The sequence below is a fragment of the Polyodon spathula genome, chromosome 10 (assembly GCF_017654505.1).
Source record: "Polyodon spathula isolate WHYD16114869_AA chromosome 10, ASM1765450v1, whole genome shotgun sequence".
NCBI classification, from domain to species: domain Eukaryota; kingdom Metazoa; phylum Chordata; class Actinopteri; order Acipenseriformes; family Polyodontidae; genus Polyodon; species Polyodon spathula.
This window is the reverse complement of record NC_054543.1, coordinates 9,495,872-9,549,770: the sequence shown is the minus strand read 5'-3', so window position 1 is coordinate 9,549,770 and position 53,899 is coordinate 9,495,872. Positions and strand designations below refer to the sequence as shown.

At 36.3% G+C, this 53,899-nt stretch overlaps 5 protein-coding genes across 5 annotated transcripts in view; 4 read left to right on the top strand and 1 right to left on the bottom strand.

The window, feature by feature from the left end:
- LOC121321539 (growth/differentiation factor 10-like) overlaps nucleotides 1-3,068 on the top strand; it is a 4,682-nt gene extending 1,614 nt beyond the window's left edge. Inside the window, exons 2-3 of the mRNA XM_041260531.1 lie at nucleotides 324-1,225; nucleotides 1,562-3,068. Coding sequence (XP_041116465.1) covers nucleotides 324-1,225; nucleotides 1,562-1,753 — 1,094 coding nt within the window. The 3' untranslated portion in view covers nucleotides 1,754-3,068. The remainder of the gene's footprint in view (nucleotides 1-323; nucleotides 1,226-1,561) is intronic.
- Nucleotides 3,069-5,297: 2,229 nt separating this feature from the next.
- LOC121322140 (growth/differentiation factor 2-like) lies at nucleotides 5,298-8,903 on the top strand. Its single transcript, XM_041261681.1, has 2 exons — nucleotides 5,298-5,798; nucleotides 6,924-8,903. The coding sequence occupies exons 1-2, from the start codon at nucleotides 5,456-5,458 to the stop codon at nucleotides 7,766-7,768; spliced, it is 1,188 nt and encodes a 395-aa protein (XP_041117615.1). The 5' UTR covers nucleotides 5,298-5,455; the 3' UTR covers nucleotides 7,769-8,903.
- A 4,770-nt stretch (nucleotides 8,904-13,673) lies between these two features.
- On the top strand, nucleotides 13,674-19,265 carry rbp3 (retinol binding protein 3). The gene is made up of 4 exons (XM_041260647.1): nucleotides 13,674-16,679; nucleotides 17,119-17,309; nucleotides 17,505-17,647; nucleotides 18,487-19,265. The coding sequence occupies exons 1-4, from the start codon at nucleotides 13,674-13,676 to the stop codon at nucleotides 18,810-18,812; spliced, it is 3,666 nt and encodes a 1,221-aa protein (XP_041116581.1). The 3' UTR covers nucleotides 18,813-19,265.
- A 1,099-nt stretch (nucleotides 19,266-20,364) lies between these two features.
- LOC121322246 (PR domain zinc finger protein 8-like) lies at nucleotides 20,365-23,483 on the bottom strand. The gene is made up of 3 exons (XM_041261926.1): nucleotides 23,181-23,483; nucleotides 22,404-22,635; nucleotides 20,365-21,950 (listed from the first exon to the last, which is right to left on the bottom strand). The coding sequence occupies exons 1-3, from the start codon at nucleotides 23,394-23,396 to the stop codon at nucleotides 20,854-20,856; spliced, it is 1,545 nt and encodes a 514-aa protein (XP_041117860.1). The 5' UTR covers nucleotides 23,397-23,483; the 3' UTR covers nucleotides 20,365-20,853.
- A 4,658-nt stretch (nucleotides 23,484-28,141) lies between these two features.
- LOC121321387 (anthrax toxin receptor 1-like) lies at nucleotides 28,142-52,749 on the top strand. Its single transcript, XM_041260305.1, has 18 exons — nucleotides 28,142-28,607; nucleotides 35,807-35,878; nucleotides 36,095-36,166; nucleotides 36,442-36,523; nucleotides 36,611-36,644; nucleotides 36,734-36,813; nucleotides 36,922-36,990; nucleotides 37,343-37,423; nucleotides 37,512-37,572; nucleotides 40,010-40,108; nucleotides 40,972-41,041; nucleotides 43,093-43,171; nucleotides 44,107-44,202; nucleotides 46,319-46,357; nucleotides 47,416-47,514; nucleotides 47,671-47,835; nucleotides 47,938-48,018; nucleotides 52,576-52,749. The coding sequence occupies exons 1-18, from the start codon at nucleotides 28,462-28,464 to the stop codon at nucleotides 52,729-52,731; spliced, it is 1,581 nt and encodes a 526-aa protein (XP_041116239.1). The 5' UTR covers nucleotides 28,142-28,461; the 3' UTR covers nucleotides 52,732-52,749.
- Nucleotides 52,750-53,899: the final 1,150 nt, after the last annotated feature.

The window sequence follows — 53,899 nt, the reverse complement described above, 5'->3', positions numbered from 1 at the left end:
ATAATAATAATAATAATAATATCTTTATTTTTATATAGTGCCTTTCATAGTGGACCACCATCACGAAATGGTTTACAGTGTTTTATGTGTTGCCAGTAGTAACAGTAGCATCAGAAATATCATCAGTCACACTTCCAGCACAGCATGAACTGAGGTCCGGGAGGCACATTACATAAGATATTCAGCTAATGAAAAATAATAAGGGATGGGATGAAGAATGTATCAATAACATTATAAGCATTGGAACCAGTTGGGTCTACAGGTTGTTCAAGCCACATTGTGAGAGCCTTGCCATTTTAAAATGATCTTTTTCTTTCTTTCAGAAATCATAGATGAGCAGCCCTTGTATCGTTTTAATTTGACTTCCATTCAAGACTCAGAAGTCATTCTTGCCACTACGTTTCACTTCTTCTTTGACAAACACACAAGACACAGACCGTCTTTCTGCAAACGTTTCAGGAACGCATCCTGTCAGCTCCAACAGTTCCATCACTTTCCTTCAGTGAACTTGATCTTCAGAAGTGCTTCCTCAAATGTGGCTTTGGGATCCTTGCTGGGGAACGTCACTGTTTACCCCAATAGGAGGGGAGCCTGGCAGTTAAAGGATATATCAGAGATAATAAAAGGAGCAAAGAAAACTGGGGACCTCTTGATAACAATTGAATTTGATATTGGAGAAAAGTTCAGAAAGTTTCAAGATTCTGTAGCATCTTCAAACCTACCATACATTCTTGTATATGCCAATGACCTGGCAATATCGGAACCAAACAGTGTTGCGATAACATTGCAGAGGTATGACCCTTTCTCCCTAAATGAAGAAAAAACCCATTCTCTCAATGCCTCCCCTGAAGCCCGTGTTAAAAGAGATACCTATTTTCCAGATCCCATCAAAAATAATGAACTCCCAGAAGTAGAGTACAGTACTTTTAAAAAACATGACTTGTGGGAAAGTGCTTACATGTCCCTGAAACCAAAAACTTCTAAAAAGGACAGACGGAGAAAGGGACAGGAGAACAGTGAAGGATTGACTAAGTCACAGGTTCTAAGCTTTGATGAGAAGACCATGAAAAAAGCTAGAAGGAGACAAAGGAATGAACCTCGACTCTGCTCCAGGAGGTACCTCAAAGTCGACTTTGCAGATATTGGCTGGAGCGAGTGGATCATATCTCCAAAATCATATGATGCCTACTACTGCGCAGGGGCTTGTGAATTTCCAATGCCTAAGGTTTGGCAAACGTTTTAATTTTCATAATACTCCAACATAGCAATAAATAAGTAAGACATCTTTTTTCCAGACACTGAACACCAAATGTGAAGTTTGTTATTGGATGAATCATTACAATAACTGGCATTAGATTATCAGATAATAAGGATAATTTCAGTCAAACCATTGGTTGTATTAGATATTTTCTTAGTATGTTTCTTTACATTTTGTTTGATAAGAATGAGAACATTGTAATATATATTAATCACAAATGAAAGGTATGCAAATGCAGAGTGTCTTGTGAATGCTTCAAAGGAGTGCTTGTAACTGAAGCTTGTGCTCTCACTGTGTTCTCAGGCGCTTCGCCCCTCCAATCATGCTACGATCCAGAGCATTGTGAAGGCAGTGGGAATCATTCCTGGTATCCCAGCGCCCTGCTGTGTTCCTGACAAAATCAGCTCGCTAAGCGTCCTGTTCTTGGACGAGAACGAGAATGTGATATTGAAGATTTACCCGAACATGTCCGTGGAGACCTGCGCGTGTCAATAGATACTGGGAGAACACTTTGCTATGAACTGGCTATTTACTGAGAAGGAAATAAAAGAAGTGCGACCTTACTGGTTTCTATATGATTAATGCAAGGGGAAAAAAAGTATCCAACCCGAGTTGAAGCTTCAGGCTACATTACACGTTAAAGCTGCTGAACTCTTTTCTTTACAGTCAGGGTGATATTTATAGAAACAGATCTTTCGTCTCTTTCTGTCTATTTTTGAATTCTGTCTTCTTTGTATACATTGCTCTCCAGCACGGATTGGGATACCTGTTGGGGTGAGATATAAAATCTGTTGGTAGATAACTCTTTCAAAACTAATGCAAATCAGCCATGGTCCGCAAAAAATGCTAACTATAGTTAAAAGAGGCAGCATAAATTGAAAGGAAACCTATAGCGAGGAGCAAAACAATTATTAAAAGAACAATAATTGTGCCTTTCTCTTGTAAAACTGTATGCTGTTTACATGTCCACTGAAATTGTTCTTTTTTTGATGCAAAAAGTATTTTTCTATGTATGTATGTATGTATGTATGTTTGTATGTATGTCATTTTATCCTTCAGTAGCTGTTGTTGCTGTTTGTCATTTGGTATCAGAGTACTTAATTCGTATAACTCTACAAATAATGTTTGTTGTTTTTTTAATTATGAAGGAAGTGACCACCAAAACCACATCCTAAATAAAATCAACCAAATGTAGTTTTAATTTACCTCATATAAGCATAAAAGTGGTGTATGCAATTAAAACTTTTAAATGAAGTAAAATACTAATTTGCTTAGACAATGTTAATCGTACTAGCTGTATCTAATAATTATAAGTAATTGTCAATGTACTGAACAATAGTCTAGGTCGTACTGAAATCTTACATAAGACAAGTGGTTTATGCTCTGTTTTTGTTCTGTCCAAATTAATAGTTAAGGTTTTTCGTTCCTTTGATAAACACACATTATCTTAGTCACAAAATGCATTTATGAAATTATAATTATAAATATTAGAAGTTTAATATTGTCTATGATCTAGTCTTTTACCTTGTCCCGTGTTCAAAAGAATAAAGTTTAAGAGGCCTTTATAAGATGGGATAGTGGTACATGCATATTTATTATAGTATGTTCTTATTTGTGATAGAAATAGTAAAAATCCTTAGTGGTTACAAAATATTTTTAATAGTGTTAAAAACATGGCAGTCCCAATACAAAATGGGTACTTTCAAGAGGGTTTGACTAACTGGGATGGATATAATTTTTCAACCTTTGTTAATAAGAGTGACAAAATGTATTATTATTATTATTATTATTATTATTATTATTATTATTATTATTATTATTATTATTATTATTATTATTACCCAGGATGACTTACAGTTGTATACAAAAAATACATATCAAGCATTACAGTACAATTAAGAGCAAGACTGGGCAGTCCTGACATCCGTAGGAAGGTCGTTCCACCACTGTGGGGTGAGGGTGGAGAAGGAGCTGGCTCTGGAGGCAGTTGAGCGTAGAGGAGATACAGCCAGTCTTCTAGCGCAGACGGAGCGGAGAGGCCAGGTGGGGGTGTAGGGAGAGAAGAGGTTCTGGAGGTAGCTGGGTGCAGTTGGATTCTTTGTATGTTGCTCAGGAAGAATCGGCAGGTGCGTGCTAGAGTGGAGATGTGCTGGGAGTAGGAGAGGCAGGGGTCCAGGGTTACTCTGAGGTTCTTGGCTGAGGAGGAGGGAGATTTCAGAGGAATGGAGAAAGAAAGATCAGAAGAGGGGAAGATGAGGAGGGGAAGAAAAGGAGGTCAGATTTAAAGAGGTTGAGTTTGAGGTGACGCGAGTGCATCCAGGAGGAGGTAGCAGACAGACAGGTAGAGATGCTTTTATCAAAGTATATCACATTGATAACAAGTTACTTCAACGTTTTGATTTCAGCGCTGAGCCCAACCACCCTGTCATATATTAGAGTTTTGGTTGGTATGGTTCAGGTTCCAGCTTGGGGTACATCTACCTTTTTGTTATTGTGTTTTTCCTGACAAGCATGATATAAAAATCTCAAATAAAAGCACCTGTAAGGGAATCCGTGTGGATATAGAGGAATGGGCACCTTTACCCTATTTGGTTTTGTTGATGTTTGTGTCACAACAGGATTTTTTTAAACATCAAATTTAGCGAAAAAAAGAAAAAACACTGAAAATAGGGATTATAAGGATTACAGTTTTTCATCACATTCACTTTCATTGCTAATACGTTTTTCGATTCCAAAAATAACCAGTTTGTAAAGACTTCTGAAGAAGTATGCTTGTATGTGACCTTGAACTTGAAGTTTTTCATCGCACAATTCAACTATAGACTGTATAGCTCTGTTGTTGAGAAGCAAACATATCCAACCATGCACACACACACACACACACACACACATGCATACAGGTGAAACATAATTGTTACATTAAATGCTGGGCAGATGAAAGAAAAGGAAACAGTGGAAACACACAAGACCTCCCAGACTTGATTATTTTTGTCGAGAAACTACATGTGTTGTTTTAATATAGGGCAATGAACCCTAACGGGGGTGTGCATATGTTTTGTGTTTTTTTTTTTTTTTTTTTTTTTTTTTTTTTCATGTTTGTGGCGTTTTCTTCTGTTAAAAACTGTTCTTAACATTGCCAGTCTCGTTTTACAAATGTAAAATGTCACATTTGAATTACTAACAAGCAATTGTGAAATCTTAATATCTATGAATGTAATTTAGTAACTTTTTAAAAAGTATCCCTGAGTTACCAATAAGCCTGACCAATCACTATCAACCTTGTTCCCAAACAAGTTATTTGGCTAAATTTAAACTTGTGAAATAGCTAGGGCAATGAAATTAGGCAAGGGACTATACATTCATGTATGGTATATGTTAATGTTTGGCAACTTAGACTAATCCTGAATTAAACTGATTTCTTATAAAAATTGTCAAATTGTCAAATAACTGTGGCTTACTGTATTACAAAACTGAAGTGTTTTGTGCTGCTATTGTACCAGTGAATAGAAAAGACTATACATTCTGCTCAATTGCTTTGAGACATGCTGCTTTGGAAGCCTTAAAAGATTGTTTTAAACATGCTAAATGTTGAGTTTATTGTACAATTTATTTTATCTGAACTAAAATAAAAAAAAAGGATGATGAAGAAGCGCTAAAATTGAGTAGCTTCGCAATTAAGACAAGCAAGTTACACTAAATAAAATAAAGACATAACACAGGCCTGAACTGATTCTTATAAATCTTGGTAGTTGTTTAAATAAATTCATTAGCAAATGGCTAATTTATCTTTAAGCAAAAGCAGGGCTCAAGAAACAGTAGTTGGTGATGTGGGAACTTTTGGCCTATTGCAGTATAAAAAAAAAAAAATAGTCAATGACCTTGTACTGTAGTACAACTACTTAACAGTATACAGTGTCCTTCTCATTATCCACATGTGTCTGTCAAATGTTTACAGAATCTTCATTAACTACAAGTCTTGCAAGATAACAAAGCCTTAAGCATGGCATCAGTGGCCAAGATAAGAAGAACTGTACAACTATTTTGGTTGACAAGAGGCTGCTGTTTACGGCAGACTGAGACAGAGAAATCAGAAGTCTCTATTTGGGATCGTTACTGTTACGATTCTTTCTTCTTCACTTGTAGGACACTTGTTTAAACACTTGGAAAACCGAGATAATTAGTATCCCTAATCTAGAGATGGCAGCGACACTGAAATATATACTCCCACTGTGGATGATAGTTATGGTCTTTGTTGGCTCTGCAAGGTGTAAACCGGTGAATGATAAAATGACTGGAGTCCAGAAGCAGCTCCAGACCTCCGAGGAGGAGAGCACCATGGAGGAGGACATTCATACTGACCTGAACCTGTTTCTAGAAAACATGAAACAAGAGTTTCTGAGGAGTCTGAATTTCTCCAGTATGCCACACGAGCACAACAAAGCCGAACCTCCTCAGTTCATGCTTGAATTGTACAACAGGTATACAACTGATAAGTCCTCAATGCCACAGTCTAATATTGCTCGGAGCTTCAATGTCGAAGGTATGTATATTTTATTGTTCTACAAAACATACATTTAACTTAATGCAATTAATTTTTTTTTTTTTTTTTTTTTTTTTTTACAGGAAGCATGTTGAAATGTAATACTAAGTGATGCAACTTCATATTTCATACAGCTACTTATTCATATCCAGTTGCCTTCACTATACAGGACTGGATCGTGGATTAGATGACATAGGACATGATTATTGCTGTTATTCCAAGTTCTTTTTATATAAATGCTTTAAATAATGTACAGCATGTCTTCTATTTATATATACTGTACTTAAGGAGGATGTGTGGCTCTGAGCAAGTCACTTAACCTCCTTGTGCTCCGTCTTTCGAGCGAGATGTTGTTGCAAGTATCTTGTAAAGCGCTTTGTGATGGTGGTCCACTATGAAAGGTGCTACATAAAAATAAAGATTATTATTATGCATACATAGATAGATAGATAGATAGATAGATAGATAGATAGATAGATAGATAGATAGATAGATTTTTGTACACATATTAAATTAGTTAAGCTGTGAAGCTATAAGAATGGGTAAGAATTTTAGAATAAACTTGCTTTTAACTTTGTAATTTACATGTTCACTATATGAGCTGTCTACCAGCAATTGCATTTTTATAGGAATACTGATTACTGATAATTAACTCTCACAAGACGCATGGTATATATTGATATTACTACTACTATCGCTATTATATATTTAATGGCATGATATAATGAGTATTTGGTTGTATGCTTCACTGCAGAAATATGAATGTTCTGGGCACATATAGCTAAAATAGGAATGTGAAAATGACAGGGAGGTCTCACTGTGTATACAGTACAGTTTGCACTAGAACAGCAGCTAAGTACTCATAACGTTCAATGTTCAATATTTTCACTTCAGTGCACAACCATAAAAAAAAAAAAAAAAAATCAGAGGTCACTGTGAATACCTTCCATCAGTGGAATCATGGATTTGATTCATTCATGATTACTGGCATTACTTCTCAAAATAAATATTTGTTACACCATCATTGTATTCACTCAAGTCATACTATATAAACTAAATACAGGTTTCATAGTGTTCCAGTGCTTTTAACATTGTTACAAACAAATCTTGCAATCTATTTTACAGATGCTACAATGTCAAAGAGAACAGGTAGAGAAAAGCAACACTTGTTTCTATTCAACATTTCCATTCCAAGCCACGAGAAGATCACCATGGCTGAGCTGCGGTTATATACTGTCCTTGAAAACGAGACAAATGATGTCCAGGCCATAATAAAAGTGTATGACGTGGAGAATAATAAAGACGGGTCAACGCTCCATTTTCTTGCATCCAAAGAAGTCAACAAAAAACAAAATTCCTGGGAAACTTTTGAAGTCACGAAAGCCATCAAACGATGGGTAAAATCTGGTCAAACTACAAACACACTTCAAGTACAAATTGATCGCACGGGTGGCAGGGGTTTAGATGTCAGTGTCAGCTTTAAAAACAATAGCCTCCCTGTGTTAATCATTTTTTCAGACGATCTTAGAAACGAAAAAAAAGATGAACTTAAAGAAATAATCCTTCATGAAGAAGAAAGTGTGTTTTTGGCAGAGGGTAATATGAATTACAATGAAGATAAGCCCCCATCTAGGAAAAAAAGAAGTACAAAGACTGACTTTTGCCAAAGAAGATCTCTTCGGGTTGATTTTAAGGAGATTGGTTGGGATTGGATAGTGGCACCAAAAGAATATGAAGCATATGAATGTAAGGGAGTCTGCTCCTATCCCTTGGGTGATAATCTCACCCCCTCCAAGCATGCCCTTGTCCAGACCCTAGTGCATCTTAAAAATCCCAAGAAAACTGCAAAACCTTGTTGTGTTCCAACCAAACTGGATTCCATCTCAATCCTATACTATGATGAAAAAGGGCAGCCAACCTTTCAATACAAATACGAAGGGATGCAGGTTGCCAAGTGTGGGTGTAGGTAGTTGTACTGAACCAGATGCAGCTTACATCTTCATGTAAATCTGTATATTAATGATGTAAATTGATAACTCATTTCATTGAGGTATTTATGCAATGCATGTACAGCAGATTCTTATTTTAAAATCAATGTAGACATACAATGGACATACGATAAGATACACAAGTGTAAATATCCACTGCTTTAGTAACATACAAAATGTTGACAAGTTTAAAAAGATCTATGGAGTTGTTTAATTGATTAAGAATTGATCAGTTAATTGTTAAATTATGTGTAAGAAAGTAAACAATACAAATAAGCCAGCACTTTCATTAAAAATGAATTATTTTACTGAAACAGCTGACCTGTTCATTGTTTCTTCATATGCTCAGTTTAGTCGACTAAAAGAAAATGTCAAGATTGAAACCTTCAGCCCACACGCAAAGTTTTCAGTTCAGCTAAGTCATGGTGACACGTTCATGCCTTAGAATTTATTCATGATGAGAATTTTTGATGTAGTAGTTGACATTTACTGGCAGCCATATGTGACTTTTAACTGACTTTTTACCAGTGCTGTCTCTGTACTTCCCTTCCTCAGACTGATACTGTATGTATCGCACTGCACAATGTATTTGATTGGGGTGTTTGTGGTTTTGATTGACAGCTACTGGAGGAGTAATGGAATGGAACAACTAATACTATGCAGCTCCGCTGACTGAATAATGGTTTTTCTCAAGAGAAGATTCAACAGAACAAAATTATAGGTTGCTTGTTGTTGTGAAATATCATTTTGAGCAGTTTGTATCTTTGTTACTTGAAAATAATATACTTTTTCAGCAGTATAAAGTGCATGCTGTCAGTGTTACTGTAAGTTCTTCATGTGTGATAATGAAATTCCTTGTTAAGTGGAATAACAAGTGTCTTGTTTATACAAATCTTTTGCTATCCCAAAACACCCAACAATTTCTTTCCATGACACACATGAAAGATAAGCCGCCTTCTGACTGCAAAGGAGCCGCTTCCATTAAGCCAACATGTTTTTATCTCAAGCAAGAGATACATGGGGTCTTTCCAGCCTCCTAAGTAAAACAAACTAATATTCATATTATCTTTCATGTGTTAAGGTTTTGTAAAAAAAAAAAAAAAAAAAAAAACCTACATACACACACACACACACACACACACACACACACACATATATATATATATATATATATATATATATATATATATATATATATATATATTATATATATATAAATGAAATTGTGTCATTCTCAAAATTTCCCAGGCATTAGTTAAATTAGAATGCATGATTAATTATCCTTCAAGTGGTTATTGGCTAAAGCTACTGTGGGTAGCACATCATTAAATCTAATGTAATTATGTGCTAAACTTGGCTGACTCAGAGGTCCTTTACTTCCCTCTTGCCTGCTATTTCCAACCTTTTCACTAAAGGCACAATTTGCTTAAACCAAGGCAAGAAAATTTGATCTTTTATTTGAACTTAGATTTGGTGTTGAACATTATTTTTCTTTCATAAAGATGTGCTTTTGTCATAGTGGTAATATTATTTCCGGTCACATTTGTTGTGAGATCACACGTCTCGCCTCAAACCAAACTTCTTGTATGTTTAACATGAGGTATGTGGGGTGCAAGCACACCCACAACATTATCTGTGAGGTGTTTTTTGTTGTTGTTGTTGTTGTTGTTGTTGTACAAGGTCAGTGAAGATGACATTATAAATACACTTGTATAGATATGGATGAAAATCAAGAGTCTCATTGAGTTTTCTTCAACATTTATGGTCCACTCTTAGGTAAGGTCCTGTTCCATGTCTGGAACATTAAATACTCTCACTACATTATTGTAACCCTTAATTTGGAGTTAAATGAGAACGTCAGTCCTAACTATTTAGCTTTATAACTGTCGACACCATTGAAATTCATGCAGGAGGCAGTCAGGGAAGATCAGGAAGAAGCCATTGGAGCAGTTTTGTATCCTCCCGCGGACCATTGTAATATTCAAATCCTGATTGGAAGACTTTACTTTAAAAAAGAAATTTACTGAAAACATAGATAAATATTTTTTTTCCCCCAACTTTAAACATATAACTAATGGTTGAAGGTTCTCTTCCAAAAGTTGAAAGCCTGCTTAACATAAGTAAGGACAATTGTAAATACATATTAATAAGCCAGTACAGACATGATTTTGGGCAAATAGCACAGCCCTCTATATAAATAATAATGCGTCTAAAATTAACTATAATCGAACTAGGGCTTCTGAATTTCAATTTTAAACACCAGAAAACACCGTAAAAAGTGAAAATGGTGACTCAATTCACACTGACCACCCATTTCCTATTAAAATAAAAACCTAGGGTGTGTGAGCTATGCATCAGAGTCACTTACAACAACACCTCATCCAAAAGAGGGGGTTAAGTGACTCGCTCTGGGTCACACAATGTGTCAGTGAGTAAACTGGGATTTGAACTAGGGACCTCCTAGTTACAAGCCCTGTGCTTTAACCACTGGACCAGACAGCCTCCTGACTTGTAGCTGTCATTGCTTCATTGTGAATAATTTTAAACCACCCAGCTACTGAGTGGCAACATTCATATTTCTAATGGTGGTTCCGCTAGAGAGATTTAAAACAAGATTACAATCAGGAAGGGAGGCTTGCTAGCGTGATTTAAAGCTGATTTACAGTTTAGATACAGAGGATGTAAAACAGAATTGCTAATTGTGGTGAAAAGTAAAAAAATGCCTAGACACACAAAAAACCTTGTGACCATGAGGATTTCGTTGTGGAAGGCAGCAAAGGAATGAAGGTAAAATTTAAATGTACAAGTACTGTCAAGTTAGTACTATCTAAGATGAGGAGTCCACGTCACGGTGTGATGTATATGCCTAGCAACGTGCAGCCGACATTCTCGGAGGGGAAAACAATAGCAGACTACATAGAGTTACGCATACTTTTGGACTTGCTAAAACACATATTTTTTGCGACAGAAATGGCATATGATTATATCGAAAGTCTTGTAATATATAATAGTCCTATAGAATGGGTCAAATGTTAATGATTAAAATAGAAGAATAAAGGGACTAGATGGTGCCTATTTCTTACTGCATTCCTGACTAGGGATTACCACAGTGGCAATCCTTGCCAGGGCCCTCTCAAACCTCTTTATCTTGTTCTCATCAACCTCTCCCTTTGCTGCATTCCTGACTAGGGCTTACCACAGCGGCATTCCTTGCCAGGGCCCTCTCAAACCTCTTTATCTTGTTCTCATCAACCTCTCTGCTCTTTGCTACTTTGTCTAGAAACAATAACGAAAAATAATCTGGATTGTTGTTCTTTTTACTCAGAAAACCAAAAGAAATCATAGTCATAATGATAAGACTCTAGCCTAAATTTAATAAAATGTAAGCATGATATAGGGATCCAACATATTACAATGGTTATATTGTGGTAAATACTTCATAGTAAATTATTACCTTGAGAAATGAACATGTGGTTTCAATCTGTAATTAAATTTAATATAAAAACTATTAATCTAGCTCTAGCTTGGTGTTTCCACAAAGTTGTTCCCGGCTGTTCCTCGTCTTGGATTTTGAAAGAAAAAAACGCCCAAGCATTTTGGAAAGTAACCAAAAACTATAATTTCATACAGTATATAAAAAGCGAAAAAAAAAAACAAAAAAAACAAACAACCCACATAGAACTCAAAAATAGCTAAAAAATAAGCACCAAAAAATGAAATGAATAAACCCTGAAAAACAGAAGCCTTAAATATAATTCACAATCCACATTAGGTCAACTCAGTGAAAGAGTTTCATTCAAATGACATGAAGACATGTGTATCGCAAATCTATCATTTCCACTGGACAAAGTCCAAAAAGGTTGTCTAGGTTCTTTTATTTTTACCAAAAATATACAGTCACACAGATCACTATAAAAAGACAAAGTAAAAGGATGCATGACCAATGATGATGGTTAAGTCACTTGAACTGGATTTCATTCCAATAAAGGATAAAGTTATACTTTATAGATTACATTGCTGTCACACATTGTTTGCTTTCATTGAATCAGTGAAATGCCTCTACAATAAAAGCGAGCTGTCTCACAGTACAAAGCCTTGAATCCTACATCTAATGCTTAGATTCTAACCCATGTATATACTTTTTAAGGTTTGGCATTATACAAGTTTTGCTTTAAAATGTTTTTTGCACATTTTGTGTTGCTGCTCTTTACCTGTCCTCAATAAAAGCAGAGTGAAAATCTATTTTCTCATTCAACCAATACATCCAAAACAAATACAACATTCAATGAAAATGTTTTCTTCTTGCATAAGTTGGAAGTTCTGCAGATGCTCGCTCAAATGAGGCTTAACGGTCCCTTTTCTGACAACGCCATCTAGTGCCCTCAAATGGCACGAGAGTTGCAAGGAATCGTGTGGTAAGAGTGCACTCTAGAGGTTGGTTTCCAACAATCTCAGTTTTGACCTTTCTTAATTAGCATCCATGATATTGTAATATATCTTACAAAAGTTTCTTACCCTCACACTGAAAATATTTTATGGTTAATCTATCAATGTATTATATATGTGTGTTTGTACAAGAATGTGTAGTAATTATTCATATTGGGGCATTAAATATTGAAGCAAACATTTATAAAAGTGGTATCACTGTATGTTTGTGTGTGTATATATATATATATATATATATATATATATATATATATATATATATATATATATATATATATATATAGTAGCTCGATTATTTTACTTCTAATAGGGATAGTTTACAGTATTAGTAATAGTTTTTTTTTATGTTATTGGTTTTTTTTATGAAACACGGATAATCAATGGTAGATAGCAGCCCATATTCCCATCCTAGCATGGCATTGTTATGTTAAGATTACAAACCAAATATAGCTGCACAGATTTAATAACTGGTTATAAACATGTTTTATTGCTGCTAGGCTAATAAGCAGAATTAACGAAGTTGTTAATTTCACTAGCTGATCCTCTTTATAGATGTAATGTCTTATGTTTCCACAATTGACGCATTGAGCAATATGATTCCATCCTTAGTACAGAGCACTTGGTTCCTATTGGCTAAAAACAATGGCCAGACAAGAGCTTATGTAATCAAATGGTATTAAAATGGTATTAAAAGATAAGCTTGATTATGCAGTAGTTGCATAATGTAATCTTCAACAGTCAGTCTGCTGGGTTCTTCAGATAACACATTTTAAAGCAATGCTGATCTTATTCGATATAAAAATATATATTTTCAGAATGAAATACTCTGATTTAGATTATGAGGTTTGGAGATGAGGGATTCACTTAAATCATAAATGAAATACATTTTCATGGTCACATCACAAAATGACCACACAATTAGATACACAATTAGCAGCCAACCTTACCCCCCCCCCCCCCCCCCCCCCCCCCCCCCCCCCCCCCCCCCCCCCCCCCCCCCCCCCCCCCCCCCCCCCCCACCCCCCCCCACCCCCCCCCCCCCCCTTGGGCGTCGGGGGTTTGCGAGCCGTTTCATAAAAAGAAGCCAAGAACTGGGCATAAATACTAAAGGTTTTATTCTCCATTCCTATGCTATCCTTGCTCTGTGGATCAACTTGACAAATTGTCAGGAAATCACATTCTGTCTGTTACATTTTCCTTATATATAGTTGTGAAAACAGTTCCTGTACTCTTTGTTTCCTCTTGTGTTGCTGAAGACCCCCACATTAATGCGATTAAAGGTTTAGTTTAAACAAAAGCTTCTTATGCTGGTATGGTCAGAACGCTTGTAGTAGGAATTCATCCTCATTTCTCAGAGCAGTCTACAGAATGAAGTGCAGCTGAACCTTGCTCAAGCGTATGTGACAGTTCCGCGATTTAAAAACCTACATCTCAAGAAAAAATGGCTAGAAATGTGTGTTTGTTGGTGACACTCTTGTTCGTCAGCAATGCTTTGTCAGAGGACATATTTCAACCTACCTTGGTGCTGGATATGGCCCAGGTTCTTCTCAACAACTACTGCTTTCCTGAAAATCTAGTCGGAATGAAAGAAGCAATAGAGCAGGCAATCAGGAATGGTGAAATGCTTCACATAACAGATCCAAGAACGCTCGCCGCTGTGTTGACAGCCGGTGTTCAGGGTGCTCTGAATGACCCACGGCTGGCTGTGTCCTACGAACCTGGTGCTCCTGCCCGCTCACAGCCTCCTGTTCTGCCAGCACTACCACCAGATCAGCTCCTGCATATGATTCAGAGTTCTCTCCATTATGAAGTTCTGGAAAATAATGTAGGTTACTTGAGGATCGATCATATTATTGGGGAAGATGTCGTGAAGCAGATTGGTCCTTTGCTTGTTAACAGTGTTTGGAGAAGCGTTATGCACACATCATCTTTGATTTTGGATCTTCGCTACAGCACTACAGGACAGGTGTCAGGGATTCCTTATGTTATCTCTTATTTCTGTGAAGCAGACCCTGCTGTGCATATTGACACAATTTACGACCGCCCATTAAATTCCACAAAAGAGATCTGGACACTGTCTTCAGTTCTGGGTGAAAGGTATGGAAAAGACAAAGATGTAATAATTTTAACAAGCAAGTATACTGAAGGTGTGGCTGAAGACATTGCTTATATTTTAAAGCATCTGAATAGAGCCATCACTGTTGGTGAAAGATCAGCAGGTGGATCTCTAAAGATTGAAAAATTGAAGATTGGGGAATCAGATTTTTACATTACTGTCCCCAGTGTTAGATCCATCAACCCCATTACAGGGCAAAGCTGGGAAGTAAATGGTGTGTTCCCTTGCGTATCAACAAATGCTGATGAAGCTCTTGAGAAAGCAAAATCAATCTTGGCTGTCAGAAGTGCAGTCCCTACAGTAGTCCAGTCCGTTAGTGGCATAATTGAAAGATACTATTCATTTACTAATAGGGTGCCTATGCTCCTTAATCACATTTCATTGATCGATTATTCCTCAGTTATTTCAGAAGAAGACTTAGCTGCTAAACTAAATTATGAGCTGCAGTCTATGTCTGAAGATCCACGCTTAATGGTCAAAATCATGGCAGAAGCTCCAGTCACTATAGAAGACACATCTCCAGCAGACAGATTACCTGAAGACCCTAGATTTCTTCAAGCTTTAGTTAACACTGTTTTCAAAGTAAAGATTTTGCCTGGAAATATTGGATACCTTCGGTTTGATGAATTTGCTGATACTTCTGTGTTGGTCAAATTAGGCCAACATATTGTAGACAAAGTGTGGGATCCCATTAAGGACACAGAGAACCTCATCGTAGATATACGCTACAACACTGGTGGTCCATCTGGTGCTGTCCCTCTTCTCCTGTCTTACTTCCAGGATCAAACACCGGAAGTTCGTTTTTTCACAATATACGACAGAGTGACTAATTCTACAAAAGAATTCTACACCATCCCTAATATCCAGGGACAACCCTATGGAGCAAAGAGAGGAGTGTATGTGCTTACTAGTCATCATACCGCAACTGCAGCTGAGGAGTTTGCTTACCTAATGCAGTCACTAAATAGAGCAACAGTAATTGGAGAAATAACTTCTGGTACTTTGTTACATTCCAGATACTTTCAAATTGAAGACACCAATGTGGTCATCACAGTTCCAGTTATAAATTTCATAGATAATAATGGAGAATGTTGGTTAGGTGGTGGGGTTGTTCCAGATGCAATTGTATTGGAAGACGAGGCCTTAGAAAAAGCTAAAGAAATCATAGCATTTCACCCTGAGGTCCATGCCTTGGTAGACGGTACTGGGGAACTATTGGAAGTCAATTACGCTATCCCTGAAGTAGCTACTAAAGTAAGAAAAGTCCTCCAATCCAAATGGTCAGAAGGTTTATATCGATCAGTGGTGGATTATGAGTCCTTGGCGTCTCAGTTGACTTCAGATTTGCAGGAGGCATCAGGGGATCATCGTTTACATGTTTTCTACAGTAACATTGAGCCAGAGGTATTAGAAGAACAAGCCTCCAAAATACCAAGCCCTGAAGAACTTGGATATATTATAGAAGCATTGTTCAAGATTGAAATCCTGCCTGGTAATGTTGGCTACCTGAGATTTGATATGATGGCAGATGCCGAAATAATAAGGGCCATTGGGCCACAGCTTATTAATCTCGTTTGGAACAAACTTGTCAACACTAACGCTTTGATCATTGACATGAGATACAACACTGGTGGCTATTCCACAGCAATCCCAATATTTTGCTCTTACTTCTTTGATGCTGAAACCCCTCGTCACCTATATACTGTCTTTGACCGTTCCACATCCAGCACTGCACAAATAAGGACAATACCTGTGGTTTTGGGAGAGAGATATGATTCAAAGAAAGACATTTACATTATCACCAGTCATATGACAGGTGCTGCTGCTGAAGCATTTACTAGGGCAATGAAAGACCTAAACAGGGCTACTATTATTGGGGAACCGACCATAGGAGGGTCACTGTCAATAGGCACCTATAAAATTGGAGACAGTCATTTATACATATCTATTCCCAATCAAGTAGTGCTCAGTGCAGTTACTGAAAAAGTTTGGAGTGTTTCTGGAGTTGAACCCCATGTTGCAGTTCAGGCTAATGAGGGAATGGTTGTTGCCAATTATATCATTAACCTTCGCTCAAAAATCCCCTCCATTGTGCAAACTGCTGGGAGGCTGGTTACTGATAATTATGCGTTTTCAGAAATAGGTGATGGTATTGCTGCAAAAATGATGGCTCTCGTTGAGAAGGGAAACTATGACATGATCAACTCAGAGTTAGAATTGGCGGAAAAACTCACAGCTGACCTACAAGCATTATCTGGGGATAAGCATTTAAAGACTGTTTACATACCTGAAAATTCAAAAGATCACATTCCCGGAGTTGTACCAATGCAGGTAGGATTTCAAAATGACTGGTTTTAGATTTTAGACATAACGTGTCAAATAATCTATAAGCCTAATTCTATCCAGTCAGTAGCGCTGTGGACAAATTCCATTCATCGTTCACATGAACATTGGTGCCAATATGCTTTGTTGTCTTTATGTGGCTTCTATACTGAAGAACCACTGCTGTTTAGAGTTTATTGGTCAAACACAATAGGGTTTATTCAGTTGGTGATAACAGCATGCCTTTTGTGTACCAATGTTATAAAAATCAATAATATACAATACAACAATAGTTAAAAATTATATAATAAAATTAAAAACATATTTTTGAAAAACACACAACTCAAACTCTATATTAATTTTTATATTTTTTATTTACTTGTGAATCTTTTGCTTGTAAATGTTATATTTATTACCCAAATCCTCGTCTTTTTTTTTTTTTTTTTAGATTCCATCTCCTGAAGTGTTTGAAGACTTGATCAAATTTTCTTTCCACACTGATGTGTTTGAGGACAACATTGGATACCTTCGATTTGACATGTTTGGGGAATTTGAACTCATCACTCAAGTATCAGAGTTACTGGTGGAGCATGTGTGGAAGAAGATTGTCAACACAGATGCTTTAATTATTGATCTTAGGTACACCTTTTGCCAATTTGTGTGCAATGTTATATGTGTCTCAGCAAATATCAATTAGTATATATCGGAGTAGTAGCAATATATTTTATTAATTAGTAGCTTAAAACAAAATCTGTTCTATATTATGGTCAGCAGTTATTGCAGTCATAGTAATCCCTTCTTCCTGCTAATGCAACTTTTTAATCTGTTTTGCAGATTTAACATTGGAGGACCTACGTCATCGATTGCTGCTTTCTGCTCATATTTCTTTGATGAAGATCAAAAGTTTCTTCTGGATAAAATCTACAACAGACCATCTGAATCAACTAGTGACTTATGGACCATATCTCAGCTCACTGGTAATAACATTTTCTAAAGTTAAAGCAAACACGCTTGTATTCAATAAGAGCAAGAAGCATATATACTTATAGCACCATACGTGCCAAAGCATTCCAGTCATGTTCAACGTTTCCCTTTTAATTCTCTCTCACAAGCAATGGTGTGCAGGTTAACAGCTCATCCAGCATTGAAAGGTTACCCGATAATGCTTCATTCATTCAAAATAGTGATGAATATGTAAGAATACAGAAGTGACCATTGTTGCAAGAGACTGAACTATGTTTAATTTGTATAATCCTAATTTCTTTCAAAAGGACATTTCAATAAAGTTCTGTTGTGACCATAGCTCTTCCCTTATGTCAGAATCAATTTGCTTCTAGTTTCAAAACCTTGTGAGGTCCCTTACCTCTTGACTTTCTTTCCCCCCGTTTGTCGCCTTTGTTCTGTTTCTGGGGTTGGGTGACACAGAGTGCAGCTCTCGCTTGGAGAGACAGTAATCATTGGGACAATTAAAAAAATATATATAGGGGACTTTTATTCTGTCTCCTATATTGTCCGGGACAAGCTTTAAAGAGTAAACAATTCTTCAATAATTTTGACCATACACACTTGTGATTGAAACCAGACTCGAAGGGCTACATTTCTGGTATTTAGCATAAGCAGAAATGTAAAAGGAAAACAAACTAAGTAAAATAAATGAGGGTCTCAGAAGCATTCGCAAGTAGTTTCACTTTTGTTAACAGTAATGTTTTTTTCCCAGTTAATGTTAAAAGTTAAATAAAGACTGGCATAAGCTTTATTGAAAATATCCTCCCTGATATCATTCAAATAAATATATTTTTTTTTGTTGTATCACAAGGTGAAAGATATGGTTCAAAGAAAGACTTGGTAATACTGACTAGTGCAATGACAGCGGGCGCTGCAGAAGAATTCGTCTTCATAATGAAGAAGCTTGGAAGAGCCCTGATTGTTGGTGAACTAACTAGTGGTGGATGTCATCCTCCTCAAACATACCACGTGGACGACACCAATCTCTACCTCACCGTCCCCACCAGCAGATCAGACAGCTCTCAGGGTGCCTCCTGGGAGGGAGCTGGGGTCGTTCCTCACATAGAGGTGGCTGCTGACGAGGCTCCAGACAAAGCCAAGGAAATACTCAACAACCATTTACATGCTAGAAATTGAGTGGTTGTAGTAAGGGCATTATGATCCATGGGTTTCTATGCATGAAGAAAAATTGGATTAATTGACCTTAGTCTGGTTTTGTTGATTTTCTATTTGGTGACTAGTTCGTCAAACTGAGAAAAATGAATGTAGTGCAGTTTACTTCTAACAATATTTAGAAAAACATTGTATTTAGTGTATAATTATTCAGTTGTCAGTGTATTAGATTATATATATAAAATGTGTTGATATTTTTGTTGTTATAAATTGTATTACTTCACTTTATGTCTTTAAAAAGAGAGCAAAACAAGCAGACAAAATGCAATCCCCAGCACCTGAGTTGAAGCTTCTCTGAAATGCGATAACCCTTCGGATGCTTGTTGCTGCTCACAGTGGGGGTTGTGATTGCATTATAAAAACTGTAACCGAGTCTGAAAATGTCAATACAGATCATGAATTTTATTAAATATTTTTCCTCTCCATGCTGTATTCTTTCTGTGTACTACAGCTTTGATGCAATTTCAGCAACTATATGTGTGTGTGTGTGTGTGTGCGTGTGTGTGTGTGTGTGTGTGTGCGTGTGTGTGCGTGTGTGCGTGCGTGTGTGTGTGTGTGTATGCAATTTACAGACACACATCTAGACTGAATCCTATGGGCCAGACTTTTTGTCTTTTACTTTGACAGTATAAGGGGTTTGTTTGAATCCTATACCCTGATTGTATCACACTCATTTTTAGGCATTTTGACCACAGATAGGTGACTCATAGAATACAGGGTGATTCCACAAGGATGTAATATAATCCAGCTGTGGTTTATTCCACTGTATAGGCTGGTGAAATTCACCTTGTAATCTTTTTATGCAACCCAATCACTTAATTAGTTTGTTTAATATATAAATATATTTGTTGTGCATCCCAAATAGCTAGTAATATTTAGCTTTTTGTGTCAAAGCACACAAACAACTGTGTATGCTGGAGTGCTGGCAGTAGTACTGCCAAAGAAAGGACAAAAAGATCCCAGCATGCCTGCTGTTCAACCACTGAGCACAATTCAAAGGTCATGTGCCGACAAACCATGGCATTCAGCATGCATCTCCATCAGAGTAAAAAGATGAGGAAGCATATAGTGGTACCTTACAAAACTGTCTGGATGTAGGAAGAAGACAACACACTAGACAAAAGACTGATAGTAATAGTGGGCTTTGATTGTATGAATGCATTTTCTATTTATATATATATATATATATATATATATATATATATATATATATATATATATATATATTTGTATTAATATTGCATGACTTATATCATATGGAAATATTATCACAACTCTTATTCAGGTGGTAGTTTTATCTCAATCCATCATGTAATATAATACAAGATGTCTCTATAAATTACCTTACATTAAAACTGTCATCAAAGATGTGAATAATTTCAGCCATTTTCCAACTATCAAATACATCATTTTATTATCTTTATGTCACATTAATAAACCTGTTCAGCATCCAGTAAGATAGGGTATCTGCATTGCTTTAGAAAATTAAATGAATTTGAAAATATATACTGGTATGTTCAAATTAATTATAAATCTTGTTCATCTATTTTAAAACAGGGCAGCTTTTTAAACTATTATCTACCAGTTATACATATATTATTTTAGGATGACTAATTCATAGATATTTAAAATTTGTGATTAAATTAAATAATACAACTCTTTTGGGAAACTTTTTTAAATAGGTTAATAGCAAGTGATAAATGATTTGAGGTGAATGTAATTTTATAAAAGCTATGAGGATCTGTATGATCAACTGAACATGTGAATCCCAATTAAACAATTTGATAAATGTATACTTTGTTTGCTTTTCAGTACCTTTACATTGTGTCCTATTGTGTTTCCAAGCAATTAAAATTCCTGAAGCAGTTATTTTATGAGCAGTTAGAATGCAGTAATACACATCCAAAATGTTACTTATTATTATTTAATTTTAAGCAAGTTCTCAATAGCGTGTCTGAAATATGTTATCAGTTAGGTTTGCTTTCAGAAATCCAGTCATGTTAAATTAATTGTGAGATGTCATGTGTCTTGATAAGTGATGACGTTCCCTGAAAAACTCCTGACAGATCGGACATGTGAGTTTTTCTTCCCTCCTCCTCTTTATCTGTGCTTCAGCTGCAAATTCCTTTTTATGATAGGATCTCATGTGAAAAACCAAATCAGATGTCATCCTGAAAGACAGATTGCATTTAGCACACCAGTTCTGTGCTGCAACCCCAAAAGAAGTAAAGGAAGATGGAAGCAGTGTAAAGGAAGAAGTGGTTTGCAACTGCCGGGTCCAGCGTTCCGAAGGACACATAAAGGAGTGGTTTCTGGTTGACTGCAACAACTGTGAGTTCGCCAAATCCCTTGTTAATAATTTGGTTCCTAAGGGACCGCCATAACCCAAAATATTATCCCGAGTAATGGAATCAGACAACTCCCCAAGGCGTTCTGTGGAACCGTTTAAGGTGTGGGGTGGGTGCATGGAAGAGTCATTTACTCGTCTAATATTTGGTTTGCAGAAGGTACTTTTTTGTTCTTCTCTGGCACCCTTAGGCAAAACAAAGGAAAAGGCACTTCCACTTGAATGTAAAACTGAGCCTGTTAGTAAATGACCCTGTCCAGTTTGATTAGGATCTCTTTCCTCAACTGGCTCATGTGTCTTTTCACATTTCGTTTTTTCCTTTACCTTCCTAACCTCTGTAAAAGCACTCTGCTTTTCTTCTGCAACACCCTTCTTAAACAGACATTTGTCAGCACTGAGTTTCAAAACTGAAGCCGTCAATTCTGGGACAACATCGTAGCGATTAGAAATGTTTCTTTTCTCCAGTAAAACACTTTTTTTGTATGATTTTGTGCTTTCCAGATCATCAGGTTTCCTTTTTTTACCAGAGAAATTGGAAGTGTCCTCATTTCTATTGCATTTGTTCTGTTCCAGATCCCGGGCAATATTATGGAAATCGGTGATGTCTTGTTTTTTGCGCTTTATTTCCATTGCTTTACGGACCTGTAAGTCCCCGCTGTGTAAAAAATAATTTCCTTGAACACAGAGGAAGCGAGTGTGTGCCAAATATGGATATTCATTCTTGAATGGCTGGTCACATATCATGCACCTAAAACCTATAAAAGATAATATGTTTTAAAATAGATATGCGAGACAGAATTTGCAGAACAGGGATGGAAATTTGTTGTGTCTTTTTAGAACACTGACACATTCAACAAACTAAATGAAGAAACTCATGTGTGGTGGATATAACAGCCTCTCCTCGATGTCCTATAATTTGTTCTATAATTTGAAATTATAAATTAGTTATTTCCATTATGAGCTAAAGTCAGGTTTAAAAAGTACACACAACCATGGGCTCTTGGCAATCATGTGTGTTTTTTTTTTCTTTTAAATCTCCAATTTAGGACAAATATAGGGTATGGATATTTTCCAACAATATTCACTGTTTAAATTTTTTAGAACTTCATCTTTTGACAGGACATCAGGCCTATATTGATCAATCAATCAAACCACTATTTGATTAGTGTTAATATGCCCTTTGCCAGCAGGATATTTAGGTTCCTTACCTTCTGCAGGTGTCTGGCCTTTTATGTCATTGAATCCCAAGAGATGAGAAAGTTCCTCATCATACCACACCAGCAGTTCTTCGTCTTTGCTTATACTCCGTATAGACCGAAAATATAACTGGCCGCTTCTTAAGAATGCTTCTACATTTTGTTCTTTGTTGTTGGTTGCAGCTTGCACCAGTCTTAGCCAAGACAGAACCTTTGGAGAACTTTGTATTGCTTCAGCGTCCACCTGTAATGATGAATGAATCACTGGTTGTGTTATGAAGGCTTATATTTTTATTTTCTGCCAAAACTTTACTACTTTTGCTTCTTATATACTTAAATCAAAACAGTAAATAAATTAACATGTATTTATTTTTTTTTTTTAATAATTTTAATCTGCATCAAAGACAGAACATTGATATTTAATTCAATCGCTGCATGAATCCTGATATGGGGCAACCAATGGCATAATTAAAATAAATAACATGAATAAATTACCATTAAACAATACAATGAAAACACTGGGTACACTATTTTAAGATATCAATTACAGAACATATCTATTTTACTTTCTACACAGAGTGCTACGGGACACAAAACATTAACTAAAAAAGAGAAACTGCTTCATATCAGTCTTTTAGATTAATTTATTTTAATGTAAAGGACAGGTTTGCATAAAAAGATCCATATCTCTGTTACAGGCTCCCTATTGTATCCAATGGGAAGGCGTATTCTTTGAGGACTATCTAACTGAGAACCTAAAAAAATCTGGAAGGAGAAAAAACAACGTACCCTAAAAACATAGGACTTGTTTACTTTGTCGGAACACTTCAGAGCAATGAATGCTACAGTATCATAAAAAGTGTTTTGGAGAACGCAGGGTCCAAACATAACCCCCTTGGGAAGATCCTGTGTAACGTGTACACTTGTTAACAGATCTGCAACATGATGATGGAGAAACTTGTTGTCATTTGCCCATAGTGTTTTAGGCAAATAGCTGTGCTCCATGCTTAATCTGTGAATAAAATAATATCACCAGCACATTAACAGTGTGAACAATTAATACACACGCATAATCTACAAAGAATGTGTAGGTGTATTATAGTGAGCCATGTCCATCTAAAGGGACATCCCTCTGTATATACAGCAACTCAAAAATGATACGCATACAACACTTAAGCCCCTTTCACACTGGCATGCTCTACCCGGGTCAGGGCCCAGTGTAATGCGGGTTTGCTGCGCAATGCCCTATGTCCCAGAAGCAGCTCGTTACAGACGCTTCCATCCAAGCTTCTCTGGATTGAACCGTCTGATTAGAGCAAACCTTTCTTTATATCTCCTGCAATCTTACTCATGGTGTGTCTCAATCAACACAAATAGGGCTAAATAGAATAAACAGAACTGTTCCTTGCGGAAGTGAAACCTTCCTGCAGGTGTGGCTGTTTGTTATTTCACTGACTCACGAACAACCGCCATGCATTTTGTCTCACAGGTTAAAGCACATCTACCCACATCCTGAGGTGGGTCGCCGAGACCCATGTACGACCCAGGTACGTGGTTTCACACTATGTGGGATTGTGATCCAGGTAGCCAGAACCCGGGTAGGAGTGCCAGTGTGAAAGGGGTCTGACAACTATTTAGGCTTATAATTTCCAAATTACAATATTCCCTCAAACTAATAATTTTCAAAGCACATGCGTTCCATTGTTTGCATGTACACATGACAGCAAGCTTTACATTTGGACAACTTATTGGGCTTACATATTAAACATTTTAATGTATATAGCCACCTAGTCCACCAATAAAAAAAATATAGAATTGTAGGATAGCCTAACCAATAATAAAAGCAAAACATCACAAGTGTCTATATGGTTTTCCTATAATTGATTTTTGCATACACCCTTTCGATTCAGTTATTTCGGTTTGGATTTCTCCTGTTGTCTCTCCATCTGGCAATCGCAACTATTTTCTCCTGCTCTTTTTAGCACAGCGGGGTTTGTTTGTTTTTGTCAGCCACCTGCATTTTCTATTAGTAAACAATACACAATGCGCACTCAGAAAACCCGTGAAACAGAATTAAACATCTTAACGGTAAAAAATAAACGAATGGTTTGTATATATATATTGTTGTTGTTTTACCTTTCTTGTCTTACTAAAGTAATACAACACTTTAAATGTAAGCAAAACACAGGCGAACGCTAGAAAGTAATTTCTAAATAATTACTATTGGAATAATTCTTGATATGCATATTACCGGAAATGCCAGAATGAATACAGATTATTTCATCCACAGAACGCAGGTGCAAAGCAGCAAGTGCCTGAAAATTGTTACTTACTTCGTTTTGTTGTTGCTAGTGAGCTGGGCTACACATTAAAACAGACAGGCTACCTTTTTTTTTTTCGAATAATAAAAAAAAAATAACAAAATGTTATGTCATTGTTACTACAGTGCTGAAATAATAATATTGTCTTCGCTTACACCTAAACATTTCGGATATATACCCAATAAAACGTATATTTACATGTTGTAACTTTTAAGAAAACTAAATAATAAATCAATAAAACGTGTTGCAAGCTCACTCACCAGCTGGATGTGCAGGCACTCCAAAAAACAAAAAAATAACTGTGTGTGTGGGAGCACTCGGGTTGAACTGCTTTTTGAGCTGGATTTGGAAGTGAAAGCGACTGCACTGAAGTCTGTGATGAAGTGACATGACGCTCCTCAAGAGAGACACTTTTCCTAGCGCAGATTTCAGGCACTGAAGCGTGCACTGTCCATCGTTGAGCGCTTCCGCTCCCTTGAACCCCTAGGTGGCATTTTGATTGGTGCTTTTCTGCATTTCCAGCCAGCCTAATTGGAATAGAAAGGAAGCGTCGAATTAAACAGAAAAGTGAAGCTATGAAAATAGAATGTTACTTGCCGTTTTGGTTATCGTTTTTTAAATGACATTCAAGTGTGTGACAGGAACATCTTCTATTATCCTTTTTGTACGTTGTCTAAAATTGAGGGACATCCAGCCATGTGTAAACATCTGCCTATTTAATTATGTATGTATGTATGAAGATATTTACAAAGGAATTATTCACTGTAATGGGACAATGAATGCCTGGTCAACGTGTAAAGTGAGTGGTCGATTGCACATATTCCAATCGATTGTACATATTCCAATCTATAACTTAATTTATTTGGTTTCTTTATTTTGTACTAGAAGTTAGCAACTTTAGACACCTTTGGAAAATAGCATTCGTTTTTAAAGATAATGTATTGCTTTGTTTAAATTTTAGATATGCAAGAGCTATAAGGTGATGAGAAGTTAATAAAAAAAAAATTCAATATCATTAGATCTATTTAACTTGCAGGGCATGCAATGCGATTTTATGAATATAATGTGAATTTGTTTTGAATAAAAGTTGTGTTGGTAGTGTATATTATTAAACCGTTTGTTAATTGTATTGTTAACAACGTTACAGATGCCGTATAACATGCGTGTAAAATATTTTCTTTGTCACGAGCCAAAATATAGGCTTGTTATTATTTTGTTATGTTTTTTTTTTTTTTTACAAATAAATGTTACAAATTACAAATGTTTTTTTTTTTTTTTTTTTCAAAACAAAAACAAAACGATGTATTGTTTTATTTCATTATGTTAATTTAAAGTGTGCTGCTGTACTAAAGAATCACCCATTGTCACTAGAAAATAAACACAATTAGGGCCAACGATACCTTTCAACAGATCGGGTACTGTTCCACAATCGATCATCACCTGACCCAATATTTCTGAAAGCATGTTGACAAGAGAGATGTGATTAATGTACATATTATATTTAAATATAGTACCCGTCCAGTGAAACAAATGGCACATTTGAATTAGTTTAAATTGCACAGTAGCGGAGTTGAAATATTCAGCATACCTGAGTAATAGATTTGGAAGCAGGCTAAACAAATAAATGGCTAGTTAAAAAAAATAAAATCCTTCGTTGTCTTGCACAGGTCACAATATACATTAATTAGCTTGTAGACTATGCTACTGAAATCATGTGATTAACCGTTGTTGTGGGATACAATATTAATCAGGTAATTATAAGAAAATTTAATGCTCATTAAATTAAGAATGCATATTATTATTATTATTATTATTATTATTATTATTATTATTATTAGTAGTAGTAGTAGTAGTAGTATTCGTCGTCGTCGTCGTAGTACTAGGCCTAGTTGTATATGTTCTTGTTATTGCTGTTGTTGAATTACACATTTAGCAAATCTAAATCTTAGTGTAGCTAAAGACACAGCAGGACTAAAAACACAACCTTGGAAAAATAATATGTGTTTGTTATACAAAAAATCGTACAAGATAATATTCTCAAAAATGGAGGAAACTCAATTTTCGGCCGGAAGTATTATTTAGCATCTTTAGCAACAAAAATGACTGTTTATTATTTAACGCCTAGACGAAAAGAAACAGGACGCGACATATCTAGGATCTTATAATCTGCTGGAGTGTATAATATCATTTTATACTAAATAATGCATTAAGACAGTGGCGGGAAAACGATGCACAGATCAATGCAGTTTAGTAATAACACAGTTTTACTTTTCTGGAAACAAAAATATGCTAATACAAAATTCATGCAATTAGATCCTCAACACCAGCACAGATAAAGGGCTTGCAAGTACTGCAGAAGTCAAACAAGGGTTAGTTCTTTTCAGGATAGTCTATATAAATAAATAAATAAATAAATAAATAAATAATCATTAGCAGATGTTTCAACAACCAAATTAATAGCTCCAGGAGAGGATGCGGTCAAAAATAAGGATTCACCGATTCACACATTGGAATTTCTGTTAAGATAATTTCCATTGGCTTGCAGTGGGCTTCTTCTGACCTTGAGTAGTGGGTGAGGAATCAGCTTGTATTTTACACAGCACCTTACTATATTTGTATAATATATAACACTAATTAAAAGATTATTTTAATGTGATATTTACATGTTATATACATTAAGATGCAAGCCATCTGACAAAGTGGAATTTCACTGTGCTACATTATCACATCAATATCGGGGTTTACAGAACAACAATTACGATAAAATAATAAAAATTAAATATGTATACGGACACACACACACACACACACACACACACACACACACACACACAGTATTATAAACACAATATGTGTTAAAGACAACTGTTATTTGGAAATTTCATAGACCCAGTTAGGACGATTTTTAATCACCTTGACTGAAGTAACAATAGTTCAAGGTTATAGTGCTAATCGCTGCTGAACCAGTTAAAAAATTTACCGTTACTTCTTGTAATGTTTGATTGGGAAACAGCTGTCACAGCCCTCTGCTATTTGTGTAGCACAAACAATTATAATTTTAATCGAAGTAAATATTCAGAAACGGAAAAATAAAGCTTTACTAAAACAAACAAACAAACAAACATAACTTTCAGACTAGTTATGCATGCCAAGTGCGCAATACTGCTCTTTGTGCTTGACTCTGGTTTTAACCTGTGCTTGTGTTTGATGTTATTTGGATTCTTAACAAACTTGACATACCAGTTTATTTCTTACTGTTATCTTCTTATTGTGCTTCTGTGCATTCTTAACGATTAAAAAGACCCTCTTGCGTTGAGTCTGTCACATTTGTACATCGCATTGCAAATGAAAGCATGTTTGTGATTTGACAGCTTGTTTATACTTGTTATCTATATTTAGAAAGTTGCACACCGTTTTATTTTTTTTCCGGAAAAGGGAAGTAGTTCCCTCTTTTGCAAGCATTGGCATGGTCTCCGCTTTCACTGCTCTGCTTAGAAGCTGTAAAGAAAGACGGGCGGTGTAGTGATTTAACTCGAGTTTAGCAGATGTAAAGAAAGCGTCACTGACGAGCACACTGACAGCAGTGCAGTAACCGGCGCGTCGTGGTAAATAACACCCCGAGAGAAAAAAACAACCCATTTTTCAGAATTTTGGAGATGATTTAAAGAAGTGTTAAATTCCACTGCTGTGTTTTTTTTTTTTTTTTTTTTTTTTTTTTTGGTGGGGGATATAACTGTCTGGAAAAGAAAATGGCGAGCTTTTTGATGAACGTGTCTATTGCCCTTGTGTTCATTGTCATGTGCTCGTTTTCTTCTGCCAAAGAGGAGACCGAAGAAAAAGAAAAGGAGGAAAGATCGTGCCAAGGTGCTTTCGACTTGTACTTTGTCCTAGATAAGTAAGTGCTTGTCATCGTTATAACATTTTATTTACCCTTCAGTAAACGTAGCCGGGCAACGGCATCGTTGTCTGGAGACTGGAGATGGCAGATCAATGGGCTTTTTTTGTATTATCTAGCTGTAACACTGTAAACTATATAACACGAATCATTCCTTGAAACAAGCCTTTAAACACACACACACACACACACACACACACACACACACACACACACACACACACACACATACACACACGAGTAGATATCGGTAATTAATAGCTGTAATAAAATGTAATGTTTATTTAACAAAAAGTTATGTTCATTGTGCGTTAATTTGTGTAATGTATTAAATTACGTGTTATCAGTATAGTGCAATATTGTTTATTGGCATTGCTATTAATAATTGTGTTTGGAAACTGTTTTAACTGTGTGGATGGATGCACGGTCCTTGCTTTTTAGCCTCTGTAAAAGCAAAGAAAAACAGCACACCCCCCGCTGAGAGCTGAGCAGGGTACGTGTATTAAGTTTTACTGCTGGTGGAAGCTGCCGCTCAAGCTGTTACAGCTGTCTGACTCGATGGTTTCAGTGCAGAAACCCACCGCCTGTATTTCAGCTGAGGAAGGAGAAATCAGTTCTGATCCTTGTGCACTGAATCGTGAGGATGGCTTTTTTCTCGGGGATGTCTCGGGCTCTAGAGGCATTTTTATTCTGCCGTCATTTCAAAAAATAAGACAAGCACAACTTAAAACAACTAGTTTTAGTGGCAGAAGTTAAATAACGGTGATAATAATAATAATTATTATTATAATAATAATAATAATAATAATAATAATAATAATAATAAAATATAATATTATTATTATTATTATTATTATTATTATTATTATTATTATTATTATTATTGTGATTATTATTATTATGGGCAGTAAAACAAAAGATGCTACTGATACAATGGTCACGTAACAGTTAACAGAAGTCGAAAACAACGTAGCTGACTTCGCAATTTAGAGTTTTCCACATTTTACATGTGCGGTCAGGCTTGTCTCCCTCGGGACCTTGCTATTCGAATTTTTACCAAGGGTATGAAGGAAGCGTTTCCTTTCTCACAGTAAGTGGAGTACTGCGAGAAGAGGACATGATTCACTGGGCCAAGAGGAGGCTGTATCGTTTTTACCTCCGGTTTCAAAAATAGTTGTGTTGTGTAAATGAAGGTATAGTTGCCGACAGCTAACATCATTCTGCAATAAAGTGTTTACTGAGGGAGAAAAAAAAATAAACGTGTTCTTGGTAGGAATCAATAAAATGGGTAAATCGGACTGTCAGTGGTTGAGTTCCATAGTTTAGGTGTGCAGCAACAGAAAGACTCAAGGGTGCTGTCTCGTCCTGGGAACTTGCCGCAGACAAGCATCAGCCTGATACATTTCTATGTTAGCAGTCAAGTTTTACAGAAATTATTTGCATAGCTAAAATTTTTATCACCATTGGCCTAATTCATCTTTTTAACTAGCTGTAGAAGTGCTAGTCCAGTTTTGCCACATGCTCATAATTAGCTTTTGTTTTTTACCTGTCTGGATTTGAAAGGAAACTCTTTTCAAGACCCCAAATCTCTCCAGAAGTGATGTAACCCCCAGCCTATGACGTGCAGAGGCCTATAGAGAGCTTGACAAACAACAGTTAGACAGCAGTGTGAAAATTGTGCCAGGACCAGAATATTATGATATCAAACAGTTTAAGCTCAGTTAAAATTTCAAATGTTTAGAGGGTGTGTAGCTTGCTGATTGGCTCCGGGATATAAGCCACTAATGCAGATGGACTATATTACAAAAACACCACCACAGCTGGTATTAATGAACTGGACCCAGTCCTATAAAATAATGTACAATTCAGGACTATTATTAATAAAAAGGCAGTTGACCACTTTTACTAGAAATGAAACCCAAAATATTCTATCAGTAACAAACTTTTTTTTTTAATTCTTTCTGTTATGTTTGTTTCTTGGTTTGTTTGTTTTCCAACATAAAGCATGTGGGGGACTTTCCAGAGAAAGTACCTTATTTAGCCTCAGAGGCCTTTACAACAACATTCTGACTTTTAAGCTCTTTTATTGGCTTTTGAAAAAACAAAAATTTCAATTTTCAAATGCACTTGAAACATGTGCTTTAGGCTGTATTGAACTTTTCCCTGATGTTAGAATAATCTAATTTAATGCAGTTTCAATTGTGTACCAGTATGCAGGACATATCCATAGTTACGCAGTCTAGTCTTCTGATATTTGTCTTTTTAATGTTAACAAACAAGACTATCCTAAGGATTTAAGTTATGATAACAAAACAGCAGCTATAAAATAACACAGGGAAGTTCTGGTGCATAGAGGTAGAGTTATTTTTACTTGTCTAGAAGGTCCCTGATATACTCAGTTTATTAACTTGGCCAAATTAGATATTCAATATTAAGGTTTTGTATGGTTGCAGCCAAATGTTGACAATACAAAGGATTGGGTCTGGCCAGGAAGTTCTCCAACTAATTATAGGAAACATGAAAAGGTGCTAGATAACCCCTTTAAGGAAACTGTCCATGAGGGCTAACTATTAATACGCTGTGGCAGAGAAGCTGAAACATAACTACAGATTGCTGCTGCATTAATGTTCATATCTATAATCTTAGAACTTTTAAGCACTACATTCCCATTTGGAGTAGGATATGAGGTGCCTGATGGTTTTATACACACTCATAAATAATTACATTTTCTTTGATAAAGTGTAGTTCCCAGTCGTGTTCAATGGATGCACCGCTATGCAGTGTGACAGGGTTGGTAAAATGGGCTTATCCGAAAACTAGGAGAGAGGTTAATTCCTGCTTTAGGGTCTCACATGCTTTTGGGAATTTGTTGGCTCACTAGACTGTTTAACCTCACATTAGTCATTCCTCCTGTTATATGAGAAAAAAAAGAGTCAGCAATTCAGTGCTGTATGATATAAGCGATAATCTGTGCCCTAGGAGTTAGGAGACAACATACACAGATTTCTGGAAGTTTTTTTTTTTTTTTTTACTGATAAGTCACTGTTGAGGGAATGAACACTGTTCGAGACAATTGGGTAGAAACGTTGTATCACCTAAGTATTTTAAATACAAACACCTCACTCTATCCAATGTACCTGGCATACAATTAAAAAACAAATTTTATGTGTTTTTATTTCTTTACCTTACATTTTAATACGTAGTCCAGCGATACCTTACTGAGTAGACATTTGCAACATTGGTTAAAGCGTGAAACATCTTTAGAATGAAAGCTAGCGATATCCAGGCAGTTACATATTCTATGTTATTTTAAAGTGGTGGTGGCAATATCATAAATGAATTTCCCAGCTGGAAAATATAAATTAAAAAATGCAGGCATGCCAAAACCTGGACTGAAACAATAAGTTTCAGGTTTTGCATTCCAGGTTTGGCTGTAACTTCTGGCAGCTCCAAAATTGTCCTTGATTTGAATACTTCTTGACTCATTGGTATATTTAACTTCCAAGGTCTATTTATTTAATAAATTTTGTATTGTTTGATTGTCAATTTCTACAGGCACTGGCTTTGCAAGTATTCATACTCGCTACTTCATATTCATTCACTTTGTACTGTTCATGTTTTTTAAAGTTTTAAAGTAATAAGGGGAATAGTACTATTTTGATTTATTGATTTTTGAATTTTTTTTTATTCTGTTTTTGTACCAGAAATATTTAAATATGTCTGTTTTGTTTTGCATAACGGTTGCCTAGTGCTTATGGTATTTAATGAAACAAACATTTGCCAGCATGACACAATATATTTTCCAGGATGGGGCATTCTGAAACAAGACCAACACAGCAGCCACTAAACCAGGCCATTTTCAACCTGCAGCTCAGCAGTGTTTTAAATAACTTTTTTCTGCTTGTTCTGTTTAAAACATGGTGAATTTTTTGCCCATTCTTCACGGGAAATTGCTCCAGTTCTGATAAGTTTGTTGGGGATCGTCGATGGACTGCAATCTTCAAGTCTCGCCATAAATTTTCGATTGGATTCAAATCAGGACTTTGACTGGGCCACTCAAGAACATTAATTCTCTTCTTGTTCAACCACTCCAGTGTGGCTTTTGCTTTGTGCTTCAGGTCATTGTCCTCCTAAAATGTGAATTTCCTCCCCAGATTCAGTCTTGGCTGACTCAAACAGGTTTTCCTCAAGGATTCACCTATACTTTGCACAGTCCATTCTCCCCTCTATTCTGACAAGCTTGCTTCACCATGCTTCAAATGCTGAAAAGTTCAATTTTTGTCTCGTCTGACCACAAAACCTTTTTCCACATGTCTGCAGTATCATGTACATGCTTTTTCAAAACTCCATACCTGCTTTAAGATGAGGCTTTTTGAGTAATGGTCTTGCCACCCATTCATATAGGCCAGCTTTCTGTAGGGAACGGCTTATTGTTGATGTGTCAACGCTGACTCCTATCTCAGACCCAGAACTTTACAGATCTCGCAAGGTCATTGTTGGCTTCAGAGCGACTTCCCGAACCAGTTTCCTGCTTGCCCGGCTGCTCAGTTTTGGAGGGTCACCTGATCTGGGTAGTGTGTTGGTGGTGTGATGCATCTTCCATTTCTTAATGATGGACTTTACTGTGGTGAGAGGGATAATCAGCACCTTTGAAATCTTCTTCTACCCTTCTCCTGCTCCATGTGTCTTTACCACTTTATCACTGCCTTGTTTCGAAAGTTCCTTGGTCGTCATAGTTGCTTTGTTGGACCACTATGTGAGTTGCAGCTTGAAAGTCTTTATATACCTGAGGGAAATTATCTACAAGTTAAACCTCTTTGAGTACACATAGGCTGAAACCATTTCACTAATTTTGAATACTTATGCAACTGAGATTAGTCTTTTTGTCTCTGTAAATCTTACTTATTTATATTCTATAATCTGGAGTAGTTTGTGTAGATTCTACATGTAAAGTCTAATTTGGAAGCATCGTGGAGTATGTTCAGGTGCCAACCAAAATGTGAAAACTTTGCAGGGGGGTGAATACTTCTGCAAACCACTGTGTGTGTGTGTGTGTGTGTGTGTGTGTGTGTGTGTGTGTGTTTGTATATATGTTTGGTTTTGTATAATAGTTGTCTAGTACCAATGATATTTAATGAAAGAGGCATTTGCCAACATTGCAAAGTATATATTTCCAGTATGGTGCATTCTTCAACAAAATCAGCAGTGTTTATAAACAGCGGTTATTGGCACTGTGAGAGATTTCTTTTTTTTTTTACCAGGAAATTGCTCACAGACTAGAGCGACCCACTGTCTGAGGCAAGTGGGAATACACAAGGGGGATTTTACAAATGTGTTATTGAAATTGTATAATCAGCTTTAAAGTGGTGAAAAAAAAGTTATGAGAAGGTGGGTGGTGTTCAATGTAATGTAACAACAGATGTAAAAGGAGCACAAACACTTAGAATTCACTTCAGAGGTACAGTTAATTTGCCATTGGTTATGTTAATTATGTTTGAAACCGGCAGTATAATAATGAAATCACTTCAATCTTCATGGGTTAGGTATCATTCAACAAGAAAATGACAAAGGAAAGTCTATGGTACACATTTCTTAAGGCTACAATAACAATCATTAGTTTCTTTTTTCTATTATACAGCTTATATTTGAGTCTTTAAAAGTTCTCAAAGTATGCTTTAAGATATCAGACAGCCTGCCTTGGGCTCCACCTACAGTATAACAGTCCAATAGTACAACACAACGTCCAATTTGGTGCATACTGTCTTTTCTCAGAAAATGCACAGTGATATGATTATTGGAAAGTGATTGCTAGAATTGTATGATCCTTTGACGGTAAACTTCAAAACATATTTTTACAAGATGAAAGAATACCTTTTTTTTGGTTTCAATAAACACATTGCTTATTGTTGTGTTATCCTGCGTTGTGGATATCCATTCAATGCCATTTGTCAGCAGAATCTGTTCTAAGCACTACATAGTGCTCAGTTTAAAATGTATTTCAGGATTGCCATCTTTAGGAAATGTAAGTAAACTGGCAAGCCAAGCCAGGCTTTGAGTGAACATAATGCTAAACTGTTGGAAGAATGCAGTTCAACAAAGGAATCATATTTTAGTTTTAAACTTATGTAGTCACGCAGTATCTTTAGGAAAACTGATACATAAATGTGACCTCAAGATTAGAAGAAATACAGATTGCCACAAAAATGCTTTAACTATTTATTTAGCTTTCAAGAGAACACATTTAAGACAGACCCACATCCTCTCTTTATTCTGTTTGCACAGGTGGAAAAAATGCAAGCTAGACTGCAGTTATACTCAGATCACAAAATACTGTTCCAAAGACAATACAACATCTGCTATTTTAAAATGTATCATTTAGAGCAGTCCCTATGCTAACTCATGCTATAAATAAATAAATAAATACATTAATTGCAATGAAAGCATAATGTTGTATCTATTTTTAGCAAGGCAGAAGATTACTCAGTAAGAGAGAACTAAATCTTAACATTATAGAAAGACAGATAATTTACAATAGACAGTAATAGCTATGAATCTGTTTAAATGCAATCACTAGCTATAATACAATAGTTTAAAAAAAAAAAAAAAGGTCTAATGATTTTCAAGCTATTGGAAGCTTGACAGGCAATTAAATGCTCAGCAGCCGTATTGAAAATTCAACATTTCCAGTCTTTAGAAACAAACATATATAGTAGCAAAGTATGATCCTCATATTTTTCATATATAGAAATTGGCCCCATTTATATATATATATATATATATATATATATATATATATATATATATATATATATATATATATATGGGATATATTTAAAATATATTTTAGTCTGTAATCTGTATGTTTATTTTTTAGGGAATATGTACAAATCTGAGACACAAACCTGAACAAGACTGAATTTGAGGCTATTCCAGATTTAAGCAGGAACTGATTAATGTACAATTTTTTTCATGGTTCTAAAGCATCATTGTTAACTTCCTGATTTTTTTTTTTTTAATTTTTATCTGAAATAAGCTGAATCCTGAATATACGAACACAAACCAAACTAAATTTTCCATATTGTACCGTTCACCAACACAATTAAAATGTATAGAAATAAAGTTAATTCAGCAATTTGATCAATGCTAAAAGGTACCTGTATTTTTCAAAATGACAGCAAACCTTTGTTTTTTATCCTCAGATCAGGAAGTGTAAAAAACCACTGGATGGAGATTTACTCCTTCGTTGAAGATCTGGCTGAAAAGTTTATCAGGTCTGATGAATTCCCATTTGTGTTGACTTACTCCTGTTATGTAAGCTTTCTGATCCAAGATATTGGAACGGTATATTGCTGTCAGTGTGATGCTTTTCCTCTCAAAGTTATTGCATTTAAATGATACCAATACATATACAGCAGAAAATCTTACTGATGAGCATTTATCAATGGATTAAATGTACAGTACTAACCAGTTGTGTCTGTGTCTTGCAGTCCTATGCTGCGAATGTCCTTCGTAGTGTTCTCTTCTCGAGGAAAAACAATCATGAAATTAACTGAAAACAGGTGGGTTTTGTATTATTCAAATATAGCTTGACAATGAAGTCCTTCTTTCAGGTTAGACCAATAGCCTTAATTACTAGAAATTGTGAAAAATGGTTATAAAAAATGAAACTGGAAACAGATGTCTTAAACATGTTTTGCATGTGTGTCGTGCTGTGCTGTATACTGTATGTGTTTTTTTTGTTTTTTTGTATTATTGTATGCATTATCAGTTTAATTGTATAACAGTGTAAAAACAATACTTTTCAATGAATAAAAAAATGTATTCTTTTGTATAGGGACGACATAAGAAAAGGACTTATCTCTCTAAAAAGAGAGATGCCTGGAGGAGATACATTTATGCATTTAGGACTGGAAAGGGTATAGCTTTCTTTTTAATTGAATTTATTTTAAAGTATTAATGCTACTTCTGTTTTTAAATAACATTTAACTCATTTTAACTTCCAGGCAAATGAACAAATATACCATGAAAATTATGGAGGTAAGCATAATTTGAAGTGATATACTATCCACTTCAATACAATATACTTTCAAGGCACGTTAACTAGTATATCGGTTTCTATGTAAAAGGTTTTCGGACGGCCAGTGTGATAATTGCGTTGACTGATGGAGAACTGAATGAAGAACAATTCTATCGTGCACAACAAGAAGTACGTGTCTGGCTGGAGCAGTAAGATTGTAATATATTGCAATTGTAATTACACTGCGTAATTATATATGATTGTCTTAACATGCTGTTTTCTTTCTACCCAATCTAGGCTGAACGAGCTAGGGGTTTTGGAGCTATTGTTTATTGTGTGGGAGTGAAGGATTTTAATGAAACACAGGTAATTGTTAACTCATAATTTACAGTGCAGTTTGTAATATGGTAACATTGTCATTCCATGCAACCATTCATATTTATTATGTGTGTTCATTTTATGTGTTTATTCATAAAAATAAATATTTCTGTAAGAGGCCAGTATCATCCTAATTCCCATGCCACCCTCCACATCTTGTAATGATTACAATCAAGACACATGCTAAATACTGAATATTGTGAACTGTATTTAACTGCTTGTCCTGTTTTACTGGGGATGTCCATTCTTGCAACAGAAACATTAAGCACCCTGTTGGTGTTATTTAAATAAAAATCCTTACCAAATAGTATGTTTACTAACATCAGTTTTTTTATTTAAGCTGGCAACAATAGCTGACACTATAGATCACGTGTTTCCTGTACTGGGAGGGTTTAATGCTCTACGAGGTATAATTGACTCGGTATGTACCACAGTGTTAATTTAAATCATTATGTTTTTGTGTCTGATTCAAATTTGATTGACGGCTAACCCCTTCTGCTATTTTACAGATTCTTAGGAAATCCTGTATTGAAATTTTAGCGGCCGAACCTTCAAGCGTCTGTGCTGGAGGTAAGAACCCAGATTGAGTTAAGTTTTCTGTGTGATACTCTACTCTGCATATCATTCAGTATAGACAAGGTTTAGTTGTGATGGTTTCAAACGGAATTGATTTAAAGATGGACAAGAAATGTCAGATGTGCTCAGTGTTTAGTAAATATTAAAATTGATCAAGTATAGAATTGAGGCACTGTTGTGCTTACTTGCTGTCGAGCTAATACATTAAATTGCCCCTCTTACTGCACTCTAATAAGGTCGTGTCAAGCCAGATATCTTTCATTTGCATGGGAGCACCCAAGTAAAGAAGCACTAGGCTGTAGTGAAAACAGATTTCAACACAGAAATAGATGGAATATATAGAAATAGTGGGCATGTTTTATAACCTAATACTGAATAAATCAAACATTTATTTGGTTCCGTTTCTGTTTAGTTGGTTATTGCTTAAAACATAACTACTGTGTATATTTTCCAAAATGTAAGTACATTATTTTGCATAATATGCATAAAGGATAATTCCAATAAAAAAACAAATCAACATTCTACTTTCAGGTATCTGTTCTAGCTCTTAAATAGGATCTAGTTAGGGTGTACACCCTTACAATAGAGAAATCCAACACTGTTTTCAAATGGTATGTTTTAGTTTAATGTTCGCATTTAAAATATGCTTTTACTGTTTATTCTGACTGAATGAGCATTCCCAGTGTTGAACAGTAGCTTTCTTAAAGCATCAGCAATATTTGTGGTACTTTTTACCCAGTATTTTTTAAGATAATGAGAAGTATTTCTTATTTTCGGTCTTTTTTTTACAAATAGAACTAGCAGCACTTATAAACGTAAAGCTTTTGAAGTCTAAAATATACATCACATATCTATCTGATTAAAAAAAAAAACATTGCACAATATACATCTCCTGGTGTGGATCGCTCTGCTTTGATCTTTATAATCAAGCTGATTTAAAGTGACCAGGACATGCAGGCCATCAGTTTGGAGTTGAAGGTGCTTGTTATATAACTTGACAGCATCATTGCTTTGATTACGCTCATGGTACACGGATATGATTGAAAGGCTTTGCTGAGTGTGGCATCCTACCGGCCATGTCAACGACCAGGTGCGGATGCAAACAGTCAGTTTCTCATCAGTCACAAAAGCGAGGCCGACAGCACAGCCAGCGCGCACCAGCATCAACCCACCATCTCGCTGCCAGCGCTGCCCGCTTATTTCAGAGCTGACCTTTTTCACTTTGCAATCTTGTCAAAATCAACAATGTATAACTAAGAAAGAAAAGCATGCGGTCACAACCCAGGCCCGAAGTTAAATAGAACTAGCCATTTCAACAGACTGCCGTCACATTAATCTAATGCAACGCAGTGTTTTGTGCACAGTAGACTCATGGATTAGTCAACCATTTAAATGGGAAGTGAGTGTAATTATAAAGGTAGGCTAATGTTTTGTACAAGTGACATGTTAATAGGGGGTTGGGCTGTCGGTCTGGTAGGTGGAGTTGTTGTGCTAAAAGTGTCAGCCAGTGGAACAGCTGAACAGGAGCAGCAGATGTAAGTGATCATGACATGCTTGAAGCCGCTGGCATTGCCACAACCATAGTCACGTTCCTTTTTCCAAGCCGCCATTTTCTTTCGAGATTGCTGCTGCTTATGAACCATTCCTCTTTGTTAATTCACCTCAGAAAATACTAAATGAGAAACAAACAAAAAATACTTATATGTAGAACCAAAACTGTGTTCATTTCTTAAACATTTTGAATTTAAAAGTCGTAGTGAAAACATGATGTATCATTTTCTACAGGATCTAGGAAATGAAATATTTAATGTTAGGCATAAAATATTTCATGTGAAATATGTTAATAAAACTACCATTATAGTTTTGTTTATATATATATATATATATATATATATATATATATATATATACACACACATACACACACATATATATACACACACACACACACACACACACACACACAGCAGGGGGATACTTTCACTTTCAATTTTTTCCCACTAGATTTCAGCTTTTAGACAGCTTTTTAAGTCCCTGTCTTTTTTTTTTTCTATCTGTAACATGTGATGTTTATCGGCCTCCACAACACAAAGTTCTGCCCTTAGGAGCTACAAGGTCAGAGATCTCCTCTGCAGTAAGAAAGACACCTATTGCTATGGAATACAAGATATTTGCAAACAGCATCAATTTTATTATTAGCATCAGTGGAGCAGATTTAGTTCAGCATGAGAGGATATTCAAACTATAGACACTGCTTATTTCATTATCTGTGTGTGTTTATTCATTGTCTCTGTAGCACACTGCCACGTGCTCTGTCATAGTGTCAAATAAAACAGACGCAACACCTGCTTTTCTAAAGCAACAAACTAATTGAGCGCCTTTTTTTTTCTTCCGGTGTCATGAATGATGTTCTGTTCATTTGATTTTTCAGAGTCCTTTCAGGTTGTTGTAAAAGGGAATGGGTTTTCTCACGCAAGGAATGTTGATCAGGTTCTCTGCAGCTTTAAAATGAATGACACTCTTACCATAAGTGAGTAACTCTGTTTGTTTTGCTGTTGTTATTGCTTCCTAAACATGAACCTGACGTATATTAAACCCTGCATTTGTATGCATTCAGCAACGTAGTAACATAATGAAACCATTTAGTTTCTTCCTGTAGAAATCATTTTATGATAATTATAGAATCTTTTTTTATTCTTAATGTTTTTTTTTTTCTCCTGCAATTTAGATAATTGGTTTACCACAACAGATCAGTGAGGTTTGTTTGCTTGTGCATGGCAAATATGTAAAACCCAACCAGTAGATAGTATGGTATAGGTAATAATAATATATCTTTATAAAGATTATACCCCTGTATGGTTATGCCACAAAGCTGCACATGTAGCACCTAATAGCTTAGAAACTATTTCATACAGGCGCATATCTCTGTGGCTACATAAACACCTTAGTGAAATTTGCATGTGACCTTGACCTAATAATCCTATATTGCAGCCACATGATATGCTTCTTTCAACCTTATAGATGTCATCCAAGTCTCTGTTTGACAGCCATGTTTGTGATTGGAAAGTCAACACTTCAAATCTAACAATCCAATGTCATGCATTCCAGTGAAATGCAAAGTCAGGCTGAAACAGAAAATGTTTTGTGCTCTCTGCACTTTTTAGTCATGATAGGAAGCAGCTATAATGTATTCTACTACAGTTAGAGAATTCTAGCAACATACAAATTCCAGGTAGACACTGTCTTCTGAAATTTACATTCAACTTCTTTTTGTTCGCACAAACTAAGTTTACTTTTACATCATGTTTTTGAAGACACATCCCTTTGTCATATTTACTCATTTTAGAAAGTACCGTATTTTTAAATGTTAAAAGTCTGTTGTTTTTGTTTTAGATGAGAAACCTGAAGACATTGAAGATACATATTTATTGTGCCCGGCTCCAGTAATAGATGAGGTTGGACAGTAAGTGTCATTAAGTCTTTGGTCTATTGAAATGATTATTATGTAAAGTACTGTAATGTGCTGGCAGGAGGCGGGGCTGGGTGAAGGCTGATCCAGAGAAGTAGATTCAGAGATTACAACAATACTTCAGATCTGTCATTTGAAGTAGTCCTGCTGGTTTTATTACTGTGAAAAGTTACTTCATCTTTCTTGTTTTCAGAGGAAAGGAAATCAAAGTAAGAATCTGAAAAAGCTAAGTAGCAGCAATGAAAACAAATTGAATTTTGGGAATTACTCAAAAATATTGAATCTTAAAATTGAACATCCTTTTTAAATGTATTATACTGTCATGCTTTATTTTTTGGATGATTTGATCTTGGGCAAATTAATGAATCTGCAAGTAGTTCTACCCAGTGCTGAAATAGTACTGGGGACAACTTAACAAGACTCAGATTTATGCTAATTTAAAGATTTTTTTTTATGTAAAAACTGCTAATGATAATGGCCAAGTAGAGACATATATGTAGCTAAACCCATTGGTGGTTAATACCACGGCTTAAGTACATGTATAAAACATGATTATGTAATGTATGCAGTATAATAAGATCCTCAGTGGGGAGCTTTTGAAGTCTTTGTCAGAATTGGCAGTACATAGGCCGACAGAGGAAGAAAGTGGCAGGACAGCCTTGTGTGAACAGAAAAAGCTCAGTTAATAAGGCAGAGATTCAACCACACTGTGAAAGGTGCCAGACTGCCAGCTGTGAACCATTAACGTTTTCCTGGGAAAAGGCAGGAGCTGCTGGGAGAACCCCTCCTTGAAGGAGGAGTTTATCAAGTAAGGGTACCGTGGAGTGCCCAGGGTTTGCGGTTCAGCCATAGCCATTTCCCCCCATGCTGAGTAGAGTTGATTTTGGGAAGGCATCCCAGGATAAAGGGTGATTCATTACAACAAAGAGACCCTAGAGAGCAGCCACATGTTCATTCCTTGTCTCAATAGTGGTTACCATCCTCAAGTAAAAAAAAGAAGATATGCAACTGGCCCACATGAACCATAACAAAACCACAAATGGAGCTAATCAGTCGAATGTGCATTAGGAGCATTGCTGTTTATTATTGTAATTGTGCCACAGTTGTCTTTTGTCCTTTACATTTTCCTGAAGTGCTGGTTAGAATTAATGGTAGGTGAAAAGGAAGTGAGATGCAATAAAAATAAAAAAAAATGTTAGAATTAGTTCTTGTTTTTTATTCACCACAACACACAGAAAATGAGAAACAAAAATCTCGAGATGAACTGATGATAAATTAGAACTACGAAACCCAAAGATAGTATTGGGAATTTTTTGTACTCCACATGATCAGGCGTGTAAAAGTCTTTCCACATGCCCAGGACAGGTTTAAACCACTCTAAAACCTAAAATAAGGAATCTGCCATGCCCTTACCATTTTGAGATAACAATCATTTCAGGTATTTTTGTTGGTGCTGTTTTTTTTTTCCTGAAGTTGTTATATACGTTTTTTATATCTAGAGTGATTGAATATAGTGAGGTGCAGAACTTTATTGTTTTGTTATTTGTTAAGATTTAAGGGTTACAGACCAGCGTGTATTGTATACAACAAACACATTACCTTACCTGTATCCTGTGTTGGTTTTATTGGGGGATATACAGTATCTTTCAAAATAATGTTTATTGATAATTGTATTCACACATCCATGGTCAAAAATCATCTGGGAAAAGAAATCAAACATATTTCACAAATTATCCACAGCAACATTTATGAAAAGAAACAGCAATTGCCTGCCCTTCCCTTCCCTGTATCCTGAATCCACTTTATCCAAATCAGTACCCCCCCCCCCCAACAGTGTGAGCACATTCATCAACACAGCTCTGATTATGTTGAAAATGTGTTCTATTATTTAAAGCTGAAACCTTTATCAATCTAAGGTAGTTTCAATTATGACAATGGTCAGAGCTGTACAATACTACATGTGTCATTATGACGAGAGAAGCATGGATTTGAATTTAGAAATAAATCGTATTAATCAATATAAAAACAATGTGTTTGTACTGTAGAGTTGTGTATCTGCAAGTCAGCATGAATGAGGGCTTAACGTTCATTACCAGCTCCGTGTACATCACCACCACTCACTGCGTAAGTACATAGCTACACATTGTACTCAATCCATTTGCTTGACTATACTTAGGAATCTCAGAAATGCTCTATTCTGTCACTTTCTATTCAGTCTTTTATGACTTTCCATTCATTCTTGTTGACTTCAATTTGAATGATTTGTTTTTTGTTTCTTGCTATCTTTCCTTTCATATTCCTTTTCTGTGCAGCCTCCTCCTCTCTGGTGGTTCCTCAGCTCTCAGTTTCACCTGATCGTTTCACTTCTTTTAGAGTAAGTTTTTTTTTTATAGCATCTCTCTGGAGCTATACAAAATGATCATCTCAAAATACTTGAATATTTCTTTATATTGTTTTCTTAGCATTTAATAAAATGTTATCCTTCCCTCTACCACTGCACCTTGTGCAGTCAACAGTGTCTTAATTAGACATTGTATAAACATAATATGGGACGCCAAAATCACTGTTGAGCTCTCTTGGAAGTGTCGTGGGCTAGTCGATGAAACACAGAGGACAGAAGGTACCCACTTGAAGACCCCAGAGATGTACCCTACTTAGCTCAATCCAGGCGGTTGTCATGCTGATGCGCTGGGGAGACCGCACTGGGTTGATCCTTGGAGCCAGCATCACAGCCGTTGTGTCTGCTGATGCGCTGGGGAGGCAAAATAAGCTGATCCCTGGAGCCAGCATTACACTTCAGCCATCAACACCAGGCAAAAGGATATCTACATCATCAGATGGAAAGCAACGCAAATGGATGGAGATGCAGATGGATCACATTAGTTTACTATAAAGCTACGTCTTAGTTGGTGCTTATCTTGGAGAGAGCCTAGTTCAAATCAGCATGAAGTTTAACATCTACTCTCATGTAATGGAAATATATATATATATATATATATATATATATATATATATATATATATATATATATATATGTATGTTGTTTTTTTTCTATACAGTTTGATGGGACAATACTTCTGATCACACTGTTAGTCCTGTTTTTATTACTGGGTCTTCTTCTGATGTGGTGGTTCTGGCCTCTATGTTGCACTGTGGTAAGTTATATTGTTTAGAATTAATTTTCAGTGTCTTAATTTAAGTTACTGTAATATATATTTGAATAGAATTAAATAAGGCAATTATGGGCTCCTCGTGGCATGCAGGGTGTGCCCTATAGCCTGGAGATCGCTGGTTCCTATCCAGGCTCTGTCGTTTGCCGACCGTGACCAGGAGATCCCAGGAGGCTTCACACAATTGGCCGAGCGCCACCCGGGTAGGGAGGGCTCAGGTCGACAGAGTAATCCTCGGTTCACCACACACCAGCGACTCGTGTGGCCAGCAGGGTGCCTGCTGATCTACTGTGGAGCCGTTCAGATATGTGTTGTCCTCCTACACTATAGGTCAGATGGCTTCGCTGTGGACCTGCAGTGCGAAAAGACGGCTTGGCAGGGCACTTTTCGGAGGACACGTGTGTCTGCCGCCGTTTCACGAAGTCGGCGTGGGGATTGTAGCGGTGGTCCGAGATCAAGACATATAATTGGCGATTCCAGATTGGGGAAAAAATTGGGGAAAAAATCCATTGGCGACGACCACATTTAAAATAAGGCAATTAAACAGACTTGCAATGTGATATTCTATTTCATATCCAGTATAGATAGTATAGACATCCATTTGGCAACTTAAGGATTTTGAACTTCAAACCCCTTTATAAATCTACCCTTTTTATTTTTGGTGGATTTAATATCATAAACATTGCTCAGCCTTTGTTATCCTTATTCTATGCATTTATATGTCCCCATATGCTTTTTCCCTGCTAAATAGTTAATTGAATTAGGCCCTAGGTCAGGAAGAGACCCAATCCAAACCAAGCTGAATCACAAGGTGACAGGTTCCTTGATGCACGTGATATTATTAAACTGATAACAATGTCAAATCCCTTAATTACAGCCACAACACCGTCTTAAGCAGATTGCCTTAAGGGTTATATTTCCTGCCTGACTGGTTCTTTACATGCTAGATGTATTTCCAGAACAAGCTTGAAAATGACATGTTACATATGGAGAATTGCCCATACAAATCCGTCTTGCAGTTGAAGGGATCCGTAGTAGTTAATCCTGCGGAGCAGACGCTTTTCTCCTCGATGTGAACAAGCACAAGCTTTCGCTCAGTCCCAGTCTGTGTAGCAATGGCCATGCAGCAGTCTCGAGCTGCGGAGCAGACGCTTTTCTCCTCGATGTGAACAAGCACAAGCTTTCGCTCAGTCCCAGTCTGTGTAGCAATGGCCATGCAGCAGTCTCGAGCTGTGGAGCAGACGCTTTTCTCCTCGATGTGAACAAGCACAAGCTTTCGCTCAGTCCCAGTCTGTGTAGCAATGGCCATGCAGCAGTCTCGAGCTGCGGAGCAGACGCTTTTCTCCTCAATGTGAACAAGCACAAGCTTTCGCTCAGTCCCAGTCTGTGTAGCAATGGCCATGCAGCAGTCTCGAGCTGTGGAGCAGACGCTTTTCTCCTCGATGTGAACAAGCACAAGCTTTCGCTCAGTCCCAGTCTGTGTAGCAATGGCCATGCAGCAGTCTCGAGCTGTGGAGCAGACGCTTTTTGAGCTCCGCGTAGAGCAGTGCTTGTAAAGGTACCACGATATGTTCCTGTCAGGACAACTGAGGAAGTCAACACCTCTGGTCACGTTTTTTTTTAAAGTAACAAAAATGCCTATTCACTGCCAAACATGAACTACTTTAGATGTGTAATGACTGCAGTGTAGGATATTGACCTTAAGGTTAGGGTTTCGGTGTTGAGAGAGGATTATTCATTGTTTTATTAACAATAATATGACAGCCAATCAGAGTGCAGTATCCTAACAAGAATATTTTGTGGCACCTTTGTAAGCACTCCCCGCGTAGGCTCCCCGGGCACACATATTGAGTCAGTGGTAAAGACCATGTATAGTGATGATTTGTCTGCAGTAGTTTTGCTTGGAGGAAATTACATACCATGTTGTGTGTAAGGAATGCAGGCAGTATTTTAATGACCACATATGGAACTGAATATCGGAAAAGAACAGAAGAGCCACTTTTTTTTTTTTTAAACTCTTATATTTCCAGGATTGTCAGATTGTTTTGTTATGCTTACTATTAGTATTTATTTTCTTGTTTTATCATTTCCTTTATTAAAGGTGATTAAAGAGCCCCCACCTCCACCACCCCCCGAGTCTGTAAGTAATACTATACCTTTTGGACCAATCTAGGTTTGAATCTACAGCATTAAGTTATGCATTTAGATTATGTTCTTGAATATGATTGTACCAACAACAGGGTTACTGGTATGTTACACATTAGTAATGAATTACCTACAGTATATCATCTTATGTAACTATGCACAATGTATCTATTACTACTACTAAATCCAGTGCTCAATACTTTCATTCATGAAATATAAAATCAAGATATCTGTTTGTCAAATGTGACATTTTTTGAAAAGCACATACAGCAATAATAGACGTTTTGTATCTCACCCCTTTCCAAAGCCAGATCACAGTGTTCAATAGAAAAGACCTTTGTCACATTCTCTTGCTAACGTACATCTGTGCTGAGAAATAAAAGAACCTCCATGCAAAAGCTGCAGAGACAGATGTCTGGTTTGATTGGGTATAGATGCACTTACAGTAACACATGATTTAAACCACAGCATAGAAGCAGTGTGCAATTAACTGTTTACCAGTTGAGTTAACATAAAATTCTGTGTGTGTGTGTGTGTGTGTGTGTGTGTGTGTGTGTGTGTGTGTGTGTTTTATGGTTTGGTAATCTCTAAGGAGTGATTCACATCTTTTAAACAGGATACTGTGTTTGTAATTTCAGAATGCAATATTATTTTTGTCTGCTTGTAAAGCATTAGTAGTCTTCATTATTGAGGAAGGGAGATTTGTATCATTTGGGTAGGGGGAGGTTGACTTTTACAACGCTGGCCTGTATTTTCCACTGTGGGTACACTACATAGTAAATGACATAGACAATAGGAGAATTGGGCTCACTGTATAAACATCACATGTCTGTAGCATGTTGATGCAGATATGCTGTATTTTCCCAAAAAACCCTTTTAATTCACTTAGCAAGGAGCTAACTGAACTACTGTGGACTAGTTAAATCTGCTCCTTGCTCTGGTATGTTTTTGATATCTATTCCTTTGTGTTAGAGCCGTTTGCCCCCAAAGAGTTTCAGAGATATGTTGTTTTAATTGATAAAGGTAGATCACACATGTTGTGTGTCTATTCAGGAATCTGAAGATGAGGATGGAATGCCAAAGAAAAAATGGCCAACGGTTGATGCGTCTTACTATGGAGGCAGAGGAGTTGGAGGCATAAAAAGAATGGAGGTACTTAGTGTCATTCTCTACTTATAGCAACCAGAATAAAGTGGAGAAAGAACCTACATTTACGATTTTCATCATGACACTGTCAAGGCTGCAATGTTTTTATACCTTTTAAACTATGCCCAGGTATACCAAATAAGAGTTCACATACTGTTGTAGGTACGCTGGGGTGGCAAAGGTTCAACAGAAGAAGGAGCCAAACTGGAGAAACCCAAGAACGCTGTAGTTAAAATGCCTGAACAAGAGTTTGAACCCTTTGAGCCAAAGCCAAAGAGATTTAGCAGGAGGCAGCCTCAGGAGAGAAAATGGTACACGCCGATCCAGGTAATTTAGAATATCTTGTGCACTATAATCTACAGTATGGATTCTGAAAATTAATTTGAATTGACCATAATGCATTCACGCTATACTGTTGTGTTTCCTTAGGGCAAACTTGATGCATTGTGGGCACTGTTTCAGAGGGGCTATGATCAAGTGTCTCTCATGAGGCCACTACCTGGAGATCAGGTAAGTAGAATACAGGTACCGCATATAGATTATTGTTAGACACAGACAGTAATGGGTGTGGCTTTTTATCCTCTGAAGTACAATCTTGCATGCCTACAAACAAGGATTGGCATAGTGTAAAACACAGGGGCTATTAATAAAAAAAAATGTGTAAATGTTTGTTTGTTGGCCTTTATTTTAACAATAACATTCCCCACTTATTAAAAAAACATTGCAAGTTTAGATACAAATATTTGAAAACAAAAAAGATAATAGTTTGAAATAGATGATAATATCTATCCACTTGCACTATCTATCTCAAAGTGTACACACAAATACAGAATTGTTAATAAGAACCAGTAGTTTTCAGTTTTATATCTGCTATTTATAGGATAAAAGGAGATTGTTATGTGGCCATTGTAGAGTGACTGTAAAAGCAGTGTACTTGCTCTAGCTCTGTCCATTAAGAGCATTGCAATTATAAACTGAAAGCACTGAGGAACACATTAAATGAAAACACACATTTTAAGTCTGGTTACAAACTGGTTACAGTTAATTCTGTATTTTATTCTGTTTTAGCCCATCAAACCAGTTACCAACCATGCATATTTATTTTACGAAGTATCGGAATTAAATAATGTGTACCTGTAGCCTGCGAATCCACAGATTGCCAGAGAAGCCTGCCAAACATGTTAGCAATTTACAGACTCAATCTGTGGCTTATTCCTCAGTTACTGTACCTTATACTTGCTGTCATATAAAGAACAACACAACACAACATCCAGTACTGCATTATTCTATTACCATGGAGTTCGTCATGATAACCCATCTGTGAAACACTGAATAGTACCATTCACCACTTCTTGGCCTAGATTCTTAGTACTCCTAGTATTTAACTAGATTGAACTTATCTAAGACAAATACGTCTTACATGTAAGATGGGGAATAATCTTAAAACATGATGACATGAACATCTTGTGGACTAATGAGATACATGGTTCTGAAATTATTTTCCATGTAGTTTTCCACAACCCACCTGCAGAACAAAGACATGGGTTTTATGTTTCTTTAAGAAGAAGTTACTGTTGAGCTTTTTAGAAAGGGCTACAATATGCCAGCTGTATCCTGGGACAGTGTGTCGTGTAAATGTATCTTAGAAACCCCTTGTTCCTTTTCTGTAGTCTGTGTTTAGCATTGGGAAATACAGCTCTCTTACTGTTTAAAAACAACAAAGTTCCACACATATGAAATATACAGTACAAAGGGGTTTGTATTCATATAAGGAAGGGCTAGTTTGTGTTTAATGGGAGACTGTCTAACCTGCTGTGATTACATTATGTACAGAACAAAGCAGCGTTATTAGTTATGTAGGTACTATGTTGTTTGTAAAAAGTGGTTTGAAAATGTAAATTTTTAGTACATTTTAAAATAAGTAGCATAATAAATCAAATCTAAGTGAAAGCTTGAAAGTGTAATTCAAATGTTAACATCAGATAGATTTATATTTTTGAATATATAATAACCTAATACTCAGGTAAAACTGAGGTCAAACAATGGGGCTAATATCTTCACCAGGGATATGACATACAAATGCAGCCAAACAGTTTGAATCAGACTAAATTATATTGCTTCAGCGATCATGTTTTCACCAAATCATTTGTTGCAATAAATAATTTACTGCATGTTATTGGGTCTAGCAAAGCTGGGCTTTGTTTTGGGTTTTTTTGTGTTTCCCTGGACAAAGTTATGTAGATTAGATGAGTATGGTATGTTCATGTTTTTTCAGAGAAACTGTACTTTTTGTTTTTTAAATGTACAGCACAGTGCTGTTTCTTTAAAATATGTTTTTGGTTTTCATATAAAGGAATGATAGTCAAAATATCCCAGAGAAAGAATTATGGTCACCAAGGAGATGTTTTACACAATTTTCAAGTCAGTGTGAATGGGTGGCTTATTTCAGTTATTTTTGTTGATTCCCTTTGTGGTTGTTTTTTTACAGCCAGACACTTGGTGGTCTGATTTAATACCTTACTAAACAGGGAGCCTGTAAAGTGACATGAGGCCGTTTACAACAAGAGGCAAACCTGTTATTGTGAAGCCCCATTGTAGCAAAGACAAGGGCAGTGGTGATTGATGTGGCGGAGTCAGGCTGAGGGCAACAATGTGGTGAGCAGCACAACAACAGGCAAGCGCAAGGGGGGACATATGGTTTGAATGAGAATGGTGCCCTATGAATACTATGCAGATGTGAGTGGAGGTAGGTGCCTCGTTCCATATGGTGTTGTAACAGCTCTCAGTTGTTTGCGGCAGACAGCAAGCTCTAGCCAACCGAGAGGTTTAGGGTGGGAGGCTGGCGATGAATGCAGACTGATGAGCTACTTCACAGGGTCGACAGACTGAGTCACTGACTGTAAACTGGGAAATAGACAGCTGTTGTGGTTCATCTTATTAGCAAAGGCTTGCATGATACAACTCTGACAACTATCTGGATTAGATTGGGATTGTTATCTTTTGTATCAAGTGTGAGGGATAAAAAGTGTAGTGAAAAAAATATGTCAATAGTTCAACAAAATGTCTCTTAATATTATTGCAACTTAAAAGAAAAACAAGGACGTTTTTGTTCCGTGTCGTCAGTTGGGAATCTTAAGCATAACGAAGACCTGCTACAGAATAACCTGCACAAGTAGAAATTCTAGAAGGCTCTCTTTGTATTTAAAAATTAGGCTATTTCTTTTCTTCCCATGGTGCAGACCTAAGAATACCAAACAAAGAAGCCAATCTTTTGTCACAATATGGCTTGTGGCCTTTAAACTCACCATCTGTTTGTCTGACAAGTAATCAAACATCGCTGCTGAAACTGGCAACACTTTGACAGCCCCTCTCACTTCAACTGAGGTGAAAGTAATTCAAATGGATTTAGGGATTCTTATTTGATTGCATACCAAGAATGGGCTAGATATGCATTGTTACTGCTGTGCTTTTTGTTATGCTCAACACATTAAGACAGCAGACACACTAATGAAAGTGTTAAACCAGTTGTTGTTTACGCCTGTTCATCTTATGAATAAAATGGTTTATTACACTCTCATGCACTAGTCACATAATTGGTTTATTGTTCAAATATATTGGTAACACTGTGTTATATATGTAATTAATTAGAATGTAATTATATAAACACAATGGTGGTATTTAATTGATTTAATTGGTGGCAAATCAACATATTTTTTAATCATTAAAAAAACCTCTCTTGGTACACATATTTATAGACAGAAATAAACTAAAGAGAGTCGTGTCCAATGTTATATGTTATATTTGCATTAACTCGGTACATAAAAATCTCTATTATAGATATCTGTAGTATTTGCAGTAGGTATGCCACTGTTAAGAGGAATAGAATATATGAAGTAAGCATAATTCATGACAAAATGACATTCCTTAGGGGCATGCTATGTATTATCGATTAGGTTTTTTTCTGAAAGTAACTTCATCATATCATGATATAATGTATCTATTGACCTGCACAAGCTGCTGCTGTGTAATTTGTGAATCCACAGAGAAAGGCTGATTCGTCATCTCAAGGTTTGGACTGTCTGAGGGACTGTTCATATCTGCATGCATTTAGCAGCCATGTAGTCACCAGTTCATGTCAGTCTGTGCCTGAAGGGAGAGGCTTTTGCTTGTTCATCTTATCAGTAGAGTATCAACATTCCTGAATGGTTTCATTACAGACGAAGTCAACTAAATAAACTACAACACAATGTTGGTTGTTTGATCTTTTTTAACCCGGGTCCCTTATTGGGGTTTGATATATATTATATATATATATATATATATATTAAATATAATATATATATCATACATATATATATATATATATATATATACACACAGAAAACAGTATATTCAAATTCATTTACATTTACAATTGTACTTTGTTAGTTTTATATTTTACTTTTCATTTATTTGTTTAATTTGTATAGGCATTTTTTAAATGAGAACTGATAAGGCTGAAAATTGCATTTAAAGAGTGAAGTAAAATAATAGTTGTATGAACCAGTATTTTGACACCCTCCATTAGCCTTTGTGCTTAATTATAATCTACTAGGAGCTGACGGTAATGCTAAGACCCAGAGGGGTCGTGACCATGTTAAGCAGCAGACAGATCTCTGGGTTAAACTTTGCCCTAGTCGACTGACCGATGGTTCATCTTGATAAGCTGTCTTATTTAAAGGTCTCACAAATGCAGATTACCGGAATTTAGTGAGGGGTTCAAAAGTATTTTCTGCTGCATCTAACAGCAGTTTGTAAAATAAATATTTCTACCTCTAAGGGCATTACTTACATTGATAATGAAAGATAACCTCTCATAATAAATCAATGTAAAAATAAGGTTAAGCATTCTTGGTTTTGGTATGATGGGCACATTTTTTAAATGAATAATGAAAGTGTGTTTAGTTCAGTAACTTTTGGTAGATGGTGTACAGGAAAATGGTGACACTATTTGTCTGAAAGCGAGGGTCACACAGCTATACAGTATACATGCTGATCCATTTTATATGTTTTTCCTCGCCCTAACAGGGAAGATGCATTAACTTCACAAGGGTAAAAGAGGAAGCAGCACGTGCTCCTCCGAGAGCTCCACGAGAGTCCATCCCTCTAAACAGAGCGACCACGCCCCCTCCCCCTCCCCCTCCCCAGAGCACTGCCCAGCCCAGTCCAGAGGATCACCGCTGAGTCGACCTCCACCAGGACCCCCCCTGGGGGCACACCTCCGTGGGAGGGCCTCCGCCCCCGTCACGCCCCCCACCCTGCCCAGACAACTAACCCCGACAAAACAGGAGTCACGATGCAAAGTGCACATGGGTTCAAAATCTCCACTTTGACCAAACGTATAGTATTTATTAAATCTGGGGTTGCCTTAAGATGTATGAGGTTTGTTGCTGGACAGCAAAAATAATTCAGAGATCAACTACTGAAAATCACAGAAAATGTCAAGTTTCCAATTACGGTATCTGATTATCTTTGAGATGTACACACTGAGTGTATCTCTTGTTTTTTAGTTTTTTTGGGTTTTTTTAATTTTTTTTTTACGAAATTAATTCGGGTTTTAAAGCCAATTTCACCAGAACACTGAATTGCAAGCGTATTATTAAACGAGACACTTTATATCGTCAGTGTTTTCCTAATATTTGATTTCTATTCTGCTTAACATCCTATTATCCTATGTTATTCAGAATGATTATTTATTGTTGTTTCCGCTTATGTGGCAGAAAAGATTTATCAGACTGACTGTGACTGAGGTGGGGAAGCTTATTAGCATTGCACAGGCTGAAACAACAAATGAATCATTCAAAACACATATAATAAGATATAAATAGATAAGAATTAAATGCTAGTAAATGTAGATGTCTTCAAGTATGTCTTCAAGGTCAAGAAGTAAGAGTATTTTTAGCTCAACAGTGTGCTAATAATCATCAAATTAGGTCTGCGACCCATTGATTGATTTAGTCACGTAACTCCAAGCTGTTATTTTTGTTTCTTTTTATTTGCTGTCAGTTACGTGACCTAGTTACATGAGAATGACATAAAATGCCAAGTATGTTCTGTTTCAATTGTATTAGTCACTGAGTCTTGAAGGTAAAGATTGTACAGAGATGTATGTATTGTGAAAAGTTACTGTTTCTTTTTTAGTGGTTTGAAGGGTTGTTTTATTTTTATTTGTTTTTTTTAAGTACAGTCGAAAGGTTTTCTGTAAGTGAAAATGACAAAACTGAAGGAACTTAGGAAGTGGTAACTGGAAAAAGGTTGATTTGGTGTCACAGAGCAAGAAGAACATTAATATCAGAGCCTTTCTATGCACCTAGAAGCTTTTAAATCACATTGGTTTATCACACTTTTTAAG

Bases quoted from the DNA above. Each gene is read 5' to 3' on its own strand.
- LOC121322140 (XM_041261681.1), top strand. From the start codon at position 5,456: ATGGCAGCGACACTGAAATATATACTCCCACTGTGGATGATAGTTATG. The intron at 5,799-6,923 runs GTATGTATATTT...TCTATTTTACAG, and splicing joins TCGGAGCTTCAATGTCGAAG to ATGCTACAATGTCAAAGAGA.
- rbp3 (XM_041260647.1), top strand. From the start codon at position 13,674: ATGGCTAGAAATGTGTGTTTGTTGGTGACACTCTTGTTCGTCAGCAAT. The intron at 16,680-17,118 runs GTAGGATTTCAA...TTTTTTTTTTAG, and splicing joins CCGGAGTTGTACCAATGCAG to ATTCCATCTCCTGAAGTGTT. The intron at 17,310-17,504 runs GTACACCTTTTG...TCTGTTTTGCAG, and splicing joins GCTTTAATTATTGATCTTAG to ATTTAACATTGGAGGACCTA.
- LOC121322246 (XM_041261926.1), bottom strand. From the start codon at position 23,396: ATGGAGCACAGCTATTTGCCTAAAACACTATGGGCAAATGACAACAAG. The intron at 22,636-23,180 runs GTACGTTGTTTT...TCATCATTACAG, and splicing joins ACAAGTCCTATGTTTTTAGG to GTGGACGCTGAAGCAATACA. The intron at 21,951-22,403 runs GTAAGGAACCTA...TATCTTTTATAG, and splicing joins AGGCCAGACACCTGCAGAAG to GTTTTAGGTGCATGATATGT.
- LOC121321387 (XM_041260305.1), top strand. From the start codon at position 28,462: ATGGCGAGCTTTTTGATGAACGTGTCTATTGCCCTTGTGTTCATTGTC. The intron at 41,042-43,092 runs GTAAGTGTCATT...TTTGTACTGTAG, and splicing joins GTAATAGATGAGGTTGGACA to AGTTGTGTATCTGCAAGTCA. The intron at 43,172-44,106 runs GTAAGTACATAG...TTTTCTATACAG, and splicing joins ACATCACCACCACTCACTGC to TTTGATGGGACAATACTTCT.